Source organism: Silurus meridionalis, chromosome 8 (assembly GCF_014805685.1).
Source record: "Silurus meridionalis isolate SWU-2019-XX chromosome 8, ASM1480568v1, whole genome shotgun sequence".
NCBI lineage: Eukaryota > Metazoa > Chordata > Actinopteri > Siluriformes > Siluridae > Silurus > Silurus meridionalis.
This window is the reverse complement of record NC_060891.1, coordinates 5,390,887-5,461,869: the sequence shown is the minus strand read 5'-3', so window position 1 is coordinate 5,461,869 and position 70,983 is coordinate 5,390,887. Positions and strand designations below refer to the sequence as shown.

Sequence of the window (70,983 nt, the reverse complement as noted above, 5' to 3'; positions counted from 1 at the left end):
AAGAGCCAGTGACTTATTACTACTAATAATATAGAATACTTTAGGATACATGTATAGAGTAGAACTTCAACCCAAAAGCAATTTCCAGATCTTACTGTTGGCTATGAAACAAATTCTAAGCATGGCCCCTTCTCTTAAAGCCAAATAATAGTACAAAAAGGCAAATGGCTGAGCAGCTTTGTTCTGTCTTTGCCAGATAAATATAAATGCATAGAAAGCGCAATTCAGGCAATGTCTGAAATTATCAACCGTAGGTCTATCACAGCAAGCCTAAGTAATGGAGGTCTGTGAAGGTAAACTCTGGTGTTAAGCTATTTTGTGATTTTGCCCAAGCAACGATTTGAAAAGATGTGGATTCAGGTGTCTCAGAGGAGGCACATGCTAATACCCTCCTCAGTCAGCAGCTGTTACTATAAGATTCGAAATGGTACAATGAGATACAGTAAGAACATACACTACGATAAAATCAAATAAGAACTTTATTCCTTGTGCCCGAATCTGCTTCAGATTGGTAATGCACATTCTGAGATACCGCACAGGGTATTATATTACAAAAAAAAAATCATTGAAAGCATCAAAATATTTTGCCTCGATGCTTTGTTTAGTCTACTGAACTACACACGCAGCACGGACGATTATTAATGACGCACCTCCCGCTAAACTCTGGAGTGCTCTAGACGGGTAAACAGAAGACGCTGCAGAATGAAAATAAGGAAGCCTGTTTCTGCCACATAAAAACAAAACAAAAAAAGTTTTTTTCTTGCAATTCCAAGTTGTTTTTCTCTCGCAATTCCTTTTAGCCAATCGTGAGGCGTCACCCCCGCTGTAGTGGCAAAAAGTTTTACATTAAAAATACAATTTTAGCAAAAAAGAAAAAATAATTTTTATAAAAAGAAAACTATTTCCTCTTGTACAGTTAGCATTGTTTTTTTAATAAAGAAAAACTGCTTTTTATCCGATTACTCGATGGAAAAAACGGCAAAATGCTTGATTACTAGAATAAACGATAGCTACAGCTACAGGGTCGGTGTTCATTGTGTCAGCTACTGAAAGGGGAAAAGTAACATGTTTGATGGCCACTGTGGTGTTCTAGCAAGGTGGTCTGGGTGGGACTTGGAAAATGTGACTTAAAAATCGAACATGGACTAAACTTCTAATTAAAATACGCACTACATTTACATACACATCAATTCACCTCTAGCGGGCCGCAAAGCTCTGAGCGGCTCACGGCCTGAAGGTCTCGTGTGGGGAGGCGAAGGTACGTCTCGCTGCTTGTCTTCCGCTGCTGCTCCGTTCGAATAAGATACTTTCTGACCAACAACACTGACGCTCACATCCGGTTGGACACCTGCGAAACATTTCACATTACACTTGATACACTCAATGCAGTGGAAATATGGGGTGTGGCAGCCTGGTGTAGGTTGATGTACCTTGAGGACTTGCTTCCATGGAGAAAGGAGTTTTCTTTTTCCCAGATGGCACTCTGGCTATACATGCTTTTCCTGTGGAATTCCCAGGGCTATGGAGGTGAAATTTAAGAATAAGACATTATCTATATGGAAGCAGTATTTTAAAATCGAAAACTGATCAAAAATAAATGAGCACCTGCTGTGAGTGCCATTGATGGTGGGAGTAGTGGGGGAGTAGAGGCTAGATAGGCTGCTCTCGCTCATTGGGCTCGTCACAGATGGAGAAGTCTGAGAGGATGAGTCGAGGTTCGGTTCGAGTTTAACAGCCGAGTCTGGACTGTCCGGATCTGGCTCGGAGCCGCTCATGCTCACCTTTGCCCGCTTCTTAGCTGCGCTGTTACGCAACGAGCGTAGAGAGTTCATCATCTGTTTAAAAAAAATTATAATAAATATTTTTACCCCTAATAAATGAAATCAACCAAATAGTTATTTAATAAAATTTCTAAAGAAAATTATACCTTTTACACTATAACATGGGCGCATGTTTGGTTATGAGGCAACAGTCTACAGATATTATAATACTGCCATAACGTGGAAGTTACATTTATTTTATTCGCATTGAGTTCATTCAACTGTCTCTCTCACCTCTTCCTTGTCCACCGGCTCTTCATCAGGTTCCTGCAGGCTCATGGACGTCAGGTCGAGGTGGAGATTCCTGCTACGCTGATCTCTCGGCTTGGCTGCGTCCTGCGCAGACAGCTGCGTGACTGGAGAGACGGGTGGAGAACGCCTGACTGCGTTCATAGCCTGAGCGAACGATGAGGAGGACGCGGTCCGAGACGCGTGCTTTGGAGAACACCTGGTGGAGCCAGCATCACCTGCATTGAGTAGCTGAGGTTCAGTTCACTTGAAACTCAGAATGTAACCCCCGCGAGTTTCGGGGACCACTGTATTATAAAATATTATTTTATATATCATTTATACCAAGCAGGCATTTTATTTATAGTTGTTTGAAAAAAACTTAAACTGTTGATGTTCACAAATTTACAGTGAAAGTATTCACATTTTGTTATGTTACAGCCGTATTCCAAAACAGATGCTTAAAATCTTTGCAAATGTATTAGAATAAAAAAAAACCTCACGTACATAAGTGTTACATAGAATAGCGTAATTTATGTACGAGTAACCCATGGGCTAGTCCTTTTTTTTTTATTGGCTCTGTACTCAGGGTCGTTGTCCTGCTGGAAGATGAACCCCAGTCTAAGCTCCAGAGCAGGTTTTCATCCAGGATGTCTCTGTGCCCTTTACCTTGATCTTGAAAAACATTCCCACAGCATGATGCTGCCACCACCATGCTTCACTGTAGGGATGGTATTGGCAAGGTGATGAGCGGTGCCTGGTTTCCTCCAGACATGACATTTGGAATTCAGGCCAAAGAGTTCAATCTTTGTTTCTCAATCTTTGTTTTCCTTCAGCAAACTCCAGACGGGCTGTCATGTGCCTTTTACTAAGGAGTGGCTTCCATCTGGCCACGCTACCATATAGGTTTGATTGGTGGAGTGCTGCAAAGATGGTTGTTCTTCTGGAAGGTTCTCCTCTCTCTATAGAGAAATGCTGGAGCTCTTTCAGAGTGACCATCGGGTTATTGGTCACCTGCCTGACTAAGGCCCGATCGATCAGTTTGGCCAGGCGGCCCGCTCTAGGAAGAGTCTTGGTGGTACCAAACTTCTTCCATTCCCCAGATCTGTGCTTCGATACAGTCCTGTCTCTGAGGACTACAGTCAATTCCTTAGACTCCATAGCTTGGATTGTGCTCTGACATGCACTGTTAAATGTGGGACCTCATACAGACAGGTGTGTGCCTTTTGCCTTTCCAAATCATGTCCAAAACTGCATCGAGCACAGGTGGACTCCAATCAAGTTGTAGAAACATCTTAAGGATGATCAGTGGAAACAGGATGGCAAAGGCTGTGAATACTTATGGGCATGTGATTTTTTTCGTTTATTATTTTCAATACATTTGCAAAGATCTCAAACGCACTTCGTTTGTAGAATTTTGAGAAAAATTATTTTAATCCAATTTGTAATAAGGCTGCAACATAAAATGTGGAGAGCAGTGAATACTTTATGGATGCACTGTACATACATAACCATCAATATTATATTTTAAAATTATATGAAGCTTTGACTCCAGTTATGTAATTACCGTTATTGTTCCTCCATGGACTGGGATCACCGTGTAGTGGGCTCATCTCCCGAATGTTCGGCCATGTGTTGGACATCGAGAGTGCAGAGTCAGCATGGCTTCTACGAGACAGTGTGGGCGTTAATTGTACCCCTGGAAGAGTGGCGAGGGGGTAGGAGGGCAGCAGAAAGGAGCCAGGGGGAGTGGAATTGGACGGAAGAGAAAAAGTACGCTCCACATTGGCGTTCCCAGACACTGGCAGCCGACCCGTCCTGGGAACAACTGCAATATAGAGAACGTCCACTGGTGAAAACTGTGCTCGGAATGATTTTTGAAAGTACAATGCTCTCTGTGACCTACACTACATTTTATTCAACTTAAAACCACTCCAGGAGGAAAAAAAAATTGACATTCTGTGTAAAATATAATTTGTGAGTCACCTCTGTCAGCATCGCTGGAACTGGCTGCTATAAAAATGTCCGGGTTCGAGTCTAAGCTGCCGCTTCGACGAAGTCGGACTGTGGTTTCTCTGCGCCGACTCGAGGAGCGTGACTGAAGTGGTTCTGTTAATCCTACATGACATAAGAGACAAAAATCTGTTTGCATTACCATATGTAACTAAAGTGGAGGTCATCCGTTGTGCCCATTAATTAATCGTATTAATAGTTGATTGCTGGAACCATCTGAAAAAAATCTATAGTGCTAGTTTTTCCGGGTTGGGGTATACAGTACGAGAGCGGCCTCTAGAGGCAAATCACTGATGTGTTTATTTCAAGTGTCTTTATTTATTCATGCAGTGTTACTTTTTGTTTCAGTTTGAATTGGCAAGTACGATCCAACTAAGCTATCGGTAAAATCCACTTTCAAGTGTTGGAAACAACTGCTAAATCCTAGGACTGTAATGAGGACTGAAATTCTCAATTCAACAGCCATTTTTTTTTGCTTTCTGTTCTCCAACACGTAGCACATCTTTACCTGGTTTGTTTTAAACGCGACTTTACGGGAGTATTCTTGGGGTCTAAAAGGTGCTTTACTGTTCTTGTTTATGCAACGCTTAGGCACAAAGAATCCTTCATAAAGATCCTCGTTCCCCTCACCTAAATAAGCGGCATTTTATTATTTAGAACGTGACCAACGATTTCTCCTTGCTAAACGGTTTCTCTCTACTCCGCTGCTGCTACGTGAATATGAAGGAGACCGAGGCGTGTCCTGAGAGTCACATACAATACAGATTAACATGGCAGAGGTAGAGCTGCATCTTCCTAGAGACAGAAGAGGTAAAGAACTACAAAGGCCTGTTTGTGAAAGGGCCATGCTGTCTGTCTAAACCAAAGCAATAAAAGTGAACTGTCTGCACCACAGTGAATTGCATAGCATCATCGTTTTCCATTGAAACACATTGCATTGAATCGCATTCATGTTGAATCAAATGGAAATCGGATCGCGCCGCATCATAACGGCTGCTTCGCTTCTCTCGAATGTATCGTATTGTTGGCTATGCATCGGGATGCGAATTGCATCGGGCCTCGGTTATAGAGATGCGCATCTGTAATCTAGAAGAGTGAACACTTAGCCATGTGGCATGGGGTTAAACGTTAAGGATGCGTCACTACTTGCACAAAAAACATTATTAGAAGAAACAAACTGCACATGAAAATAGAAGAAGAGGGAGAAGGAGAGAGAGAGAAAAGAAATTGAAATCTTACCAGAATGGGTAACACAGGTTTCCTGATTCAGCCTCATGGAGGTAGTGGGATCATCAAGGCTTGACTTTAAGAAAAAATGAAATTAAAAAATAAAACATTTTTACTTGTCACATATACAGTACAGCACAGCGAAATTCTTTCTTTGAAGAATTTCTGATCATGTATCATGGTCAGCCATGATACAGCGTCCCTGGAGCCCACAGGGTTAAGAGCCTTTTTCAAGGGCCAAACAGTGGCAGCTTGGTGATATTGGGGCTTAAATCCCAACCTTGCGAACAGTAACCCAGTTTTGCTATGCAAAAATATCGAACTGCTATGTGCATTCTATGGCCACGGTGGTTGAGGTTCTGCCCAAACTGCTGCCACATCTGTCTAGTATGTGTCTTTCCATGACCTTCTGATACAATGTTAGATAAAAAGCCTATGATTTATGAAGTGAACACCACCTGACCTTGTGAAGGAACACAAACATCTAAACAATCTAGTGGAAAGCTTTCGAGAGAAGCACATTGGTTAGATCACCAGGAAAGGAGAAATGAATCTGCAACGAGATTTTCCACCAGCACATATGGGGGCTGGTGATATATAGTGTATTTACTCAGCAATTTAAAAAAGATTATGCTGTAACCATCCATGTACTGTATTTCTACGAATGAACACAGAGTTTTAAATAGAAATATATTTAGTAGTTTTGATCAGAACTGAGGCTGATTAAAAGATTTAACCGAAAAATGTTTAACAAACGTGGTACTAATTCTGAACACTGGATGAGGGTTAACGTGCAAAATCACGGCAAAAAGTTCAGTTTGGTGTCCTGATGATTTGCGTAACTGTAAACAGGGTAACTACTTAGTTCTTGCATGTACTTCAGGGACGTCTTTCGAAAAAATTTAATCGCTGTGCTAATGATCCACGGCGTGGCCTTTGCCAAGGGCTCGGGTATCGTGAAGGTAAACAAAACATATTTGGTGGCGTTGTGGGAGCCTGTAACCGGATCACTGCACTGTCTGTGTGATCGATGACCCTTTAGGAGCAATCTTTTCTCGTTTCTGAGCAGCATGTTAACAATCCTGGCATGGCAACCAGATTCCATGAGTCAGCATGTTGAATGGTCTGGAGCACTCGCATATTGAACTAACCCTTTAAAAAATAAAAATAAGTTTGGGCCTTTAGAAGAACTACATGAAACTATGGCTAAAAATGATGAGAAACACAATGACCTTTCACTCTTTGAAGGGTGTGGATTTAATCTGGAAAGAATCTCAGATTACAGGAAGCCACACTTCGTCTATCTGATTTCTCAACACCTCCACATTTGGTAGAAACCCTCAGCAGCTTCATATTACAGCCACCATTTCCCCAAAGTGTCACCTCCTGCTGATCCATGACACTCACACACCTTTGATTAGGCCACCGGTCTAATTAGAAAAGTTAAAAATAAATTAATTGAAAAAAAAAAAAATCACCCAATGGTGCATCATTGGTAATGATATTCAGAGGGTCCTGAGTTTAAATACCACCAGGACTAAGATGCCATCACTGGGCCCTTGAGCAAGGCCCTTACCCTTGAACTGCTCAGTTGTATGAATACGATAAAATGGATAAGTCCGTCGGCCAAATGCCATGGATGTAAATGTAATTAATGAAGAGAAAAAGACTGGATTACATACTAAATTCCACACTTTAAAACAATGCAATTTCATTTGTCGAGCACTTTTAACAACGGACATTGTCCCAAAAAAGACTTTTTACAGAAATAAAGGTTATAAAATATAAATTAATAGGTTTAGTGCCTATAAGTTTATCTCTAATGAGCGATCCAGTGGCGACCATGGTGAGGAAAAACTCCTTGAGATGGTATGGGGAAGAAAAAAAAACAGGCTCAAAAGGGGAACCGTCTTCGTCTAAATGTAGTGTTTATATTAATTACAATCCAAATGTACATTTATTTAACAAATCCCTCACTTAGTCGAGAACCAGAACTTGCTGTTCCACATTTAGAAGCTAAAATATCGGGGGGTCTGACTGGATGCTGAGGCTTTCCTCCGAATTGCGTACAAAATGCAAGACACGAGTGAATTCCTCACCTTATCGGACATCTTTCCATTCACCGCACTGCAGGGTTCCTGAGTTCCTGCAGACGGAAGGCTTGACCTCTCCCATGGCAGCTTGTTTTTACCAGCACTCACGATCCTCCTTTGCGAAGGCGTCTCGTCCGCCAGCGATCCGAGACTGTTGTAGGCGCTCAGCCCTTCGGAAATCGCGTCGGTCCTGTGACTCCTCGCGCTGTTCGCTCTCCCTCCGTTTAGAATCCACTCCAGATCGGCCCCAGAACCGAACTGTGGAGTGCGCCGCTGGCCAGGTTTGGGGATGACCAGCGCGTATTCCACCGTACCGTCCGCAGATAGCCGAGGGAGGATGTGCCTGGCCCTCCGTGCCTGTACGGCGGCCATGAGACCCTCGGCTTCACCGGTGAGCTCTACACGGTCTATAGCCTTCGTGATTGGCTGCTTCTTGCCCGTGTCCAGGCAGTAATCAAAAACAGCGAAGAGCTCAAGGGCCGCGTGACGAACCCTCTTCTTGCTGTCCGCCAAACAAGGAGCCACCAAAAAACAAAGGTGCGGGATGTTGAAGTCCTTCCTGGGGTGTGCCAGCATGGCCGCCGTAATGATATTGAGAACATCTTCTCTGACTCTTGAGTTTTTGTGCTTTAGGTGGCCGGTCACGAGATCGAGAACTTTCTGCGGCCCGACGATCCTCATGAGCTGCCGGAAAACGTTCATGTATTCGTTGCGTAGCACGGTCAGCGTGTCCCCCAGGGTTTTGAGGGCCACCTGGACGATCTGCTTGTAATACCGGTCCACGTCGTAGTCCAGCCTTTGAACGAGGAGGTTCAGGACCTGTAGAGTGCCATACAAGACTTTGAAGTTGGTGTCGTCCAGGAGCTGGTGTAAAAAGCAGATGAACTCCGCAATACTGTCAAAGGACACCGTTTTCATGTCCAGCTCGGACAGGAGGGTTTTCAGCTCTTCGACCCCATTCGTTCGATTCTGGTAGTTCTCATGGTCGAGGAGCTGCTCGTGTAACTCCGGAGGGATCAATCCATAAATCATCGTTGACGCCCGCTCGTCAGGGTTTTGCCCACAGCCTGCGGGTTAAGCTGCCACAGATTTGTCGAGATTTCACGAAGCTCATCTCGATAACGAAAAGGTCTCAAGAATTTATTAAAAACCTGAACAAATTCTGCTCAGGATGGACTGCAGGAACTTCACCAAGACAACATTTTACTGACGTTCTGCCATGAGTTGTGGCCAAACAAGTAAACATACTGGTCTAAACAACCTGTAACTTTATTTATTTATATTTTTTAGCCAGATCATGAAGCTCTACAAAACCGATAGTCAAGGCACTGAAGGATTCTGCTAGAACTAGTTATTTACTGGTGTTACCTTTAAGACTCTCCAGGACCAAGACAGGAGAAGACAAGAGAAATAAACTGGCTAAACATTTCTTTTAAGGCAAGAATTTGGCTCGCGTTGTCCTTAAGTCCCTACCAGAACCTTTCTTGCAGGACAAGCAGACAATCTATGTCCACTTTCCACCATGTCTAACCTGGACATGCACGAACACAACACACACTCTCCCACTCCCACGCCTCGCTAATGAATTACACCGAGCTTAGTTTTTTGTCCTGTTGAACTCCAGACTCGAGGTATTGAGGCTCGGGGTCTTGTTTGCAGCTTTATTTAAGGTCCACCGCGGCTCTGCTCTTTTCTTTTTCCGCGACGCTCCCGGTGGTGTGTTTGGAATCAAAATGGCGCAGCGTGTCACAAACCAACCGCTTCCATGGTGACGCCGAGTCTCGGAAGCAGTCTGAAGCGCACAGCTGTATGCAGCTGTACACATTTCATTTAGATTTCCAAAAATTATATATTCGATTATATTACATTATATCTTAAAAAAACCTTTATACTCGGTTTCCAGTGGGGATTATCATTTGCTCCGTACATTCCTGCAGTGGAACCGATTGCGCACGCGCGCGCACGAACACACACACACACACACACACACACACACACACACACACACACACACAAATCTCAGTGGAGTAACGGTACACACAATTTACGTTTCTTTACGTACCTCAATTTTCTCAAAAGAAATGCAAAACAAAATTGCTTGTTTTTGTTTAAAGTTTACTATAATAAAAATTCCGAAAACAACAACAAAAAAATCCTACTTGGTTTAATAATAATAATAATAATAATAATAATAATAATAATAATAATAATAAATATCTAATAAAATATATAAGAATAAAATAAATCAAATCAATACAATAATTTTTTTCTATATTGAAAATATTAAATATTATTAAATTAATGGAAATTTTCAATTAAAAGTGTGTGTGTGTGTAACATTTAATATTTAATTTTCTAAAATAAATTCTACTAAACTGTTCTACATAATTCAGCATACAACAAATATCGTCATGCCTTCTATCCTTCATTTATTCACTCCCTCGATATGTGGAAATGTCAGGTTTTCTCCTTTTAAGATAAATTCTTAAAACTGGGTATAAAACGCAAAAAAATCCAGCAATGGCAGCGATATCGCGCATGCGCGAAACAATACGTATTTTGGCGCACTACAAATCGTATTTCCGGTACTGGGCGAGTAGCCACTAGCTTAATCTAGTTTCGTTTTTATACATGTTTCTACACGAACGGTTTTAATGAACAGATGTGTGCATCATGGTGCTTGATTTGAGACTTGGCACATCAGTAAAACAAATGTTTATTTATTACAAAAAGAAAATTCTGTGGCATTTATTTCATTTTCTTTTTATAATGTAAATGTAATATATAATAAGTATATGTGTGTGTGTGTGTGTGTGTGTGTATGCATCCACATTAAACATAACACAAAATAGGCTGCATGGCAAAAAATGGACCCCATACAAACAAGATGTGCCCTTAGAGCCTCTAGCAAAACTTTGGGTCAAGAGTCGTCTCTGTACTGGCATCCAGGTGCTGGAATGAACCGATCATTTACACAAATACAAAACTAACTGAAATCCCACTGCCATGTCAGTGTCAGTGCTGTGCTGAAAAATCATCCACCAGTCAAATGATATCTGGTCAGCAGTTTTCATATGGTGGTACAAGAGCGCTGCGTTCATTAATTGTATTTATATTGATTGCATATATACACTATATGTACAATTATTTGATGTATTGCAGCCAAACAATGAATTGCATATTTTTTTTATTGTTTTACCATGAATCACTATATTGTATATAAATTGTCTTTTATATGGATTTAACTCTGGCCCTGTAGTATTGCTTACTGTACGGTTTTCCTTTCTCCCAACAGTGCTAGAGCAGAGAAAACAGGGGGTACAAGGGGCAGGCTCTGGTCAGGCCTGGTCATGGAGTACCCCCTTACAGGGGGTACTCCATGACCAGGGCTTGTTATAGGTCTTATCAAATAAGCATTCAGGTGGCATATGATTAACTATATACTACACTACACTATACTACACTACACTATACTACACTATATACTACGCTATACTACACTATACTATACTACTGTATGCTATACTACTATAGCTATACTAACTATAATACGGAATACTATACTATACTATACTATACTATACTATACTATACTATACTATACTACCTACCCAACTGTATATTTTTAAATCGAGTATTCTAGTGAACCGATTATAAACATGTTATTCTTGTTCTTGTTTATATTCTTCTTATCGTTACTGCATTGTCATGAGATTTTCATGCTATAATATACTATACTATACTTTACTAGACTAGACTAGACCACTGACCCAGCAGGGTACTTTTTAGATCCTAGTGAACCAATAATAAATATTTACTACTATACTAGACTATACTATACTTGACTATACTCGAGCTATTTAGACTAGACTACCTGGTATTTTTTAGACTGAAAGTATTCTAATGAACCAGTAATAAACACCAATATTATTATTATTATTATGATTATGATTATTATTATTATTATTATTATCATTGTTATTGTTATTGTTATTATTATTATTATTATTATTATTGTTGTTGCTTTTATTTTGTTGTGTGGTTTTCATACTATACTATACTATACTATACTATACTATACTACGGTATTTTTCTATCATTATAACAGGTATATATAACATGGTAATAATAATAATAAAACTAATAATTATTATTATTATTAATATAATTATCACAATCATTAATAATCATAGTATACTGTTTATTCATCATCATCTTCATCTTTAGCATAACATGAACATGGATCAGTGCTCAGATTTAAGTATATTTAACACACACGTGTTATGACGTGACTGCGTGATGTCGCGGTTGCTTGCGATTCCGTCAGACGCGTGAGTCCCCGCCCCCTTTCACACACACACACACACACACACACACACACGCCGTGCTCCCGGAAGTGACGCAGGGCGAATCTTCTTTCTGTTTGTTTTGCAGGCAGAAGCTGGAGGCTTGTTCCACTACCGCAGTACATCTCTGTGCCTCTGTCTGTCTCTGTCTCACCCGCCCGAGAGCAGCCCTGGATACAGGTACTTCCCCCAAATCTCATTTATACCCTTTTTATTAACACCAACCGCGGATCAGAACCGATCGGTGGCTCGCCTAGCCGCTGTTGCTAACGCTAATGTATGTAGCCTAGCGATGTTTATTTTTAGCAACAGTTGTAGCTTGCCAACGGTAGCCGCTAAGCAGATAGCGTGTTAGCCGGCTAATTTTAGCAGCCCCGCTGAAGTCCACTTGTTCTCCTCGGATATTTGGACTGCAGGTTTTTCCCCCTCGTGTTGTCCTTCGTGCATTAGTTTGCTGGGACATGATTTGTTTAAGGAAGTGCTGAAGCTCATGCTGCATGTTCACCTGGCATCAGGGGGTTCTCCAGGGTCTGTCTAACCACAGCAGTCCTCCTTTTCACCCTTTTTTCAATTTCCACGAAGCTATATTTGTTGTCCAAATCATGTGAAAAGTCATGTCTCAATAATAATGATGTAGATTATAAAAAGAGACAGAAGGTTGTGTCTGATTCTTCTGACCTGCTTTAAAAAGAGAAACAGGTCATAACATATGAATTTATATTGGTTACTTATAGAAGTGCTTATTTTTCTAATGAGCGAGCTGACAGTGAAGAGACCTTCAGAGGAACCTTCAGAGGAACCTTCAGAGGAACCTTCAGAGGAACCTTCAGAGGAACCCATCCTCACCCGGCTGACGCAGAAAGTCCGCTCATTACAGTCGAGGTGTACCGTTCAGTAAGGTTTGCTTAAATACATATCTGTTCATGCAGATTGAAACCCTAAGCTTTTCTGATTTGATTCATTCAAGTCCAAATCCATTCCCACAGTTCTGGAGTTGATCAGAAGCTTCATGGATCTTTAGGCTGTTCATAAAAGGAACTCCATCCAGAGGTAGGGCGTCGGAATGGAACAGGTGGATTCCGAAAAGAACCAAAGGGATGAGATTGTAGGTTACTGGTCCCTCGGGGGCATGTTTAACTCGAGAAAGACAGTAGAGGGTAGGGCTGCGTATCGATATCGACTTTTTTACGATACGTGTGTTGCAAAACGATATTTCATGATACTGTAAAGCAAGGTGATTTATTGGGTTATTTACATTTTTGGAACAGGTATAATTTACGGAAATCTGTCATACAGAACACACCACCATATACAAACATGAGCGAAAAATGTAATAATTTATATATTTAGAGCACAGTGAATTTTACATTTTCATTAATTACATATGAAATAACACCGTGCTAAGCCTTAACCTCTGAAACCTACCCATACCTTGAAACCTGTGCCAGCCATAGTCGTATCACACCCCAGTGGCATCAAGTGTTTTTTTAACATGGTCGGTAAAGACGCCTAATATGACGTGAGATTGATGAAAATTCCAATAAGTCAACGAGTCAGTCAAGGCTCCAGGTGGATATTAAGGCAAACATTATTGGTGTGCCCTTATGCTAGTACGTCATTGTTTAAGTTCAGAGATAAGAAAACTATCCATCTTGCGGTCAGGTTATAATCGAATACTAATTGAAATGAAACAACTGCCGTGAATTTTGTATGAATTTTAAAATATATACCGATATTGTGGTATTGAGAATCACAGTATCGCTAAAGAAAATATCGCTATACTCACGTGTATTGCTATTTTCTTACACCCTTAGTAGAGATTTGATAGGGAGGATGATATAGAGATGATTAGATATCCTTGTTGTTACTTAACGTTAAAGACGTTGTACAGTGTGTTCAGGGTGCAAGTAGGGACTCAGGAACACAGACATGAGGGACCTCTGGGATAAGAGAAGGCCCACCGCACCAGAATCACCAAACCTGAGTAAAACCAGAGCAGGGGGATGACAGCATCCGAACATCTCTGTTCACCAAAAGCCTCTATATCAACGGTCCCTCCAGATCTGCTCTTTTCCCTAAGAAAAACCCACCGACAAAAGGATTGACCAAATGCATGTTTTCAGCCGAGACCTGAACACTAAGAGAGCGTTTGAGTCCTGAAAGCAGCTTGTCGTTTAGCAGGAAATGTTAATTTGAAGGTAGAGTTGTTATCTGACTTTTAAACATCCCATTGAAATTCTAATTGATTCCATGACAGAGTGCCAACTTTAATGGAATCCCTAGTTCACAAAGGTTCAGGAAGCGGGTACACAAAGCCCGCCCACTAAAAAATGTTTTCGATTCCAGCGGTCAATGTCTAACGATTTATAAGGATGCGAAGTGCTAGTTGGAGTTGTGTCTATAATAAAATTGACAAAAGCCAAATCAAGCCCAACATTTTCAATGGCAAAATTTTTAAATCGGAGAATGTTACCCCCAAATTCCATGTCACCAAATAATCCTTGTGTGGCAGTTCTTAAGCTTGATTTTCTCAAGGTGCAGAACTTTTATTCAGCCGAGAATTGATCAGTGAGAACGAAGCCCTTTAAGACCAGCTGCAAAAACAATGAGAATCAAAGAGCAACTATAATAGAGTTCAATAAAAGTTAAAGAATAATAGTTACAGTAATAATAGGAACAATAGTTTTTCCAGGTTGCGTCATATAGTACGAGAGCGGCAAATAACTGACTTCAAGTGCTGTTCATACGGAGTGTGTTTTTTAAAATTATTATTATTTTATTATTATTAATTTTGGATGTAACAATTGTTATTAATTCGGAGTGTTAGATTTTGTTTTAGTTTGAATGCGTCTTTTATTTTGTTCAATATTTATTAATGTCATTAATATATACAATTTTATTCCATTTAGCCCCTATTTGTGATACTACAGTTTTTTAAAAGTTTTCATTTTCTAATAAAGTTCAGCATTATTTTACATTGGATTTTTTTTTTTTTTTTTTTTTTAATCCAGTATCCATTTTAAATCAGTTGAATATTAGGTAATCGGCAAGTACGATCCATCCTAGCTATCTGTATACCGAATAATCAGCTGTAATGCACAGCAGGTCCCTGAATCCAGGTAACTACAATTCTGTAGTATGGGCAGTCCAGGGCCAAATATAAATTTTTGTTGCCACATCAAACCCAAATACTTGTAAGAAAGCGCAGAAATGAAAAGAACCACAGCATGATTCTTGGCACAATACAAAACCAGACGGATGTCCTACAGCAGTCAAAATTGTGAGCTATCTAGACTATGATAAACCAACCAGGGCTTCCTCCAGTACTCGGATATTCTACAGAAATATTTGAACTTCTGTAGCCGTAGATGTTAAGCAGTTTAAACTTGATAAATCCTCAGTGTTTTTTTTTTTTAACAGATGGACCAGCAGGCCCAGTCCTATATGCTTGCCAGTCTGATGCGGCCTCACTCGGAGCAGCTGTTGCAAGGCCTACAGCTGTTACGGCAAGATCGCGAGCTGTGCGACATTGTGCTCCGCGTGGGCGATGCCAAGATCCACGCCCACAAAGTGGTGCTGGCCAGCATCAGCCCGTACTTTAAGGCCATGTTTACTGGCAACCTGTCCGAGAAGGAGACCTCGGAGGTTGAGTTTCAGTGCATCGACGAAGCTGCATTGCAGGTAACACATCAGTATTAAAATGCGTTTCTCTCACCACAAACGCTGATATTATTTCGCTCGCAGTCTTGAAACATCTGCGTCCTGGTTTTCAGGCCATCGTGGAGTACGCGTACACAGGCACGGTTTTCATCTCGCAAGAAACGGTGGAGTCTCTCCTCCCAGCTGCCAATCTCCTGCAGGTGAAACTCGTGCTCAAAGAGTGCTGCAGCTTTCTCGAGAGCCAGCTGGACGCGGCGAACTGCATCGGCATCTCGCGCTTCGCTGAAACCTACGGCTGCCACGACCTCTGTCTGGCGGCCACTAAGTTTATCTGCGAGAACTTCGAGGAGGTCTGCCGGACGGAGGAGTTCTTTGAGCTGACCAGGGAGGAGCTGGACGAGATCGTGTCAAGCGATTGCCTCAGAGTGCTCACGGAGGAGACGGTCTTTTACGCGCTCGAGTCATGGATCAAGTACGACCCAAGCGAGAGGCAGCAGTATCTGGCCCAGCTGCTGCACAGCGTGCGGCTGCCTTTGCTCAGTGTCAAGTTCCTGACGCGCCTCTACGAGGCCAATCACCTCGTCCGGGACGACCACGCGTGCAAGCATCTTCTCAACGAGGCCCTGAAATACCATTTCATGCCAGAGCACAGGCTTTCCTACCAGACGGTGCTGTCCACCAGACCACGCTGTGCGCCAAAGGTTCTTGTTGCAGTCGGAGGCAAAGCTGGACTTTTCGCCACTCTGGAAAGGTGAGACCATGAATAGGGTCACAAAAGGAGCACTTGTGGACGAAGTAACAAACCATGTACTTCAGTTAAACGTAGAGAAACACTCAGTAAAACATGACTCCAGTAAACATGCTCCTTTTACAAACTTTTGCATAATCCACTCATTTTAGGTGGAAACACTCTGTTACTCTTAGCACATCAATCTCTTAATAGAATGGAAAATTCCATCTGGAGAATATGGGAAAAATTCCAAGTTGGAAACGTACCAGGAATTTATGGGAATGAATTAGAAAATGGGGGGAAAATGATATAAACTGTATCACATACAAACTTAAATATTAACATTTTGTTTGTTCTTAACCTCTCTCGTGATTTGTTCTCCGGCAGTATGGAGATGTACTTCCCTCAGACGGACTCGTGGATCGGCCTGGCCCCGCTCAACATGCCCCGCTGTGAGTTCGGCGTTGCCGTCCTGGACCAGAAGGTCTACGTGGTGGGCGGTATCGCCACACACATGCGGCAGGGCATCAGCTACAGGCGGGACGAGAGCACTGTGGAGAGATGGGATCCTGAAAGCAACACCTGGTCGTCAGTGGAGTGCATGGCGGAGTGCAGGAGCACGCTAGGGGTCGTGGTATTAGCCGGGGAACTTTATGCGCTCGGGGGCTATGATGGCCAGTACTACCTCCAGTCGGTGGAGAAATACGTGCCCAAGTTGAAAGAGTGGCAACCCGTCGCACCCATGACCAAATCGCGCAGTTGCTTCGCCACCGCGGTGCTGAACGGTATGGTTTATGCTATTGGAGGCTACGGTCCTGCTCATATGAACAGGTAAGATATGGCCAGGATTTAATATGAATCCATCAGAATGGGGTGGGAAAGTAATGTCAGTGATTTTGACTGTGCCAAAATTATAGTCGGACGTGATGGACAAGATGTGTTTTCATACTATTGCCCTGTTCGTTTTCCTAAAAAAAAATTAAAAAATTTGTTTGGGAGTTGGGCGTGACGACGATGAGATCGTTTGGACATGTGCAGAGGAGGGACATGGGGTATATCAGTAAGAGAATGCTGAGGATGGAGCCACCAGGTAGGAGGAAAAGAGGAAGACCAAGGAGGAGGTTTATAGATGTGGTGAGGGAAGACATGCAGATAGTTGGTTTGAAAGAGGGATGAGAGATGTAGAGGACAGGGGGGTATGGAGACGGATGATCCGCTCTGGCAAACCCTAACGGGAGCAGCCGAAAGACTATATAATGTATAGAACATTGCACCACACAAAGCCACCAGAGGCAAATCTTCTTTTCCGTACACAAGAGGAGGAGAATCGAAAAACGCAGAACACTTTGTACTGTTCCATCCCTGAAATAACTCGAGACGTTTCCAGTTGAGACCTGTGACCTCCGACACTCACTACAGGGATCGTTTGTTTGTGCTGTCGCCTTGAACAAGATTTCCCTCATGAGATGTTTCTATATAGAAAGCACACTTGTCTGCAGTTTGGGAATAGCTTCTAGGAACACGTTTTTATGTTGTGGTTTTGTAATCAAGCGAGAGTGAGAACTCAATTCCTGACAATCAATGCAACACTAAAGGTTGTTTTGGTCAGGTTCCATTTACATTTTTTTGTTCTCTCTTGTTTGGAGGAAAATCTGGTTTACCTCCAAACGATTGGTTTTTCTTTCTTTAAAACCCAGTGTAATGTATTGTTTCTGCACAGTGTGGAGCGCTATGACCCAAGCAAGGATTCCTGGGAAATGGTGGCATCCATGGCTAACAAGAGGATCAACTTTGGCGTGGGAGTCATGTTAGGGTTTATTTTCGTCGTCGGCGGACACAACGGAGTGTCGCATTTATCCAGCATCGAACGATACGACCCGCATCAGAACCAGTGGACAGCCTGCAGGCCGATGAACGAACCTCGCACAGGTGAGAGGCCCAAATTTGCGTTTGTCTTGCGTAAGTTTGCATGTCGTACGGTTTCCTTTCATTGGAGGCTAAAACCTGATCAAGCATGATTGTCTCTGCAAACAAAGGATAGAAAAACAGACAAAACAGTCCATGTAAAATAATAAATATAAAATATATATAATCAATTATAAATAAATGTATAACTATATAACAAATTATAAATAAATACAGTAATGCCTCGGTACTCGTCAACACCGACACACGATGAAACTCTTGAGTGTCTGTCTCTCAGTAAAACGGCTGCGTGAAGAGTTTAATGCTAGATCGCAAACTGTGCCATTGCATTCCTTTTTGTGCTTTCTTTGCATTAGTAAGCCTAAATCATGCATCCACAAGTGGTTAAAATGATTCCACATCCTCATTCTCTGTAAATATATGTATATATATATATATATATATATATGTATATATATATATATATATGTATATATATATATATGTGTGTATGTATGTATGTATGTATGTATATATGTGTGTATATATGAGCGCTCTCCGTGCAGTGCGCATTCTCGCATGTAAAAACAAAACACCACATTGTCAGTGATGCGCCTCTAGAGGCCGCTCTCGTTATGACGGCGGACCTTTTTAGCCGCTTTTCGGACGCAAACTGGAAAAACTGTCAGTATGGATTTTTGCCGGTTGTTCGTCAAACCGCCGAATCGTTCGACTGTGCATCCGTAGTGCTTTGATCCTTCTTGACTAGAAATGTTGTGCCTCTCTTTTGCACAGGGGTTGGCTCCGCAGTCGTGGACAACTGCCTGTACGTGGTGGGGGGTCATTCGGGGTCGTCGTACCTAAACACGGTGCAGCGCTATGACCCCATCTCAGACAGCTGGCTCGACTCCAGCGGCATGATGTACTGCCGCTGTAACTTCGGCCTGACCGCCCTTTGACCCCTGGGGCAGTCTTAGGGTACTTGTTTTAAAAGAAAGACAAAAAAAAAGATTTTTTTTGCATTTCTTTTACCTACTCCCCAGCCATCCTCGGAACTACGTTCCTCAGAAGGTTGCCGCAGCCATGTGGAAACCGGTCCAGGAAAAGGAGAGCTCTGCTTTTTTTTCCCGGGATTTTGGGGTTTCGGAGAAGTAAAGAGAGACATTTTTCTTTTTTTTTTGCTAACAGGAGCCGAGCTGTAAGAGCTCTGCATAGGACACAAAGGTGCTGAATGGCAGGAGACACCAGTCATGGCGTCGTGGCATTGGTCTGCGGCTACGACATTTATTCTGTTTAACGGAACTACAGGTGCAACGAGCATCTAAAATTTCTATAGGTCTGCAGGTCTGTGCCTGGAGATGATGCGTATGCATGGCCATGAAAGGGATGTGTGCGCGTGCACGTGCAGGACAAGCACTCACCGGCTGAGTTTGAAATGTTTGCATCTAAAGTAGTGGGTCACAAAAAAAGCGGAAAAAAACAACAAAACTTTTTACTCTTAAAAAGGGCTGCCTTTCTTTAAACCTGTAAATACATCGACTAAAGAATATAGATTATATCCTCCAGTGCATTGCCTGTAAATGTTACCTGCACTGGTGCGTGTGTGTGTGCGCGCGCACGTGTTTGCGTGCGTTCGTGGTCCACATATATATCAATGTTTCACTGCAGTCTCTTAAAAAATTCTTCCAGGTTCTACACGTCTCTTCCTCGGTAGCTTGTAGAGCACATCTTTTAGTTTTATTTATTTTTTTATGTCGACGTCTCGATTCTACGACTTTTCTTTATTCGTCGAACGCGAGTCGCCTATTTTTCTTCTTTCTTTTTTTGAGGTGTGGGAGTCAAAAGTAAAACTCTACTGGTGCTAGTTAATAATTCAGGATTCGTTTTTTTTTCTCCGTCAGTTCTTTTCTTTGTCGGTCGTTCAATCATTATTTTTTATTCGTTCTGCATGTTGGTCATCTTCTGGTATTGTTTAAAAAAAAAAACGCTCCATCAAGCCCTGTGCAATAACATCATTCAAATGAATCATGTCCACATGAAGTCAAGTGTATTCTCTGCTGTTGTATGTCAAATATGTTCAGTAGAATTCAGTGAAAGTCACTAAAAGCAAATACCTGTTTGTGCGAGATGGACATTCCTAATGCATATTGTTTTTAAATTTAGAGCCTATATATATATATATATATATATATATATATATATATATATATATATATATATATATATATATATATATATATATATATATACACAGTATCTCACAAAGTGAGTACACCCTGTTACATTTCAGTAACCATTTTAGTACATCTCAAGGGACAATAGTATAGAAATAAAAATTTGATATATGTTTGACTAGCAGAACCCAGCTATTTATACAATAATGTTATTTTGAGAGGACAGTACATCTATACTGCCATACAATCTGCACATTGACTAAAATCTATCCATGTTTCATTTCTATAGTATTGTCCCTTGAGAAGATCTAATAAAATGGTTGCTGAAATGTGAGGGGTATATATATATATATATATATATATATATATATATATATATATATATATATATATATATATATAAACTCTACCTTTGTCTGCTCTTTAACCAGTCCCAGAACCGTCCCTGTGTCTTCATGTAAAGATCATGCCTCATAGGCACATAGATTACGATCTAGTCATGAGATCAAACACTCTTGGAACATTCCTTAATAAAATAATCCTGGGCCCCCTTGTAGCTGCTCAGTTGTTATTTATTACTGTACTTTATTACAAAAAAGTACTGAATCGTGAAAATTTGCTAAATAAAATAAATATGAATATATTAATAAATATTGAGGGACATAACGCATTTAAACTGGAACAAAAAGTAAGACTCCAAATAAATTAAAATAGTTACATTCAAAATGAATAACAGACACTTCAAACAGCACATGGTGTCAGTGATTCGCCTCTAGAAGTTGCTCTTGAACTCTATAATGCATCCCGGAAAAACTATTGGTACGGATTTTTGCAGATAGTTCCAGCAATCAACTATCATTGCCCATGAATTGATCAAACGTCTAATATATATTATATAACACTATTACTGCATTGTAATGATCCATGCCATTGGTTTACATTTTTAGAAATCTGCATGCTGATAATTTCTTGGTACAAACTGTATAGCCACCCCCTTCAATCCTTGAAATGGTTATTTAAAGACATTGAAAAACTGTATGTTGAATCATTTTCAATTAGAATCAGCTTTGTTTTTGGGAAATTGATTGGAATCAATTTCAGCACTTTTGTCGCATATCCCAGCATGTTAGGAAGCTGGGGTCAGAGCGCAGGGCCAACAATGATACAGCGCCCCTGGAGGAGAGAAGGTTAATGGCATAACTCAAAGGTTGCAGCTTGGCATTGCTGGAACTTGAACCCCTGACCTTTCGATCAGAAACCCAGAAACGTTCTCACTCTCGCTTGATTACACCATTTCTAAGGATGGGTTTAATGAGTAAAAAACAAAGAAAATCCCCCCTATTTACCCAACTGAGATTTTTTTATTAATTATTTATTTTTTACATTTTTTTCTAAATGTGACATGCGAGTTCTGGCACATCATATATATCTATAAAATCCTATAACTGAAAGAGACAAAATCCACGTGAGTATATTGAGTGATATTTATTTGCACATGGGTATAGTTACAAACGGAGCTCTGCGTTGCACTTGCTAAAAACTTTAATCCTTTGTGTGATGTGTATGTTTTACATTTCAGTTGAAGGCATTTTCAACGATGCAATAAGATCATTTTTTCTGTTGTTGTTAAAAACTAAATGCTGTGACTAAAACACTTGGCTTTTTCTCCCCGCTGGATTCCTTTCACCATCTTTCATACTTTAAGTTCTTGTTTCTAAATAGCGATTACATTTTTTCCTCCATAAAGCACTTAAATTTCCCTGACTGTAATTATGACCATGATATTGGGTGAATGGGTGTGAGGCACGAGATTCATTTAAAAGGTTTAAAGGCGTGATCATTAAACAGAATAAACAACAATCTTTTTTGTTTTTAAGAGGAAGTTGAATAGCATGGAAAATCAGCACTGTCAGCAATAATTCTAGTCATTGTTAGTAAGCGATAATGACTTTGGGTACCCTGGGGGAAAAGAAAAAACCTGCATTATTGTGTGAGTTCTTGAATATGGAATATTTAACCCCATGAGCTTATTTGATCAGAAGGTAGCGAGATGGTAGAGGAATGCTCAGAGGTGTTTTCATTGAAGAACGTGAAAAATGAACCACGTGCTGTCCGCTAATAATAAATGTACTACTGATGTCATGATGTCATCTCATTATCGCATTAAAAGAAAAAAACAAAAGGAAAAGTATGAATATATATACGCATCACGCTGGCGTGATTCCGCATTTGCCATGCGTTATTTCATGAAACGTCTCGTTCGGTGCATGCAGTAACGACCCCTTGAAACGTTCTACCCCGTGCTCCTTTCCTTGCACGCCGGCGTGTCCGGTTACTTACAGCGTTGGAGAAGGGGCAGCGGCCGCCATATGCATCTCGCCTAATCTGAAGACGTGAAACTGCAAAATGAAGGGAAATTTGTGACGTTCTTATTGTTCTCTTGTCACGTCACCACTCTCACCAAAGTGCTTGTTTTATGAGGAAAGCTGGATAAAATCTGTGTGTGTGTGGGTGTGTGTTTGGGGTTGATCCCACTGTCTGAAGAGCGTTGTATGAAACCGATGTCAATGTTTTCCACCTGTTTTTTTTTTTTTTTTTTTCCTTTTTTAACGGGTGTCTGTCTAAAGTGATGTGATTATTTTGTTTTTTTTTTATATATATAATGTCTCTGTGGATTGTTACTGGAAGTAAAAATATATAAACCTTCATCAATAGATGCAGTATTTATTTTTCAAATTTAGCAGCCATTGAACAAGAGAGCACATTTTTGCCAGGTTATATAGATGTGTGTGTGTGTGTGTTGCAGTTATACCCAGTCCAAAAAAAATAAACGCCTGGTCCGGAAAGGCCAAATGACGTGTGTATTATTATTATTATTATTATTATTATTATTATTATTATTATTATTACGCAACACTTCTTCTGAGTGATCTATCACTTTTCATGGAAACTCCACACTCCCTTAACATCTTTAAATTGTAGAATTGACGGTCTACAAGCCCATTTTCAAAAAAGTTGGGATGCTGGGTAAAATAAAAACAATGCATTGATTTGCAAATCTCATAATCCCGAATTTTATTTATATTAAAACAGGAAATGTTTCAACCGATACCATTTTAAGTAAAAAAATAAGATAATTTTAAATATGACCTAAGAAATGTCATGTGTACTACTACTTGCGCATCCGGACACTATCCATGTACACTGGGGAACTGAGGAGACCAGTTGCAAAATCTTTGGAAGAGGAACATTCTCCCATTTGTGTCTGATAAAGGATTCTAGTTGCAGTCCTGGGTCTTCTTTATTGTGTTTTTCATTTGCTTTTATTGTCTTGCTGGAATATGCAAGGCCTTCCTGGGGGAAGAATGGAAGCATTTGTTGCTCTAAACCTGGGTATACCTTTCAGCATTAAAGGAGCCTTTCCAGATGTGCAAGCTTGGACACCATCGGAAATGCAGACTTCTGAACTGAGGACTGATAAAAAGGCGGATGGTCAAGTCAAGTCTTACTATGCAGTCCTCTTCCTCTTTAGTACGGAAGATGCAATGCCCATGGCTTCCAAAAAGAATTTCATATTTCCATTTGTCTGACAACAGATTTCCACTTGTCTCAACTTTAAATGAGCTTCGGTCTGGCATTTCTGGATCATTCACATGTGGCTTCTTTGCATAATAGAGCTTTAACCTGCGTTTGTGGATGACACAGCGAGCTGTGTATACAGTACACACTATGATTTCTGGAGCTGTTTCTGGGCCTATGTAGTGTTTTCTATTTCATAACCTTACCCATTTTTAAATGGGCCTGACTAACACAGGCATCCATTAAAGATTTTCACCCTTGCCCTTGGCACACAGAGACTTCTCCAGATTCTTGGAATCTTTTCATGACTTTATATACTATGAATGATAAGATATTGGATTCTTTTCAAATCTGATGTTGAGAAACTTTACTTCTGAGAGAAATAATTCAATAATCGGATTAGCTGCTAAATGTTCATTGTTTCTTTTGAAAAACTTTTTACTTTTTGAGCATTTTGGTGCTACAAATTGCAGCCGTCAAATTCGAAACACCCTCATTTCTTCCTTAAAATTTTTACCTCATGTCAGACATGTTTTCTATGTTCAATTGTCCATAAAATATGGGTCTATGTGATTTAATTGCATTTGTAATTACCTCACATTTTACACACCGACTCAATTTGGAAATCCGGATTTATTGGTTGATTTAAATTAAGTGATTCCTGTACAAAAATGTAAAGATGCTTTATACTTTTCACATGTACTTTACAGCACAGCGAAATTCTTCCTTCGTGAATACCAGTGGTTAGAAAGCTGGGGTCAGAGCACAGGGTCTCTGGAGCACATTAGGTTAAGGGCCTTGCTCAAGGGCCCCAAAAGTTGCAGCATGGCAACAATGGGGCTTGAACCCCCGAAACATTTGATTAAGCGGCTACACGTATCAAACACGTGGTTTAGTCGTGAGACAGAAAATCGTGTTGTGTTTCGCTTTGACATCATATTGAGGATTCGAGAGCTTATTCCTGAACAAAGTATAGATTTCATTCAAAGGTTAAAACCACGTTGCCTTCAAGACTGAGAACCGTATAATCACACCATCTCATACTCGGAGCTTTATGCACGTTCCTGTTGGATTTCTCATCCCTCATTGGTGTTTGTCCTCACAACAAAACATTTTCTTTCATTATTTTTTTTTTTTTATTAAAAATAAGTGCAAAATTGTTTTAAGGAACAATTATAAATATAGCCATCTTTGTGTAAAACCAGATTGTGTACTGAAATTTCAAGAAGTTTAAATTAGAAACATGGTACACACGTATTACTTTACAGGTTCACACACGTGTAATACAGTATAGGATAGTCTTGCAAGCCTTAAGTAATCCATGAGAATAATAGGAACGATTAAGAAAAGCATCAAATTAAAACATATGCCTTCTTTAGTGATGACAAACAATAGTTCATTTGAATTCAGGGCCGGTGTGTGAAATTCTTACAAACGTAACTCGTGTATATTACGTGCGTCGGAAAATTTGATTTTTCCTAAGGACGAAAAAAACACGTCTCACTTCCTGAGTAGTCGCTTTGGCACTTGAGTTTTTTTTAAGACGCTACTTACACGACACTGCAGACGAACACACTATGTACACTGATCAGCAAAACATCTGGAACATCTAGGTTTTAAGTATCAGCTGGATTGCAGGAATGACGTGATTTATTGAAGCGGAGTTCACTGTATTAAAAAAATGTTTGAGCGAAACAGACAGTTCGGGTTTCACACACCAGCCCTTGACTATAACAGACCTTTTACAAAATTCTTGGATTCCAAGCACCTTAAAAAAAAAAAGAAAAAAAAAAGTCGAACAGTTTAACTCGGCTTCTCCGCCGAATTGTCGCATTTATTATAAAAATAATAATAATTATTTATTAAAAAGTATTATTTTAGAATAAAAAAAAAAAAGCGATTTTTTTATGGAGAAGCGTAAATACTCATGAAATTCATTATTTATTTCTTTTTTCTTCAACTGACCTGATCTGACTGATGAAACCGACCACCTAGGATGAGTATGATGTCATTAACAAAGTGTAAAGGAGGAGAATCCACATGAGTCTTATAGTCTATAGTTTTACGTTCGGTTTTCCGTTCCAGCTGAACGCCACTCCATCGCTGATGGACTTCAAGTGCTCAAGACAAACTGAATAAAAAAGGTGTGATCTTAACAGGAAGGAAATCGCAGCGGGAAGGATGGGCGTGTCATTTTTCATGAGAGCGCACGTACACCAGGGAAGACAGGAGCAGCAGCTCTGGCGGTTTGTTCAACAAGATCAAGTTATCGCTCCGGAGCCCGTCGTAGTGCATCCAGTAGCCATCAATCTGGAACGCTGCAGAGTAGTGATGCTCCTCCTGGTTGAAGAGGGTGGCGCCCTCTAGAGAGTACCTGTGGGAAAAAACCCTAATTACTTATGTTAATAAATAATAATAATAATAATAATAATAATAATAATACTTATACTAATAAAAACCTCTCTGAAGGGTCATCTGAGATCAGATTAGGAGTGATAAATCTTATTTTCAGTGGTGTCCTAGCTAAATCAATCCACTTTTTAATACCACCATTATAGGCTATAGAAAGCTAGATCACAGACAGTGAAAATGAAGGTCATTACTAAAGCAGGAAACTAAACGCACACTATTCAACGAGTCAGTAGATTAGTTACTAGTGGTCTTGCGGTCATGCCTCAATCATCATCTTTCATTTAAACAGTGCTCTGTTTTACATTAGTTGTCCTTTTCAGCATGACCCCGCAACAAACATAACCAACGCAAATCAAGACAGAGACCTGTGATCGGACAAAGCCAAGTGGTATGGAACGTAGTAGAGGTCCTCCGATTTCCACATCTGCATGTTAAGGATGATAAAGGGAGGAGCCCCGTGGCAAAACTCTCTCTGCGAGAACTCTCTCAGCCCGTTACACCTGTGAAGGCAAACGCATCCTCGTGAAGAAATCAATATTAGTGAATTAGGGTAAAGGTTCTGTAATGTGTTTTCTAGTTTAATTACACTTCACCCATATTCCTGGCAGAGGATGACCTTCGGACAGAAGAACTCGTCTACGGCAGACTGAATAGGATCTTTATCAGGGAGCTCATGTGGAGGGCTGCGGAGAGAGAAAAGGATACAAAATAATATGATTGCAGTAATGGAATTCTCAGCATAGCTTCTTAGATACTGCTGACAGTTGAACAATGCATATATAAATCGCAAATCTAATATAAAGTTTATAAACAACTTCATGAGGATGATATATGATACAGTCAAGGTATTTATAGGGTTTTGTGGAACACTCAAAGGTGCTGACATTTGCACTCAAATTACGGATCTTACAACTACACCCAAGCGGACCATTAGAAGGTCACCTAGAGGTCATTTGGAAAGAGCAAAAGACAGCTGAGCACAGTTTTCATCAGGGAGGGTGTAGTAAAAACCAAGGTACATATGCATACATACCCATTTACATATATACATATAATATATACATATATATGGTAACTGGACCTCACTTATATTAATAAATTAATAGAAAAGTATTTGAAATTTTGTTACCTAATAAATGTATTCAGGCTGAACAACAATGACTCTAAAATATATCCACGTTTTATTTCTATAGTATAGTCCCTTAAAAAGAGTCTAAAATACAATAGTGGTTGAAATGTGAGTACTCACTTTTCTGAGGTACTATTTCTCTCTCTCTCTCTCTCTCTCTCTCTCTCTCTCTCTCTCTAATATATATTTATATATATCCTCCTATGTTCCCACAGACAAAAAGGACATTCCTAGTTTGGAGAAGTTGAAGTTTTAGAGTGTTACAAAAAAGCAAATGCGAAACATAAGCAAGGCATTGTCAAGGTTTTTTGGATATGATAGCTTGTTTCTTACAAATTTTGTTTTTCCATATCCATGTTCAGAAGTTGAAACAGTTATATATGCAACAGTAACAATGAAAAATGTTCAGGGACAGTGCTCAGACTGTAAATAATAGATATTTGCACTTTGTTACACAATGGTGTCTTGATTGTTTTCTGTAGATACAGACCGAGTGTCTACATAAGTGGACATAATTTTTTTTCAAAAAGAGCTTTATGTTCAAAGAAAATATTTGGTTATTATAATTATTGGTTCTTTCTAACCCCAAATAGCTGGAAGAAATCTAAAATGCAAGCCAGGCCAAAGCTCAGGTCTTAAGAGGATTTAAATATATATATATATATATATATATATATATATATATATATATATATATATATATATATATATATATATATATATATATATATATAAACAGCAAACAGTCCGCTGGATTGTTATAAACCATGAAATGGTCTGACTGGTCACCACACTCAAATCCTATTGAACTGCTCTGGGATGAACTGGAACCAAAAACTACTCGCTTGAAAACTAGTGAGAAAGAACTTTAAGTTTCAAGAGGGATGGCAAAGTATTTCAGCTGAATGTTTGGAGAAATTGTGTAAAGCTATTATTCATGCAAAGGTAAGATTTTTCCATGATCAGTAATATATCAGGACATTTATATATTTAAGTAAATCTTCATGCTCTAAAATAACCTATTTTGTTGCATGGAAACCAAATGAACATGCACATGTCTTTTAAATATCAAATAAGACAAGGTGTTTACAACCTTCTGACCAAACAAACATGCATGTGCCTCTCAAAAATGATAAAAGACTACGTGTTTCCACACTTTTTGTCGATCTTGTCATTCTTAATGGTTAGCTGCAGAAACGTGGTTTTCCATCAGCTGCTCCACTACTAGATGCTTGAACTTCTTTTTTGTCTCTCTAACAATTCACTTTGTATTCACCTCCGAACAACAAGTATTTTGAGCATTCGTTCACCATTTTAAAGCCTGAACTACTTCAAAATGATATCCATTTAATCCTACAGTCATCATCATTTTCAATGCCACTCTCACTTAATGTTTATGGTGTTCTGAAGGAGCTCCTGGAACCGACATGGGCAGCAACAGCTGGTGCAATAGCTCTCCTGAATGGTAGACATCAGGTTCTCCAGATTCTTTGTAAAGTTCTCGTGCTCGTTGCCGAAAAGGTCGATCTCCAGAGCAGCTTGATGGATCTCGGAGCGATACTGACGCTTAGACATCCGGTCCCAGATCCACAAAATCTTGACTGTGGTGTAATCATACGAATCCATCAGATAGAGAAAGTGCTCCACAAAACGCTTTCCCAGGAACAAACTCACTTCACGGCGAAAGGTCTGGTTGTCCCGCAGGATGACGTACAAGAGCATGAGGAAGCCATCGATGGTGCAGGTGTTCTTCAGACTGATTTTAACGTACAGCGGGATGCAAGACACCGCCTTTTGACCAGCCCGGATGGTGTAAACGCCACCCCAGGGGAGAACAGGCCTCCAGAATGAGCAATATTCCGCCTCGTTGTTCTTGATCAAAGCTCGGATTTCTTCGATCAAGGTTTTGGTCCTGCAAAAATGTCAAATACAAATCATGTGAATAAGCATATTTAAACATTTTGTAAGAACAACCTGAAATCATGCTGAGACTAAATACAGTGACGAGTTTATTCAGATCATCAGTCATCATGAGTTTAAAGTGTTATAACATGTTTAGACAACTCGATTGCAGACATGACATTCCTCCGCATCAAACATAACCGCTGGCCTTTTAATGAACACACACACACACACACACTACTGTGTAAAGAGCAGGGAAAATATTGACATTTTAATCAGCAGTATCACTGAGGCTTCAAAATCACATGACTGTCGCTTCAGCCCAATCAAAATTTATCTTTTTTTTCCAATTGCACACATTTTCACAACAATTGTTTATCAAAATTGAAAGCTTACACATATACAGATTAATAAAACTTATAAAAATAACTTGGTTTTCCTACTTGTTCAACCTGCTTCCGGGTTCCACGCAAAGCTCCGCCCCCAAAACGTATCCCGGATCGTCTAACCTGCCAAGAGAGCAATCAAAATATCTTAACAAATATTTAAAACTGTTTCTTTTTCTTTTATTATTTCTTTTTTTTTTTTTTATTCGTATATTATTTTATGCTAGGAAATACACCATGGCTTCGATTATATTGTTTTTATATTACTTTTTTAAACCACTTCGACATCATTTTCCACATTGTTTTTGCTAGTAACTATTTAAACAGCATCGACTACTGCCATTAGCCTGCATGACACACGATTTAGCTGATGATCAGGATTAACAGGACATGCAGCACTAGCTGGAAGACTAATCCGTATAAATAAAATCAGTATCACGTGATCAGTCGCATGCGTGTTACAATGCACACTGTCGATTATTTACAAATCGTATTACTTCTCATTAATGCAATATAACGTGCCGTTGCAACACGTACACAATGTCGATCTCCAGCTCAGCATATCCACCGAACTGGACTGTCACGTCTGAAACGTCATCAAGTTTACGCTTTACCTCTCGCTCTGTACACCGCGACCGGGTTGTGAATTTAGGTCCTCGATGTCCTTCAAATAGCACACATTCCTCTCCATAGCGCTCTGGGTAGCATGTTTTGTTTCAAATATCCAAACGTCTGGATCGAAACCGAGCTTCTAAAACATGGCATCTGTGTTTTCAAAACATCCTGCTAAGCCTACACTGGATTCGACTATAAGATGTGACGTAATCGCATAAATAGGCGTGTCTTGGATCAGGAGGCGTGTCAGAAAGAGCCTGAAGTTACTCGAATCTCCGGTTCGATTTTATTTTACAAATGAACAGTGTATGGAAAATCATAAAAATTAATACAGGAGTAAAAATTAATGTGTGTGTGTGTGTGTGTGTGATTGAAAGCTCGGCTTGTTGTAGTGAGTCATTTGAGATTTGACTCAGCATACCGAGAAGAACCGACTCTTTCGGCTCCATAGGGCTTCATACTTATCATTGCTTTTTATGGTCCATTGAAAAAAAGAGTGGGGAAAAAGGTGGAAAGAAGGGCGAGGGGGGGGTAAACTTAATTTATCATCATCTTCATCATTCAAGTTGTATCTTCCCTGGTAAGTACCCATATAGATTTTTTTAATATAAAAATGACGTAGGGAAAAAAGTATATATATTTATAATAATGATGATGAAGGTGATGATGATGAAATGAATGTACTGCATAAGCAAGAGAAACATTATAGCTTCTGAAAACAATTTTTTAGGATAGAAAATGCTTATTTTACCACAAAAAAAATTTAAAATAACTCAACACTACTACCTATACACTGCAAAATCCCACGATACAGCAAAAAATCCACAAAACAAAATTAGATATGTTCCATGTAAAAACCCGTGTTACAGTGAGGCCACGAAAGCTGAACCGTGATGTGGCGAGGGATTACTGTACTTTATCAATCCCAAATAGAAATTGTAATTTTCACATATCCCAGCCTGTCAGGAAGTCATAGTCATAGTATGGCACCACTGGGGAAGATAGAGTTAAGTGTCTTGCTCAAGGGCCCAACAGTGGCAGCTTTGCAGTGCTGGGGCTTGAACCCTCAAACTTACTGTATTACCAGTAACCCAGAGCCTTAATCACTAAACCACCACTGTTCTGTGACACTTTTCCGGGTACCATTTTGGAGAACGTTTTCAATAAGCAATGTTTTTGTTGGCTAAAAATGCCACCTCAGTGTGGACATTTTCCGTTTTCCATTTTTAAATGAAACTGTATTAGTGTGGACATGGCCTCCGTCTTGCCTCAGTTAGTGATGGGAAGATCGGATTTTAGTCATTTTAGTGACTATGGTTCTTTAAAAGTCGTTCATCACAATGAACAAATATGTTTCATATTTCCTTTCCATTTAGTTCCTTTGATTGGAAGTAATATAAAATGTTTCATTTTTAATAAGCAGATCCCCCGACACATCTGCATACATCAGCTTTGACTATAGTTCTGTTAATCAAAATATGACAATGCAGCTCATAAACAGAATAAGTAGGTCACCTCATATCTTCTGGTCCGTATTGTTAGTTCTTTTATCACATGACTCCCATAATTATTGCAACAATATTGTCAAGATTCAGACCAAAAAAACCTGATCTGTTGCACTGTAGCATCTATGGGACTCATGTAATAAAAGAATGAACGACTCGGACCAGAGGACTCATGAGATGAACTATTTAATTCTGTTTCCTGTACATAAGCTATGGAGATTTTGCGAAGCTATGCTCATGTGCGTCCAGTAGAATATAAACAAATCACTTCACAGTCACAGTCAAGACTTTTTGTTCTTTCACCACCTGGAAATATATTGAAAGACCTACCACTATCCTTTATACCCCTTCAAGGCTTATATATTGTCTTTTTAATGAGAAGTGGCAATCAGGCAATCAGGAGTGCTATAAATGGTCTCTGCTGTGTGATAAAACCTATAAAACCTATTGATAAAGTGATATAGCTACCTATTGGATAAAGGAGGTGGCTGAACAGGCATATGTGAATGCTGGCTGAGAGAAACACTTTACTTTCATTAAGTACAGTTCAATATGGTCTATGGCCACGTCCTGGGTGACATTCGTATTCATTTTCACCTGAGTCTACAGAATAAATGCTTTGTAGCTTAGTCGTCACACTGCTTGTGCTCTGTGGTGAGTCTGAGTGTGTCAGGATCTGAGAATTCCTGTTAGGTTTCTGCCTGTTTTATTTGTTTTTCTTGTGTTTCCCTGTTTTTCCCACAAGATGTCGCCATTGTGTCCCTGTGGCTCCTTTCGAGTCCTATTATAATATGGAAGTATTGCGGTAGTAAAATTCAATGTAAAATATCATTTGCAAAATGTCAATGCAATATTCAAGATGGCAATGTATTTCACAGTATTTAAACACTTGAGCCAAACGTATAGCAAAAAGGTAGCAAATGCTTTTGCTTTAAACACCCAGCGACAAATGTGATCAAGCGTATGTGGTTTTAAAAAATCAATTCAGAATCAGACCAAATTTCTTTTTGCACAAATATGGTAATGGGGTAAATGTAAATGCAGAAATACATTTCAATTGTACTTTTTGCTACCTTTATGCTTCTATATGTACAAGCCCTTTTACAAGTTGAGTGAACGATTTCCCATGTTGGTTTTTCTGTGTTTTCACCATTTTCTCAAGTTGCCATGTGCAGGTCATTGTTTCTGAGTTTGTTTGTTTTTTACTTTGCCATTTTCTGGTAAGACTGTGTTTTGAGCCTTTTTTTTATTCCCCATTCTTTGTTTTCTGTCACATTCCAAACCTGAGTTTGTGAAATTAAATTTTGCTGTTTTCTGTGCTTTTTGTACATTTCATATGAAACAATAGATTTTCTTACTCTATACTCGAGTTCGTCTTTGCATTTAGGTTTACACACCCTTCTGTTGCAAACTGCAAAAGCTCCCACATCTCATGCAGTCAACCTCGGCTCGAGCCCCGACCTGACAGAGTGATTCTTATTCTCTTCTAATATCAGCATCTGTCATTTGAGCGATTATCATGCTATAAAGAGGACATTAATACATATAATGAGTATTGTCCTCAACTAAAGTATCAGCACTTGGGACATTCCTATCCAAAATACTCTGTTGGCTCCAAAACAGACATTGAGTGACATGTTCTAATCTGAGATGTGTGTCCAAAATAAAGATATTATGCATTATAAAACTGTCCTTTGTATGTTATTGTATGTATGATACCTTCCTAAACGTGGTGGCAAATATGTCAAATTTCCCAGTATCTGTCTCTTTTATTCTCCTGTTTTTACTTAGTTCAACCTGGTCTAGAATTATGACAGGATATATTTTAAGCAATTGATTTTCATTGATGATCCATCCAGTGCTGAAGATGGAAATGACTCATAAGCATTACAAATAGTCAAAAGACAAAAACTCTTTTTATGGTCTCTTAAATATTCCTCCCTGCCATTTACAACATCCCTTGGAAGTGCAATGCATCTATTATGCAGTGCAACACCATCAGACCACTATACTAAGAGGTACAATCATAAATATATTGAAAAGGGTTCAGGCATGTGCCTGGAGAGCCTTGTTCTTTCCATAAAAGTTCTACTGCAACCATGTCTGAGCCATTTAAACAAAAATAAGTTTTTTTATTCATTTTGTTTCTTGATTTGCTACTGGAGTCAGCAAGTAACATAAACAGAAGAAAGCTGGAATGATAGAGCACAATGAAGATATGGGATACATGGGTTGGAAAGGAAGATCATGAGTGGCTATAGAGCTCTGACCTCACCCTTACTGAACACCTTTGGGATGAATTGGAACGCTGACTGCACCCTACATCAAAAGTTGATTTGACTGATTCCCTTGTGGATGAATGAGCACAAATCTACACAAGCACACTCCAAAATCTAGTGGAACATCTTCCCAGAAAAGTGGAGGTTATTATAAGAGCAAATGGTAACTAAATGTGAAATAGGATGTTTAAAAAGCACATATGAATCTGATGGTCAGACATACACAAACATTTGTCCATTATTGTATTTGTATTGTTATGACCTAAGCCTTGGGTGTGTTGGGTGTTTTTTTTTGTTGTTTGTATTGATTGGGTTTATCCTCTTTTCCCAAAGTTAAGCTCCGCTCTGGCCCACCTGCGGCCTGTTCTGTAATAATGCTCTGGGTTGATATTAAGATGGGAGAGCATTAGACGAGGAGGCTGAGCTGATATGTTGCTACCTCTACCTGTTGTTCACTGGCTTGATGATTTTAGATTTTTTAAAGCATATGTGAGGTCCAACCAGCCACTGTGATGATCCTTGCGTTCTTTTTATGTTTTGGATGATATCCTGTTGATTTATTATTTTCTTGGTTAATGTAGATAATTATGTTTCAACCATTGCCTGAGTCGTGTTGTCATTATTCAATGGTCAAACTGCCAGGTTTGTCTCACGTGTCTTTTTATGTTACTTCCCCCTTCTTTAATGATCCTTTTTAAAAGTTGGGTTTGTAACAGCAACAGTTACAGTATTCATGTGAGCCTGTACAAATCTGGTTAGAAAAAAATAATTGTATAGGATGTCTTTGTATTCTGAAGCAGTACACAAACCTGTTCCAACATGACAGTGACCAAGACAAAGTCGGTGCATTAAAATATAAATAATAAAAAAGTTCTGAACCCAAATGCACTGAACATGTTTGTGCTTATCTGGAACACACACAACATCCCAAACCTTTTTACCTGACATCAGTGCTTGGCTTCACCAATGCGCTTTAGCAAAAATCCGCATGGCCACACTCTAAAATGTAGTAGAAAGCCTCCCCTAAAGAGTGGCATTTATTTCAAAAGCAATTTAGTGACAAACCCAGTTTTAATGGCCATGGATTTAGAATGAGAGGATCAAGGATGAGGAGTGTAGTGATCTTTGGCTGTATAGTACAGCAAATAGTCAATAAATAAATTTATCAACATCACTGCAGCATGCAGATCGAACCTGAAATTATCCCAAGCTACAACTCTGTGTGTGACACAGACATCTGGATTTCTAAGGAAAAACAACCCTAGATTAACTCGCTGTTTAAAAACTTTATTGCAGCACTCCCCGGGAAAACCAATCCCACCCTGATAGGGCTTACAAATCGTTTCTATCAAACCAATAAACCAATAAATGGCAACAGTTTAATATTGTATCTAACATTTTACTAATAATTCTGGAGTTGACAGTATTTCACGTCATGTTCATCTCTACATTATTGTAACAGTATTATGATGACCTTAAAGCAATCAGAAAAGAAATTGCATGTTATGCTTAATTAGGATTCAAAATGTTTATCACAGTTACTGTGCTACATGTGAAAAGAAGCTTCGGGAAGTTGACTCATCTCACCCTTTCAGGAGATTCAGTCCCAATAACCATTATCCAGGAAGCTAAGCTGTAATGTCAAAGTTGCCAGCTCAACAAAAATAAAAATAAAGAATCCTGTTTCAGAACCTTGGAGAGCGACCTGTCACTGAGCCTCAAAGCCAAGTTCAATACTGTCAGCATTTCTGCTTTTCTGATGTCATACACTTCTAATTGTATTCGATTCAATTTAGATCACTTTGATCTGCACAGAGTTAAAATGAATAAACAATAACACAACGTAGCTTTACACAAAATCGTGATGCAGATTGATATTTCGATCTATAATGGGTAAACCATTTTCTTAGTGTGGGATTATAATTTGTTACCTTTATATACATTAAGTGTGTAGTATATCATTTTAGGGGGCTGCAGCTTTGGATCAGAAGGTTATGATTTTAAATCCCAGCCACACTAAGCTGACACTCCTGGGCCCCTGAGTAAGGCCCCTAACAAAATAGTTGCTCAGCTGTGTGAATTAGCTAAATGAAAGTTGCTCTGGATAAGGGCATCTGGCAAATGCCAAAAAAATGTCAACACGCTCTGCATCCCTGTGTTTGATCTTCAGCAAAGGTTAGACTGTCCTAATTTGCCCCAGGTGGAAACGAGGGTGAAAATGTCACCCTGTAAACATGACCCATGTCTCTGTTTATACTGTTTGTGTGAAGTTTTGCAGTGCTTTTCACGGGTTTCTTCAGGGATGTTTGGTTTCCTCATACCTTCCAAAAACATGCCGACCGTCCTAATTTGCCCCGGGTGAAAATGAGGGTGAGAATGTCGCCCTGTAAATGTGACCCGTGTCTCTGGTTATACTGTCCTTGTAAAGTTTTGCCATCCTTGGTTTTCCCTGGGTGATCCGATTTCCTGGCGCTGTCCAAAAACATGCCAACTGTCCTAATTTGCCCACGGTGAAAACGAGGGTGAGAATGTCATCCTGTAAATGTGCCCCATGTCTCTGTTTATACTGTTTATGTGAAGTGTTGCCGTCCTTCACACGGGATTTTTCAGGGTTGTTTGGTTTCCTCGTACCTTCCAAAAACATGCCGACCGTCCCAATTTGCCCAGGTGAGAATGTCACCCTGTAAATGTGCCCCATGTCTCTGTTTATACTGTTTATGTGAAGTGTTGCATCCTTTCACACGGGTTTCCCCTGGGTTCCTGGCATCCAAAAACATGCTAACCGTCCTAATTGAGGAATAGAAACGAGAAATGGGTGCGAATGTTGCCCTGTAATTGTGACCCGTGTCCCACCCTGTCATTCACAGTTACACTCAGTGCAACCAAGGATAAAATAAAATTGGCATTTTTTTTTATGCATTTATTGGCATCTTTTTTTATGCATTTATTTCTTTATTTATTTTACAGAAACGCACTGCTTAACCGGATTGCCTTCTCTGTGTGTCTGTGTGTGTGTGTGTGTGTGTGTGCTTGAACGGGTAGACCTTCAGGTAACGCTGCTTCTCTGCTGCTGCACGCGCTCAACGTTACAGAGTGACGCAGCGGAAGCCCCGGCGCGTGCAGCGGACCGTCACAAGGCGCAAATGAAGAAGGGGAAAAAAACCGCGCGCGCCTTATAATAAAAAATCATTATCCCAGAGCACCGGATTTTTCGACTCTACCAAACACTTCAGCTAGTGGGATGCAACCGTAACGGTAAGACCACCGAAAATGCTTCTTTAATACGTTTAATTCCGACATATTCTACGACGTGTTGACTGTCTCTTCGTGGCTGCGCGCGCACAAGAGAACATGCTTATCCACGGTAGGCCCTGGGACGGTTTTTATAAGAGATAAACACACATATATGTGGGATAGCGGTCTGAAATCGGTTTGCACACAATTCTAGATTTTTTCTTTTTCCAGACAACAATCTGGATTCTTCATCCCGATTTGCATCCTTTATCCCGGTCTGTGCTCTGCAGGTCGGTGGTCCGTGTGTAACAGACCCCTGATATATCATTTCTTCTGCCTCGTTTTTTTTCTCACTCACACAAACAACCTGCAATAAGATTAGTCTAATGTGCTTAAGGATGGGTAATACACACACACACACACACACACACACACACACACACACACACACACAACTGTCGCAGCATATGTCAAAACACTAGTCCCTATTTGAGTTTTTTCCACATATTATATGATTTCCTACCTGTGTGTGCTTGTGTGTGCTTGTGTGTGTGTGTGTGTGTGTGTGTGTGTGTTTTATTCTATCACCATTTGGGCTAAAAGACAGAAATCACTTCCATTTGTATTCCTGAGATTAAGGTTAGGGTTGGGTGTAAGTGTAGCATTGTCTGCCTGCAAAAGAGTCGAAAGGTATTTTACACACACACACCTACACACACACACACACACACACACACACACACACACACACACACGAGCACGCACGCACGCACACACACACCACAACAGTAGCAGCATATGTTAAAACACTGGTCTCTATTTAATTTTTGTTCCAAATATTGAATGAATCTGCAAAAGTAAATGGATTGTAAGGTTGGGAGATCAAATCCCAGCACCACCAAGCAGTCCCCTAAGCACGGCCCTTAACCCTTAACTGCTCAGTTGTATACAACGAAATAAGTTGATGTAAATAAGGGTGTCTGTTAAATTGAATTGAAATGACAATATGCTTGTGTTCAGGCATGTAAACATCAACGGCAAGGCCAAAAGTCAGACGGATGTAGGTTTTAAAGCCAAAAATGTAAATGAAGTATTGTTTCCATGCGTTCCACATCGGTTTTACACAGAACGTGGCCTAATTCTATACGTATCTGTCAGTATCATGACTGAATAGATTAGAATGAAAAGAACGAATGTCAGCGCAAAATTTGGTTGGGATTGCACAATAATTGAATGGCTTCAAAATAATGAAATGAAAAATAAATTCTACTAAAGCACTTTTTTACTTGTAATACAGCTTTTTTAAAAAAAAAAGGTAAGATTCTACTAACATAATTCATCCTGATTTGGCATTATTATTATTATTATTATTACTCTTCTTTGCAAAAAAAAACCTCCAAACCTACAAATTGCATGAACCCTTATCCTAGATCCCCTTTTTACAGCCCTCTTTAAGTCATTACACAGGCTTTTGATAGGATTTAGATCTTAGGCTTTAATGTAAAGATTCCTTTTCTGAAGTTGTTCATTATTGAATTGGATGTGTGTGTTTTTTTTTTGGATATTGCATGGAAGGTGGTCATGTTAATCTTTAAACATAAAAAAAAACCCTTTGTAACAGGGGTGTATAGGCTTTCTAAATTTAGACATTACCATTCACATGTTGTGTGTGTGTGTGTGTGTGTGTGTGTGTGTGTGTATGAGAAAGAGTTCTGGGTTTAGTGTGAAGGTGCATTTAAATGTGCCTCAAACGCATTATTATTATTATTATTATTATTATTATTTATAATCATTATTATTTGGTTTGTAACAGCAGCAGTACTAGGCAAAACATTTTGTAAAAAAATAAAAAAATAGCACTTTCAGAGATAGATTTAAAAAAAAAAAAGGCAAAATGAATATAACTCACATTTGCACTCAATAATAGCAGGTGTGTAAACAGAAGCGAAAGCACTCTTGTGTTTGTCCGCAGTGTGTCCACAGGGTGTACATAATGACTGTGGTGTGTTTGTGTAGTTACTGATGTTGACAAGGACACATTTCACATCAGGGTGTGGCATTGACATGAAAAATCAATAATACACTACGCAGTCTCATGCTCTTGAAAGCAAAAAAGTTTGCTAGCCATGAAAAAATTGAATAGACAATCAACAATATTGATTTTTTTTTACCAGTAATGTGGAAATTGATGTAGAAATTATACAAAATCTTTCATCTCAGAACAAGTGTATTACATAGTATAATATTTATATATACTTTTGATTGGTTTTGTGTCTCCTAGCTGTACATTTGGGGGCGGAGCTTTGTGTATAAGGGTAGAAATTGGGACAGGCTCATTTGAATCTTATTCATCTGCTGCAGGTGTGATTGGGTGGGCTTTGCTCTTGGTGGTTTACGATTTCAGACTTGTAAGTAAAAGGGAGAGAAGATTAATTATGCAACATTTTCATTGGAACCTGCTCGGGGTGAATGCGAGCTCTGCAAATGTAACATCTATAAATTATCAAGGATCTGTGCCTGTTTATCCTGAGCGCTCGATCCAAAGGACCAAAATCAATAGATACAGTCTTTAGTAGACGTGCATTTACTCAGCCTAGACCGTTATTGAGCATCCGAGGCTGATGTTTACCCTGAAACGCTGGAAATTCTGTGTATTGAAGGGTAGAGCCATGTGTAGTTTCATACTGATTTAAGTGGAATATTATTGTATTAAGTGAGATTTATTTTATTTTATTTTATTTATTTGTATTTATTTTTTAACTAAATTAAATGTAATATTTTTTTATTTAGCTGTTTGGGTTGGAATCCAAGTGAAAGCAAAGATATATTTTATTTAATTTATTTTTAATTAATTTATTTTTTTGCAATGAATGTAATCTCAATGTACACTGGCGATCAAAATTAAAGAACAATTTATAAACAATTGAACAATTCTGAACTAATGTCATCTTCACTGCTCAACAGTTGAAGGAGTTTTTGTCCTGTCATGCTACCAGAACACCTTTTCCACAAAATAACAGGCATTTCCAAAAAAAACATTATTTTGCAGCAAACACACTGATCAAAATTAGAGAAAAACAATGACTGTAGCATGGAAAAAGATTACAACACAAATTTCTGAAGGTTACAACAGTCAGCAATCAGTAGGAAGTGTACAGGCCCCTGCTCTGAATGACTTCAGCACATCTGCGGCCACAGGACAGCACTAGTCTCTCACACTGCTCTGGTGTGATTTTGGTCCTCTCTTCTTCCAGTCTTCTCCACAGTAGTGGGTTTCTTGGCCAAACTTTGTCGCCAAGGATTTTCCAGAGGTTCTGTATTGGATTGAGATCAGGACTCTGGGCAGGCCATGTCATTATTTGAATGTTTTCAGTTTCAAGGAACTGCTTTACCCGTTTTGCTGTGTGACATGGAGCGTTGTCCTGCATGAACACCGCGGGCTGATTGGGTGATGAACGCAGGGAAGGAACCATATGTTGTTGAAGAAGCTTCTGATAAACATTTGCATTCACTCTGCCATGTAGCTGTATAAGAGGCCCAACTCCTGCTGCAGAAAACATGCCCCAAACCATGACACTTCCTCCTCCACTTTTCACTGACTTCTTTACACACTTTGGGTTCAGTCTTTCTCCAGTTTGTTGCCGAACATAATGTTTCCCATCGGACCCAAATAAATTAAACTTGCTTTCATCACTGAAGTGAACTTTGGACCAGTTCTCCTCTGTCCACACAACATGCTCCTCAGCAAAGCTTAATCTAGCCTTTTGATTCTTTCTGCTAATGAAAGGTTTGGTCACTGCAGAGTGGGCTTTCAGTCCAAATGCTCTTAAACGTTGAGACACTGTATGACGAGACAGATCCTTACCCTGTTCAGCGCTGAACCCCAGGTCTCCTCACCTACATCATACACCTGCCTTTCATAGTACCATTGTGGCTGATGAACCCAAATATCCATATGCACACTCTAAAATCTAGTAGAATATTTTCCCAGATGAGTGGAGGGAATTAAAAGAGCAAATTGGGACTAAATGTGAAATGTTAGTGTATGTATGTCTCTATCAACAATCAAAAGAAGAGTTTATCAAAACACACAGTTTGGATGTCTAGGGTCTAATGTTTAGGGATTAAAGTACAAAAACAGTTCAGGAACAGTTCCAACTCTATGAAAGGTTTTGTGCATGTACTCCTGGTTTCAGCACACCAATGCTTCTACCTTTCAAAAACATGCTAGTAAATTGATTAGCTAAGAGCGAGCTAAGATATAGCATGCTTACAGGTTTTCTGTTTCTGTTTCCTGTGTCCTGTCTCTGCCTTTCTCTTTTTATTAGTTTTTCTCATGTCCTTATACACACATGTTCTGAGTTTAGAGTGAGAGAGTTTAGAGTTCGAGTGTTTATACCACAGGGTTTCTCTTGATTCTCCATGAAATATTGCTGTTCTATGTCTTAGGGCAATCTGGTTTTGCTCTGTTAAAACTAAGACAACAACCACATACTGTACACACCGAGGCTGAGAAATGTAATCACTGTAATAATCATACCATATGTAGGAATGATCCATTACCACATGGAACGATTTTGAGCTGTTGCGTAGCTCTGGGCATTCAGGAAGTATACAATCATTCAACATTTCCCAAAATTTTTAAAGCATATCATATCAGGTTTATTACCCTGTAGCTGGTCAGTTATGTAGAGCATATGTGTTTCAGAGTGGGCCTGTGTTACTAATACTCACTTGATGCAAGCACTTAACCCCATTACCCTCATGTAGATAATGCCAAATTGATAAAAGCAGCAATTCTGTCTACTATCCTTCCTCTTTCTCTCTCTTTCTCTCCCTGCTTTCTATCAAACAGGTGACTACCTATGGCTGTCGTATGTATGCTGGCCAGGATGGTGCACTGTATTACCCTGAAGTAAGAAACAAAAAGAAAGAAAAAAAAAAAAGATTGGAAAAGCTATGAAGTTAGAAGACCCCTTGGGCTAGTGTCCATAAAGAAGTAAAAGGAGCAGCTGGTTCGGACAACATCTGTGTGTATACTTTCTGTTGGAGAATGTTTTGAGTGCATGTGTGTGTTTTAAATATAATTCAGTTGGCTGTATTGTGTAATAAAATAAAATAAAAAAAATGAAGTACCTGTATTTGAAGCAGGATAATTTTATAGTTAGCATAATGGCTACCGGCTGTTCTAATTATTCTAATTTTAATTACAGTTTACGAAGTGTGTGATGGGATAGAAATGCTATTTTATTTATACGGTACTGTACCGTATTAATGTTTTACTTCATTTTATAATTCATAATTATATTATTATTAATAAATGCTGCCACCATCATGCTTCACTGTTGGGATGCTGTTGTGAAGGTGATGAGCACTGCCTGGTTTTCTAAGGACTTAACATTTAGAATTGAGGCTTGGAGAATATTGGTCTTATCAGACCAGAGAATTTGTTCCACACAGTCTAAAAGTTGTTCAACTGGGCTTCCATGGGTTTTGCACTGAGCAAAGGCTCCCGTTAACCGCTCTGTCATCATGCTCAGATCAGTGGAGAGCTGCGGTGTCAATTTGAGCGATTGTGTCAGGCGGCAACATAAAAGTGAAAAATAAATAAATATATATATATGCACACACCGATCAGGCATAACATTATGACCAGCTTCCTGTTGAAGCTTCCTGCTCGTCTGTTGAATCGGACCACACGGACCAGCCATCTCTCCCCACATGCATCAATGAGCCTTGGCCACCAGAGACCCTGTCGCTGGTTCACCACTGTTCCTTCCTTGGACCACTTTAAATAGATACTGACCACAGCAGACCGGGAAAATCCCACAAGAGCTGCAGTTTTGGAGATGCTCTGACCCAGTCGTCTAGACATCACAATTTGGCCCTTGTCAAACTCGCCCAAATCCTTACGCTTGCCCAATGAACTTTGAGGAAAAAATTTTTATTTGCTGCCTAATATATCCCACCTACTAACAGGTGCCATGATGAAGTGATTATCACAGATAATGAGTGTTATTAACTTTACCTGTCATAATGTTATAATATCATAATGTTTTGCCTGATTCATAATGTCATAAAACAAACAAATTATTGTGAACTAATAATTACCACAACTTGATTGCATAAGTCTGGGCACCCCTCCCAATTAATTCTTTGTGGAAGCATTCTTCTTTGGACAAAAAAGTTGGATCTCCTGTATACAGCTTTTTTTTAGGTCATTCCCAAGGTTTCCATTGGGATTAAGGACTGACATTTATGTTGTTATTTTTGTCTTTATATTTTAAAAACCTTGAATTTCATAATTTTTTTATAATCACAGTGCACAGACCCAAAAATGCTTGTAGTGACAATATCTCAAAACATGCATGCCATATGTGCAGTTTCTTTATACATTATTTAATTTTTCAAAGTGGCGGATTCTGACCTAGTTTTCCTATCTTTAATTTAGCACATGATGTCATTACTACTACAAGGAAAAGTGTGATATGTCTCAGGAGTTACAGTCCATGAATAGCTCAATCAATTAAGAGATAATTTTAGAGAAATTGCATTAGTGTAACCTGGTTGCATTAAAAAATGAGTTTATTCATTGTTAATATCTTAAAATAAATTGTGTAATTGCTCTTTGTCCATTTTTCTGTTCTCCCAGTCATGATGGTCTTGTTTCTGGTGGCCACACATCTTATATCAAACACTTCCTCACATGCCAACTGGACTGCAGGTAGGTTTGGCCCAAGTTGTACAAAAAATGTACACGTGTTTTATATTTTATACGTTTTTCTTTTTCTCAGATCCTCCTGCTCCTCAGGGTTCCCACATCCTCCCTGCTGCTCTCGTCATTTCTCTTCTTGTCATCATCTTCATACTCCTCGCAGTCTACCTACTTAGGTAAGGCAAAAACACATACACACACACACAACCACACTTCCATAGTCACACTGCTGTGTACACTGTGTGTGTTTTTATGTCTGTGTGTGTTTGTGTACATGCACTTTCCCAGCAAGACTAACAGCTGTCTGTGTAACAAACTTAAAAGCAGTTGTTCTAGCTGCACTGAGGGTCTTTGGCGCTCAGCTGCTGTTTTGAATCAGAACTCTGTCTCATGAGAAAGAACAGCTTTAAATGGTGTGCTCCTTTAGCCATTGTTCTTACATTTTTGTTTATTAGGTTTGTGTGTGTTTTCTGATTGCTCATTTTGACCTTATTGTACTGTTCTGTAAGGTTCCGGCACCAAAGGAAGGATCTTGTCACTTCGGTTGACAAAAAACTACCCAATGGCTTCCTGGAGGACCAAGGTAAGACCCTTTTTTTGCCAGTCTAATTCCAAATTCATAGAGGTCAGAAGTATGTGCTGTAAATGAGGAATTGTTGTTCTTTGTAGTAAATGTGGTTTGTGTGAGATATAAGCCACTCTGAAATGGTGGAACTGCTCACCTGTACAAAAGTGTGGTAATAAACAAAGTTCTAATTGAATGCAGACTCTCGTGTGAAGCCATCGGAGCGAATTATAGGGGTTGATTTATATATATATATATATATTTTATATATTTTGCCTTTCTCTATCTCTCAGAGCAAACATTGGTGCTCCTTCCCAGATCGCCCTCGCCATCAAAGCATTACTTCCCAATCCCACTGGACTCTCTGGAGGAAGAGTACCGCCTCCGCATGGCAGATGACGGCAAGCTGTTCAGAGAAGAATTTAATGTATGAGCCCACCCATACTGTAGCTCTCTTTTTTGTCTCAATCCACTATCTGTGTCACTCCCGCTTCAATACTTTAATTATTTGCCTCTTTCTTCCCAGTCTTTGCCGTGCGGTTTCGGCCGTGGAACATTCGAGGAAGCGAGCAAAGAAGAGAACAGAGAAAAGAACAGATATCCAAATATACTGCCCTGTGAGTCAGAACTGCAGACACATACATGGAAATACACAAATTCCAATACCACTGCTGGGTCGTATCCCAGTCCCACTGGTGTGTCAAATCTCAGTACCAGTTCTGGGTCAAATCTCTGTACCTTTTCTGGGTCAAATCTCTGTACCATTTCTGGGTCAAATCCCAGGACCCTGCTGGGTTAAATCTTACTACTACAACTGCTGGTTCAGATCCCAAATCTTAAATGTTAGCAAATCTTAAATGTGAACATACAATAATCTCACTGATTTTTTTTTATATGAAAATCTCAAAGCAATCACTTATTATTTCTGTTTTTCTTGGGCCTATTTGTTGAAAAAAAAAAAAGACATTTCAGACCTGACCCAATCATAATCCAGACCAGGGGTACTGACAATTTTTTAGATTGCCAGCTACTTTTAAAATGTCCAAGTCACAATGATCTACTTACATTAAAAATGAGCTAAATATATACATATATTACTAGATGGTATTAGAAAGTGATTCTTGTGGTGTTAAGTTGGTAGTTTTTGGTTACAGACAGAATTAATATTCGCCTTACAGTCGAGTGTTAATCCAAAATCCTTTCCAGATAAAAGCAACAAGGTGGTTGTAAGTTACATCTCTGATGTTTGTAAAGATGATGCTGGTGGACAAATGAGCATGTTCAAAACTGTGATAAATCGTTCTTTTTTTGTATTGTGGCAAAAGTAAATACAGTCATTGTAACTGCAAATTTGAAATCTAAACATACAGTGGCTGAAACACTTATTTAATACTTGCTTTTTTGTATAAAACTTCATCAGATGTTTTTTAGGTCTTTTTACACCATACCAAAATATGTCCACTTTCTCTAGATGAAATCTGTCTTTTTTTTCACAGATGATCACTCGAGAGTGCTGCTTTCACACACCGATGCCCGCATGTGCTCAGACTACATCAATGCCTCGTACATAGACGTGAGCCATTTCTTCCTGCTTTGTGCTACAAGTGATTATTTGAAAGAGTTGACCAAATGAATTTATGCACGTTTGTGTTTAGGGTTACAAAGAAAAGAACAAATTCATTGCTACTCAAGGTAAGCTTAAAATGGCTATACATATATAATAATATATATCATTTATATATAGAGTTTTTGTGGCAGCTCTGGCATCAAATTTTCAGTAGAGTATTTATTTTTCTGTTATTGTTTATAATCTTTAAACTGCCAAAATAGATGTATACCACAATTCTGTTAAATTATAGTGTTATGTGAGAGCTGGAGATCTTTCTTGCCCTGTACTCCCCACCAATTTACAGCCCAGTGGTAAGGAGGAGGTGAATGTTACACCAAATTAACCCCAGGTCATAGGAAGCAGGTGAATGAGATATTTTTAGACCAGGAGCACCACAGGGACCTGCCCTGTAATCGTCTTAGACACTAACTTACATTTATAAGACTAAAGATTTTCTAGACTTGGTCCCCATAACCATAACCTTATTTTAGCCACACCGTCTTATAGCGACACCCCCCTTTACTATCACACTCTTTTGTCAGCCTCCTCTTAGTCACCCCGCTTTACAACCACAGCCTCCTCTCAGCCATGCCTGCTTCATGAGCACAAGCCGCTCCTGTTCACTTGATACCCGGTTTTGGTCCCTGTTGCTACCTGTAGCCTAAACTACAGCTGGTTGAGGGCTCACTAACATTACAGTTCCAAAAAGTTGTTCTCCTTCTCTCTCCAAAAGTAGCCTCATATTTAACCAATGAAATATATAAGACTAGATTAAGAATAAAGGATAAGAACATAAAGCCCTGGACTCAACGGTCAGTCGTAAGCCAATGTGTCGGTCGGCTTTAGTTTCTTTCTGTGTATTCTGCACTGTTGGATCTAATCGGACACCGTCGGCTGTTTTTTTGGTCGATTCTTCAGATCGAATTGGAGGCGGAGCTTGTCAGTGAGAAAGCCAACTCGGAATAGCTATTCAGCATTGCAAATGAGAACTTGAGAGAAAAACAGAACTGACGAAAGCCAACAATGACGGAGTAAAGAGGGAACTTGATTGAATAGAGCTAAACGAGCTTTGCGGCAGGTGTAAACGTTGCTCGCTTTATATATAGACGGTTCTAGTTCTTATGGTTTCACAGTTCGGATGCTGAAAACAGACTACTGCTACCTGCTGGTATGGGAGAGTTATGAGAGAGATGCACCTGGCTAATAATCAGCCTAATTTGCAGCACAATTGGCCGATGCCGATTAACAAAAAAATGCCAAAAATCGGGCCGATTAATCAGCCGTTCAATCGGTTGACCTCTACTTAACAGTTTCCCGTGATCAGTTATTGCTAATTACTTAAAGTAGATAGTGTTTATCCAAACCTTCTTAAAGAGGACACTAACAGAACAGACTAACGACTGGATGTACAGTGGCCTAAAGAAGAAATGAACTCAGACACAATAAAAGACTTTTCAGTGCCCACCGGGATTTCAGCAATTCCTATTCTCGTTAGAATTATTTACATCATATCTTTCTGATCGAATTTTTAAAAAAGGTTTTAATTGTTTTTGTCTATTTTTAGGCCCGAAACCGGAGACAGTTGCTGATTTCTGGAGAATGGTTTGGGAGCACAAATGTGCCACTATAGTCATGTTGACTAACATACGGGAAAGAAAAGAGGTAAAAGCCATAAATATACAGCGTTCTATTTGGTGTGCGAATATCGGAATGTTCGTGAAGGGCAAATCCTGAGCATCTGCTTGTTTTTTAGGAAAAATGCTATCAGTACTGGCCAGAGCAGGGCTGCTGGTTGTATGGATGTGTGAGGGTCTCTGTGGAGGATGTCACAGTGCTGGTGGACTACACTATCAGGAAGTTTTGTGTACAATATGTACGTATAAAAATTAACACTAGCGAATACAGAATACAAAAATTGCACATTTGTTTCATAGAAGCATCATACAATCTAGGTATTATTTACTTAGTAACAAAATGCACGTTTATGCATTTCTTTGAACTTGCCGATCTGTTTGGATTTCAGCAATCTTCAGAAGGCTGCAGATCCCCAAGGTTGGTCACTCAGCTCCACTTCACCAGCTGGCCCGATTTCGGTGTGCCACTTTCTCCTATCGGAATGCTGAAGTTTCTCAAAAAAGTCAAGAGTGTAAACCCAGCCCACGCCGGACCCATAATCGTTCACTGCAGGTAACGCTGACCACCAATCTGTCCATACGTAAACTAAGTGTACAGAAATTGACATTAATTTGCTACTTCAAACAATTAACACAAACTAGCTATTGTATTTTTGTGGCATTTCACACAAACACTGTGGACCAGAGGTACTGGTGTGATGATGCAGCACAAAACGTGATTTGATCGGATGCGTTATGAGCCCTAAGGATGTAAATCGTCAAACCAGCTATCTGTGCTGAGAACCATTTGCCCTATGTTTGGGCAGAATATTGCATAGGGAAATGATAATGGGTGATAATTATTTTAATAAATAAGAGAATTTCATTAAGTTCTATTTAATAAAAATAATGGTGAAATTGAAAAAATATTGGTATTTATACCGATTATTGAAGATACTGTTCTCGAAAGTACTTTGTATAGGATCGAGAAAAAATAAGTGGTATCTCCTGTTCCTACTGCCATCCTGTGGAGAAATAGAGAGAAATAGAGAGGCCTTGCTAGCAGCACAAACGTAGCAGCATATGCTTCGCCCTCCACTCGCTGCCATAATTGGCTGTATGTTGAGTTATTTTCAGAGGACAGTAGATTTTTAATGCTATACAAGCTGCACATTGACTATTCTAAAATATATCCAAGTTTCATTTCTTTAGTATTGTCATTTGAGAAAATGACAATGTGAGGGTGTGTGTGTCCAGTTTGTAACACCTTGCATTTTATCGCACCATGTAAAGGTTAATCAAATTATATAAAAAATAGCACATTTTCTTTTTGAAAATGAGTTTTCAGTTCCAAGCATGTGGGTCATCATTAAATAAAATGACTAATTAACAATTTATAAATTATTTCAACCAGCTGCCATTGCAGTTGGCTTCACTGCTGGTGAAGGGTTCAGAATTACAAAATCTTGAGTGCTTAGGAGAGAACACTATTTCATATCAATGCATATGGCTACAATGACAATAAAGATCTTCCTCAAAATAAAGAAATTCATTAAAGCGCATTCATTTTTGTTTATTCTCTCTGAAATGTCTAGTGCTGGGGTCGGGAGGACCGGGACGTTCATTGTGATTGATGCCATGATGAACATGATGCATGCTGAGGGCAGAGTGGACGTCTTTGGTCTCGTGTCTCGAATACGAAACCAGCGCTGCCAACTTGTACAGACAGATGTGAGACTTTAGTCTGTCTTGGAAATCAAAATCTTTTGTAACCATGATCATGTATCATACACTATTTCTATCCATAATATCTGAGAACTCCTTCTACATTGCCATTGCTTGTACTCATGCAGATGCAGTACTCATTTATTTATCAAGCCTTGCTGGAGCATTTCCTGTATGGTGACACTGAACTGGACGTGTCCTCCCTGGAGGGCCACTTGCACAGACTTCACAGTACTCACATACACATGGACAGAGTCGGGCTGGAGGAGGAATTCAGAGTAATCAAACTATAATTTTTTTTTATAATTTTTAATTTCATTACATTTTTTTACCTTATAATATTCTATTGTCTTCTTCTTCCTCATCATATTATTATAATTATTATTTTATGTTTATTCTTTTGCAGAAATTGACTAATGTTCGAATTATGAAGGAAAACATGAGGACTGGGAATCTGTCGGCGAACATGAGGAAGAACAGAGTGCTGCAGATTATTCCCTGTAAGGAAACAATTTTTACCTTATTGAGCCGGAGTAATGCACCGATTGCTGCATGGTACTAAATGTATTAACATCATATACTGTATTATATGTCTCTTTATTAAACTGAATTCAGTGCTACGTGTATAGTGCTTTTAACAAATGTCACGAAGCAGCATTACGGAAATAAAAAGATTAATAGTTTACATTTCAAATTAATATATTTTCGCCTAAAAATGTATTCTATGCCAACCCCTAACCCTGATCTAATCCCCCTGGCTGTAACCCCAAACCCGTCCTCCTGCTCTTACCCCAATCCCTAACTCCTAATCCCTAATCTTCACCCTAAACCGTAACTATAACCCTATATTACTTTATACAGTCGTCCCCTGTAATCGTGGTAGTTACGTGCCAGAACCGGCCCAAAAATGCTTTTATTGTTTAAGCCATAAATCATCCTCCCAAACTCTTTAAACACTCACAGAAAACATTTGCCAGAAGCAAAGATATAAATAAATTTTGTGTACATTTGTAGAAATATCACATTTATAGTAAGTCCTTTAGTACAGTACTGTAGCGTAGCCTATGCGTAGTTTCTCCGCTTGTTTATTGATTGAAAAAAGGGGCTGAGCTAAAGGTACACGTCACTGCGTTCTTTATTTTCATTGGCTAAATCTGGTCTTCAACTCCGCCCTTTTTTTGGACATCATAGGACACTTCAACCAATAAACAAGCGGAGAAACTATGCAACCTTCAACCTAACATACATTTATTCACAACATCCTCTCTTTTTATTTAGAATTTAGTCGCTAAACATTTGTTTTACTGATGCGCCAAGTCTTAAATCAAGCACCAAAATCCACAATGATGCACACATCTGGCAATTAAAACCATCTGTGTGGAAACAGAGCATCAGTTCGTTTGGTGTCCTGATGATTTACATTTTTAAAACATTTACATGAATATTTTGTCTTCGTGTTCTGTGTTGAGTCTGGTTTCACTAATAATAAACATTCATTTGCATAAATCATGTTAATTGGAGAAAACAGAAAATAGTAGATAAAAATTTGCGATTAATCACAAGTCAACTTATGACAATCATGCGATTAATCGTGATTTTAATAGATTTCCAGCCCTAATATATATCATGTTGTAATGCATGTTTCTGGTATTACATTCCATTTCCATATTTTAAATGTTTTAACCTTGATTATGAATTATATTGATTATGCAGATATGACACTTGTGTTTCAGATGATTTCAACAGGGTAATCCTTTCAGTGAAACGAGGTCAAGAATTCACAGATTACATAAATGCCTCTTTTATTGATGTAAGTATTTTTCTTCATATTGTAGTCATGGATATATTTTGAACCCACTGTTGAGGTTGAGCAAGCTGCCTGGGTATATTTAGCACAGTAGATTATTAAAACTGTGAGTGTTTATTGTAAATGTTGTTTTTACAGTCAACCCTCGATAATTCACGGTTCGGAAAATTAGCGCGTATTTATTTGGAACCTGTGAGTGGCGGGTTATCTTCAAATTTGCGGGAATCCGTAGCGGGAACGAATGTTCAGGAACGTTAGGAATAACCTTTTAAACTATGTTTTTACTAACAAATTTTATAAAAATTTTAAAAACACATTATTGTATTAAAGTGACAATGTCTAGATTAATTCACTAAAGTAGCATAGGGGCGTCCAAAATTCGCGGATTTTCAAGGACCACTGTACATTTACATTTACATTTGTGGCTTTAGCAGATGCCCTTATCCAGAGCGACGTACAAAAGTGGTACATGAAGTGACCGAATAGAATATTGTAGTATAATGCTGACAACTGTATAAGAAAATAGTTATATGTTATATTTTTTATTCCGTTACATTTAGAATCAAAAACATACATTTGCATCCCTTCTTTCATTCGTTCATTCACCTTCTTTCCACTTTTAATGGTGGAATGGCATAATTCACATATGATTGCAAAATGTACTGTGTGCTGTGTGTAGGGTTACAGGCAAAAGGATTACTTCATTGCTACCCAGGGCCCGTTAGCACACACCGTGCAGGACTTCTGGCGCATGGTCTGGGAATGGAAATGTCACTCTATTGTCATGTTGACGGAGCTAAAAGAGAGAGAACAGGTACACTAAGTTGCTTTTGCGCCTGCTGATTCACTAATACTCTTAACTGATATCCCAGACTGCATGCTTTCTATTTTTACCATGTAAGAAAATGCCATTACTTTCATTCTATTTAATATAATCAGTTAAATTTGATCAGATTTGAATTACGCCTTCATCCTTTGCTCCCATCTTTTCTTGATTGCAGGAGAAATGTGTGCGTTATTGGCCTGCGGAGGGCAACATTATGTTCGGGGAATACAACGTGGAGTTGAAAAGAGACACGCTTTATGAGAACTTCAGCCTCCGAGATTTGCTCCTGACGTACACACCGGCAAGATATACTCACCTGCTACGTTTTGTTTTGCTTGCCATGGCTCAGTTTGGAATGATGGGTAGCAGTGGCATTGCTACATGTACAAGTAGCAACAAAAGCCTTTAAGAGACTAATACTGGTCCCAAATTTGGCTTCTAAGAGAAAGCAAATTTACTGCAATAGTGGGAATAATTTTCAATTTATATCTATATTATTCCACACTATATTTAATGAAGGCATTACAATTTCAGACATGGGTGACATTAAAGAAAGAATTCATTTTCGTTGTGATTGGCAGCAATTATAGAAATCTCTCAGTATGTCACTGAGTGTTGAACACCAATCTTCCAAAACATATTCCCTCTATCTAAAACATCTCCAACAGTCACTAAGAAGATCAGTACATATGGGTTACATCATATTGGTACTCATTGAAACACTCAGTGATCCCTCATGCCTTGTACAGTAGGTGGGGAGATTATCACGCAGGAAAAGACCACCCTCAGAACGAGTCAGAAGGACCATGTATTGATTTGCAGTGGCTCTTCTGTCTAAAGGGGATAAGTCGATTCAGGACATGGTGGCAAAAACATTTTCATTTTCAACAGATTAGCATTGGCATTTAGTTTGCCAGTGTGTCTATGTATCCTTCCATACACACATTGCATATTGTAAACATAATATGTGTTTTTAGGAGAAGCAATCTCGCCTGGTCAGACATTTTCACTTTCATGGTTGGCCAGAGATTGGAATCCCATCAGACGGAAAAGGAATGATTGATCTGATCGCTGCAGTGCAGAAACAGCAGCAGCAATCTGGCAACCACCCCATAGTGGTGCACTGCAGGTACACATCTACGTGATAGAGAGATAAAAATCTGAATGGAAATGAACAAGGGTTCTTGGTTTTTGCCTTAAAAATAAATACAATTATTTTCCCTTTCATACTGTCACAGAAATAATAATGTTGGCTTAATAGTAACAAATTTCTACGCTTTCTGGTCAAATATACAGACTTTAACTCACACTCTTTAACCTTATTTATTAGTTTACACACACAGATATTTCGTTTTCGCTCAGAATTCACATAATAAAAATCTATCGTGTTTCCTCAGTGCCGGAGCAGGCCGGACCGGAACATTTATTGCCCTCAGTAATATCCTGGAGCGGGTTAAAGCTGAAGGCTTGCTAGACGTGTTCCAGACTGTGAAGAGTTTACGCACCCAGAGACCACACATGGTCCAAACTGTGGTGAGAATCTATAAGCCATTTTTTAAAATAAAATATGAATCACATAACCAAGGATAAAAAACAAGTTTAATATTTCTTAATATATCTGAATATATAAAAACATGTAAATGCATGTTTTTTTTTTTTCAGGAACAGTATGACTTCTGCTACAAAGTGGTACAAGATTTTGTAGATATCTTCTCGGACTATGCTAACTTCAAATAATTTCAAAAAGCATTTTTCCATCACTTTTGATTCAACATCTAAGTTTGTTTTGCTTTCAGTTCTGAGAAATTCTCACTAAGTTATAATACTCTATGCACTTCATCAAAGTATTGCAGTTACACTAAAATTATTATTTTTTGTTGTACATAAGCAACTCCTCACTGTGTAACCACATGAAGACAACTGACACATGAAGACAACTTGTACTGAAATTGTTTTATATATATATATATATATATATATATATATATATATATATATATATACACACATATGTGTGTATATACATATCTATCTATCTATATAGTGTGTGTATATATATATATATATATATATATATATATATATATATATATATATATATATATATAATTTTTATTTTTTGTAAATTGCTTTAATGGTTTCTTTGTTACTATTATTATTATTATTGTTATTATTATTACTGATATTTTTATTATTATTATCATCATTAGTAGGTATTAAGAATGCATACGAATTTCTTTTTTTTGTATTTTACATTCGCACTGCATATTCACTATGAAGTCTATCACAAGTATTCACTTGGGAGTTAAAAAAAATGAAGTATTTATTTGTCGAAGATATTTGACAAAAAATGGGGTGGGGTGGTGTGGTGGGGGCATTTAAATAGATTTTTTTTTTTATGTAATTTAGAATGAATTAAAGGGAAAACATTGCACCCAGACACTATGTATATTTGCTTTGGAGGCACATTTGCTGTTACCAAAAGCCATTTGACTGTGATTATAGTAGGTAGATAAATACAATAAATTACATTTATTAGACTTTTTTTTAAATGGAAGGAAATCAGTGGTATTGAAGAACCACCAAATTGTACCTGACAGAGTTTATCTGGGAGCCTTTTAGATATTTTGAGAGCTAATCGGAAAAAGGAAGACTTCTAACACCCTGCAGACGGACATGGTGTTTTGGAATGACGCTGCTTTTATACATCTGAGATTAACTCAAATGAATCAGATTGCTATTTGCTTATACAGCGATGTTAAATTCCTGAGAGAGGTTTTACATGGTATGTAAATGAAGGTTTTGATGGTGGTATAAGGTTGTCTTCGCCTCTCTGCATTCTATTTTTAATTCGAATATCCAGTGATTGAATGATAAGCTACCTGGAAAATATTCAATACATTTTACATTGAGCGTATTACCTTAGCAGGTAAGAGAATGAGGAATAAACTCACAGGAAATTAGCATAGCAAATTGGCAAATGGCAGAAGAAGCTGTATATAATAGATTGTTTCCTAAAGGGATTTGAACAGTCACGTGTGAAATTGTTTTTCTGTTGTTCAATGAAGCAGCTTGGAACTGCAACAATGGTAAATCACATATGAAGTAAAAAATGTCAGCTCTTATTTCGTTGTGGTTATTGTTCAGATGTACTCTGGTCAAATGTGTTGGTGTCTAACAGCATCATTTTGGTGTATTTAATATTCACATGCATACAATAAGATAAAGAGTACACAGTTGTCTATGAAATCAAGGCAAGCCATTCAGATGGTAAAAGAAGATGCCTGAATGTCACTTAAATCTGTGGTGACTGATGTAAAATTTCATAATGTGGGACAAAACAGAACCATATCACTTCAGGAAATCCTACTAAATGGTCACCTATGAATCAGAATTCTAACCAGCACAATTGTGAAAGCAGGGATGGTAGATGACTAAAACTGACTATAACCACAGAAACGATAACCAGAGAAGGAAAAGGATGATTCAGGACCCCCTTAAATGATTAATATACAACCCCAATTCTAAATTCAAAATCTTTGCAAATCTCATAAACCCATATTTGATCGCAATAGAACCATATATAAACCATTTTAAGGACAAAACAAGGTCATTTGAATTTCGATGGCTGCAACACATCTCGAAAACGTCGGGACGTGGCAACAAAAGTCTGAACAAAAAACAGTTCATTTATAAGGTTTTATTTCTAAAACACTGCTTTAACCAAGATCAACAGCCTCTTCAACATCAAACATGTCTGTCACAAAAAAGACAGTGGTAAAGAATTATTGATGTATATATATTTTCTACTACAAATAAAATAACAGTATGATGTCACAAAGTGGAAAACCATTAGTATTCGATATATATATATAAAAATAATAAAAGTAATTCATATTTGATAAAGAAAAAACAAATATTCAGAGCTGACTGTGATTTGATGCACCCTATTAGTCTCTTATTTTGCACCACTGTGTTTTCAGTATATCAGTGGTGGGCCATCAGGGCCAGCAAAGCCTTCTCTGCTGGTCTAAACACTTCAGAAGCACTGACCTACATTTACAACCTAAATTCTAATATGTGTTCCAAGAAACTGTATTAATTTATCCCCAACAGTTTATTCTCTTCATTTCATAGTGTTTCTCTTGGCTGCACTACTTCCAGTACGTGTATGTTAGATTTTTTTGTCCAATCAGGTTTCAGCCTCTATGTGCTGCCATGTCAATCTAATCTGCCCAGGGCCTTCAAAGTCAGTACTGCTGGCCCTTTTACCATAGTCTCCTTAAGGAAATAGCTCTGATTCTTTAACATATCAGATTTCGTATTCGCCACACATTAATACATCTGAGTTCGACTTTTTTTTATGCCCACAATCACTGACGGAGGAACCGAAATTGATTTGGTCTTGGACATTTTGAAAAATCCATTTCCAAGAAAAGTTAAACATCGTTAGGAGAGGTTGGCCAACACCGACCTCTAGCTAGCTTGTCTCAGCCCGGGAAATGGTTTGTTCTCCACTTCCAGACCAGTGAATATGAGCAGTACCACTGGCTTACAGCTTCTGAAGAGCGGTGCAAATTATGACTATGCATCTCTGGTGAGTAGGTTGTATTTTATTTACATTTTTATGTTTTTGTTATGTTATTAGACAAATATTGATTCTGAACTGCTCCAGATGATGTACGTGGAACAGTTGAAGTTGTAGTGTAGAGGTTTGGAGTCTTAACTGGGTTTCTTGCTTTAGTAAAAATGGTATTCACCCTCCATATGTGAAATGCCTCTCTTTCTGTAATGCCACGTGTTGTTATATTGCGTTTTTGTATAGTTTTGTTGGTTTCTATAATTGTGAATTTGGTACCTGGACCTTTAGAGGGGAGCCGACTTAATCTACCTCTAGACAGACAGACAGACAGACAGACATACAGTTAGTTAGTTAGTTAGTCAGTCCCTGTTTTGCTGCCAAAACATTCCTGACCTGTTGAGCATGAACAGCAATAACTTTTTCAGCAATTTGAGCTACAGGAGTTCGTCTGTTGGATTGGACGAGGCTTTGCTTCTCACATGCATCAATTTTTTCCTGCTTCCAACACATCGAGTTTGTATACAAAATGTTTATTTGCTGCCTAATATATTCCACCTAAAAACAGGTGCCATGATCAAGAGATAATCAGTGTTATTCACTTCACTGGGCATAATGTTATATAATGTCATAATGTTATGCCTGATCGTGTATGTGTTATGTACATTTATAGTTAATTATTATAACTATTAGTTTATTAGATTTAAGTATGAGGTCATAACAATGACCTCATTATTATTTTATTTTACTGTAATGGGGTTCCTTGCGTTTGGGAGAAACAATGAGGAATTCAGCTTTGTGGCGTCATAAATAGGAACCGCCCTCTCGCTGACTCTCTGCCCCATTAATAAATGACTGACGGCTTGAGCAAGTCTGCGGCAGCCAATAGGAGTGTCGTGGGCGGGGCTTGTGTCAATGGGCGGGGGAAGCCCTGACGCTGGAGTCTCTGATTGGTGGTTGTGCACGACGTCGGTGTCGGCCAGCTTCGTTTTGCGGCCAAACATGACGCGCAGGCTGGGGAAAAAAATTACATAAAAACAAATAAATAAACACGCAAACAAACAAATAACCGCTGTTTCGTTGAATAGATTCACCGCCTCCTCGATGAGTCTGTTATATGGATATGTGTTAGGACAGAGGGGATAATTGCTGGGACATTGCGGGGACTCTGCGGGGACACGGCGTGCTGAGACTCCCACGGAGCGGCCCTGATGTTTTCCGCGAGTTCCTGGTAAAACACGCGCCCCAGAAGGGTAACGGGACCGAGAGCTCGAGCTGCTGAACACCGTGCGCACTCAGAATGGCCGGAGTGTGTAACGGCCCAACATCTGGACCGGGTGACATCATCCAGCTGAACGTCGGAGGAACACGGTAAGGGCTCAAAGCAAAGACAAGGTTTCCAAAAATCAAAAAGCAAACTAATTGTGTTCAAACCCCGAAAATGAGTTACAGGTTTGTAACACATCAATGTAACCAAGTCCCGAATGCATGCAAGTGTTACATGTTATAGATGAGATGATCCCTTATTTAGCTTCATGGACTTTATATGGACCAAACACACCATTCTGATCACTGTGCATGCTCAGACTTTTATGATAAAGCTGGTGAGTGTTGAGTAATGGTGGGATTTGTTTGTGAAAGTCATTACTATCTGGTTTTACATCAAATTCTTTGGCAAAAGGCAAGACTCGGTGAGTGAGTCACACATTCATACAGCTTTTGTCTAAGAAAAAGAAAGGAAAGCAGAGGAATAATAAATAAAGGAGGTAAAGCTAGATGTCTTTTGCAAGCTGTGTAAAATCTTGGTAGAACAACCCACGGCTGGTCTTTTCTTTATCTGCTGAAGAATCTGGTGGATGCATTCTCTTGCAGCATGCCATGAAATTACATCTATAGTTTTTACATAGAGATATGATACCCTGTGTGTCCAGAGGAAAAACCTGGTAGCTGCTATAGACAAAGTTGTACATATTCCACCCACAAATCTGTCTCACAAATGTATTTTTAGGTTCCCCAAGAACTGTCCAGAGATCCAGAGAACTCGGATATCGCTCTTTGTTACCACTTCCAGTCTGTGAAACAGAAGCTAAATCTAGAAGACCTGCCTCATAATAACTTTACATTTCGTATGTGCATTGTAACAATGGCTGGTCCATCTAACAATCATGTATTTTAATGGTGCCGGAGGTCATTTTTTGATTTCTTAATTGTTTTAGAGAAAATGCAAAAATATCAAGAGATATATTGAACATTTGGAAATTAATTTATTTTCATTATATTGCCCAATCCTTGACTGTAGAGTGAAAGGTCTAGTTTAGAGTTTAACATGCTTTATTAAAAGCATGTTATTGTAACTTACGAGCAGTAGGTGGCGCAGGCAAGAAGTTCATGGCAGAGCCTCAGCTCATAGTCCTGAAGACGCCTACCAAGTTTTGTGTAAAAGAGTTCCATCCAAAATTAAAAAAAGAAAACAGCATGAGGTGTCAGTCATTCACCTCTAGAGGCCACTCTTGAATGGTATAACACAACCTGGAAAAACTATCTATATGGATTTTTGCCGATAGTTCCAGCAATCTCTAGTCAAGATGGTGTAAGCCAAATCTGGTCAAGATGGGATGACTTGTGGAGGAGGAGGAGCAGTTAATTCTAAGCTTTAAGGCATGTTTTTGGCGCTGGCATTTGTTACCTAGTTTCAGGTGATATTCCTGAGCGTCCCTCATTTTGGGTCAGTGCTCAAAATAATTGCTGATATACAGCCTTACATCCTGTTTTAATGTTTTTGCGGTTAGAATGGTGGTCTACAACTGTTTCCATCCTCATTGATTCTTGTCACTGCAAAATGAGATGATAAATACATACAAACATGCATATTATTTTATTGTATTTTAGGTTTAGCACCTCAAGACAGACTCTTATGTGGATTCCAGACTCTTTCTTCTCAAGGTAGGATAGTGAGAAGACTTGTCAAATAATAGCTTTTGATTTTTTGAGGCAGAAGAAAGAAAAAGAAAACATCTGAAACAGGATTGTGGTGGTGTGGTCTTAATCAAACCTTCTCTTTATGTTTTAGCTTACTCAGTGGGAGAATATCGACACTTAGGGATGAAACTGGAGCTGTAAGTTTACTTTTTTAATTTTTTTATTGTGGGTCTAATGTTTGTCATGCTCACACAGCTGACACCTTCCAAAAACATTTCTGTAAATTACCTTTAATACCACAGCCATCTTTCATAATTCTGTGGCTTTGTTTTGAACCACTGGGATTGGAATCCATTTACCCCTCAATCTACCAGTGGGGTCAAATTCCTCTTAGTGTTATTAGCTCAAATTCCTCACTGTTCAGCCAGCTAGCGGCTCTGGGATTACATGCTGACTTGTGGTGGCGTAGAGCTCGGATTGCAATAGACCCATATTTTTGGGTCCCTGATTCATCAAGTGGTCATCAAGAGCCATGATACAACTGCTGTCTAAACGCCTTTAAACCCAAAGAAGGGATTTCCAACGCTCACTTACTCGTTATGGTTTATCATATACACACAGTGTCTGGCTGCTTCACTACTGCAGTGACTGATATGGATATGATGAATCCTTAATAAATAAATGCCCTGTGTGCTGTATGTAAGGCGTATAAAATGCTGAGTCTTTACCCTAACCATTATACAAGGTGGTATCAAAACTTTTACAGACTAATTTTTGTAACATGCCACCAGATGGCAGCACAGGGCTGCACCCTAGTCTCAGGGAGCACTGTTGGTCATCACAGGTAATTCATCTCCAGGTCAGGATCTCAACATAACTCTACACAACTCTCTGATTCCCCCTCCAGTCACTGCTCGCCTTCTTGGGGTAACTTTGGACAATCAACTGTCCTTTTCCTCAAATTTGGCTAATGTAACTCGCTCTTATCGGGTTCTTTTCTACAATATCAGAAGGATTCAACCATTTCTGTCCACACTGATTGCTCGAATGCTTGTTTAGTCTCTTGTCACTTTACTTTGTCACACTTGTGTTCAACCTGCCCAAGTTTCCCACACCACTCTACTGCTGTGCTCCCGCCACTGGCTTCTGATAGCTACACGTATCAGATTCAAAACACTGATGCTGGCCTACAAGGCCAAAAATGAACCTCAGAGACCTCATCATCTACCACTGCTTAACTAGTACCACCTTCTCCCAGGGTAAGAGGTAAGTATACCCAAGGCTCTTCTCTGTTCTGTCACCGAGATGGTGGAATGAACTTCCCCTAGATGTCCAATCAGCGGAGTCACTGGCTATCTTTGATCGACGGTTAATGATCTATCTCTTCCTGAAACACTTAAACAAGCACTTTTCTAGCTTTGTTTAAAAAAAATATCCTCTGAGTTGTAGGCTGATGGTATCTTAAGTTTGTAATTATCGAACAAGTGTTGATTTATTCATTGATAGGGACTTAAAGCACTTTTGTACCTCGCTCTGGTTAAGGGCGCCTGCTAAAAGCCGTAAATGTAAATGTAGTGTCTTTTTATTGTGTTTTTTATTCAGCATGATTTACTGTACAGTTCAACTGATAATGTACCCTTTTGCACTGTAGATATTTATTGACAGGGACCCGACCGCATTTGTGCCCATTTTGAACTTCCTTCGCACTAAAGAGTTAGATTTAAGGTAAGGCGAAAGTTGAACTTTTTAACAGTTAAAAGTTAAAGTTTTAACTTTGGAATTCGAATGGCGAAAATATTGAGGTTCTTTTTGTGTCCACTTTGGTTTTAGAGGGGTCAGCATAAGCATTCTGCGCCATGAAGCTGAGTTTTATGGGATTACACCATTAGGTATGACTTCTTTCTCCTATTTTTTTAAATATTTTTTTAAGATGTGAATACAAGAAAATTGAATATGAATGTAGATGCATTATGATTTCGCTTCATGTTTGCTGGGATTTGTTCCCCCTATTTTGTGCTGATTTTCCTACTGTTGCGGTTAGTTCGGCGTTTGCTGCTGTGCGAGGAGCTAGAGAGATCATCGTGTGGAAGTGTGCTTTTTCATGGCTACCTCCCACCACCAGGTAGCCGTTTCTCAGATCTTCAGATATGCTATTCACGATGACCTAATACATTCTTGCACAGCTTGATGTTGGTCTTTAAACAAAGCCCAAAAAATGTTTCCTGTCAGTCACAGCACTAGTTGGACATTTTGCTTATGTCGCTTTTCTTCCAGCTATCCCCCCTCGCAAGGTTGCCAGTGGGCAGAGTGCTGCTGCTGGAATCCAGGACGAGTACCCAGGCACCAGCGGAGCAGACGGGGGCTTCTTGCGATCAAGTTCGCACACATCTCTCCCTGGACCCAACGGATTGGACGGGGCAACGAGACTCTGTGAGTACCCTCACTCTAAACATCTCAGCTTTGAATCCTGCATGTTGTACGTTTTCCATTTCATCTCGTGTCTGATCTAAAATTTTTGAACTGTTATCAAATCTGTGCTCTAATCAAAACGTTTCAGTTGTTCTTGTTTGTGAGTTTTGGCCTTAATATTGAATATGCTTTAAATCTTTTCTGTATAAATTACATGATACAGTCCTTTAACTAGCCCAATAAGTTCTTTTAAAAAAAGGGTATTTTCACCCAGCCAGTAAAATCACTGAGCTTTTATTAGTACATTGAGGTTAGTTTACAAAAATAGGTTCCCCTTCGGATGTATTTAGTAACAGAATCTTGTCTACAGTCTACAGTAGCATCATAGCAGCATGCCTTCATCTCACCTGGCTTTTTTTTTTATTGATCAGTGCCTAAAACTTTACCAACGTTCATAGACAATATAGATATAGTTATAAATATAGCTATCGATTGTTATGTCACACTTATTTGCAATAATTGTATTTAATAATAGTAATTTTTACATGTGCAATAACTTGTGTAACTGTTCCATTGTAGTCTGACTTTTTCTGCCATCTGTTTCACTGCTGCTACACATTTCAGTAAGATCGGAAATTCATTAATTGTACAGCATCTATACTTAATATAAAACTTAATGTGCATATTTTATTACAATTTCCTTAACTTTAATTTGACTTTAATCTTTAATTTTATTGTAACCCAACAATTTCCCTGTTGGATTAAGAAAGTATTCTGATTGTGATTGATTCTTCTATATGTAAATAACCTCAGGTGACCTCTAGGGGTTTTACGGTACACGCATTTCTATATTTTGGTACAGGGCGTCGGTTTGGTACACGTGCACCGTTACACCCTAGTTGTCATCTGAGGTTATGTACATATAGAAGAATCAATCACAATCAGAATACTTTTTTGAACCCACAGGGAAACTATGTGCAGAACCTAGTTAAAATCTGAGTTTCCCCCAGGAACGTTTTAAGTGGCGGATTGCAAGTTTGTTCTGTTGGCTCGCGGCTAACTTGGGTAACACTATGGATTTCTTAGCGTTTTATGTAGGATGGAAGGAATAAAAACATTTGTTAAAGTATGCTGAAATAAGTAGAACAGTTAAGCAGAACATACAGTATATTTAGAAAATTAAATATTAAATGTAAAAGACATTTTCCATTTATTTTATGTAATCAATTTAATTGATTACTCAATGTAATCAATATAATAAAAGTCTATTGCATTAATTTGATTTATTCCATTTTATTTTAATAAAAATGTACAAAATATTTTTATATATTATTTAACCCAGCAGGCATTTTATTTAAAATTGTAACAAAATTGTAAATATTTTATTGTAATAAAAATGTAAGAAAAGAAGAAATATCTATCTATCTATCTATCTATCTATCTATCTATCTATCTATCTATCTATCTATCTATCTATCTATCTATCGCTATAAATGGATTTCAAGTGGAAGATTAGAATTTCCTTCATTTCCATCAAATGCCATGAATCATAATCCAGAAGTTCAGGAAGTCTGTTCCTGTGAACACCTGCAATATCACCCCTGGATAGAGAATTCTTATTAATTCTGTTTTTATAGTTAATATTATTGTGTAAATTATTATTTTTTTTTTTATGTTTGACATTTGTAAATGTATGTTAGAAGTTAGTTTGCAATGTGTTAAATATCAAAAATCAACCTGTTCTAAATATTTCTTTAGGAATGTGCGTCATTGATCGAAATCTGTTCCTGCAAGACGCTGTGACACTCTAAAAATCCGCTGAAAACTCAGGACCATGCGTTATCTTTAGTTAAAATGGCCCAAGCCCAGTGATTTAAGCCTAGATTCTAGAGAACCATAATAATCGCAACACAAAAAAAAGCAGAGTTTAGCTAAAACGCTTTTTTGTGTCATTCACTCAGCTGGATCAGCAGTTGATCCCAGGAAGGTGCTCATTGTTGCCGGTCATCACAACTGGATAGTTGCTGCCTACGCTCATTTCGTCATTTGCTACAGGTAAAACTCGGCTAAAAACTTGACTGAAATTCGGAAAACAAATCGTTTGGATTTGACTCTTCTGATCCGTCTTGTTCCACAGGATAAAGGAATCCTCAGGATGGCAGCAGGTGTTCTCAAGTCCTTACCTAGACTGGGCCATTGAGCGTGTCGCCCTAAATGCGAAAGTAGTAGGCGGTCCTCATGGTGACAAAGACAAGATGGTTGCGGTGTCGTCGGAGAGCAGGATCATCTTATGGAGTATCCAGGATGGGGGAAGTGGCAATGAGATAGGTGAGAGAAAGGGGCTTTAAACAATAATTCTGATAGTAAATCTTTTTTCTGATTTGACTTGATTATGTTTATCTCTGAAGGTGTGTTCAGTCTTGGTGTGCCTGTTGATTCTCTTTTCTTCATTGGGAGTCAGCTGGTTGCCACCAGTCATACTGGGAAGGTCGGTGTGTGGAACGCAGTGACACAGCATTGGCAAGTAAGAGCATTCATACTAAATGTGTGTATAGCAATAATAAAAAAAACAAGAATAAAATTCGATGAAACTATGTTTAAAATAAAAATGTGTTCCTTCGTTTGTAAAATTTTATGAGTTCCTTTCATTAGTTTCATGAACGAAGAACCGAATACTTTTGACAAGAAAAGAGGTCATTTCTAGATGACAAAGAACACATCATCAACAAACCTGCATAACTCTGATATACTCATGAAATCAGTGCTTAGATCAGATTAGAACAAGATTCTGAAGCTTGTCACCAGAAAAGAGTTCAACATTTAGAAATCACAGTTAATTACAGATGAATGTACACTAGTCCTAAAGACCATTTAAATGATATGGTGGACATTCACGTGCTTTCATGCGAGTGTGTCGTCACGAGATAAGACACTGTCTTTGTTGTGTAGGTGCAGGATGTAGTACCCATCACCAGCTGTGACACAGCTGGATCCTTTCTTCTTCTTGGATGCAACAATGGCTCCATTTACTACATTGGTAAGCCACTGGCAGGTGTGCTGAGGTAACAACTGTGCTACACTGATCTGACGCACTTTGTAAATGCATATACTGTGCATAGGTTACATCATAAAGAGGAACTAGTTTTCAGCCATGAACGCACAAGATGTGAAGTTGCAAGAAAATCCATGGCATATTTTTTTTTCAGACATGCAGAAGTTCCCACTGAGAATGAAGGACAATGACCTGCTGGTGACCGAGCTCTACCACGACCCCTCGAATGATGCCATAACAGCTCTCAGCGTGTACTTAACACCTAAAACCAGTAGGTGACCTGCGTTTTGTGCGATTAAACGCAGAAATTATAATCACAATAGCTGTTTATAGACAGTTAAATCATTTCCCCTTGAAACAGAGCAACTGAGGTTGGTTACAGAGCTAAATTTTTTCCCACAGGCGTGAGCGGAAACTGGATCGAGATCGCGTATGGCACTAGTTCAGGTGCAGTGCGTGTGATAGTGCAGCACCCCGAGACGGTTGGATCAGGGCCTCAGCTGTTTCAGACATTCACGGTCCATCGCAGCCCTGTCACCAAGATCATGCTGTCTGAGAAACACCTCGTATCAGGTAACACTAAAATACTTATTTGAAATCCGCTTTTTCTCGTTGACACTGCGACGATGACGATTCCACGATTTTGTGCTACAGTGTGTGCCGACAATAACCACGTGAGGACGTGGACAGTGACTCGCTTTAGAGGCATGATCTCCACTCAGCCTGGGTCCACGCCACTGGCTTCCTTCAAGATCATCTCGCTGGAGGAGACAGAGAGCCATAGCAGCTACTCCTCCGGCAACGACATAGGTGACTATGCCCTAAAGGACTTTGAAAACCCGAATCTACTTCAGAGAATGTCTCTAGCCTTGGTGTGTTTGTACAAATGGGGTGTTTGTACCCATACAGGACCATTTGGAGAGAGAGACGACCAACAAGTGTTCATTCAGAAAGTCATTCCGATAACCAACAAACTCTTTGTGCGTCTCTCCTCCACTGGAAAGAGGTAAACCTCAAATCACCGACAAATTTTATCTACTAAATGTCTTCCGATTCTCAAATCTGTGCTTATTCGACCTGACTGCATGTCCAACTAAAGGATCTGCGAGGTGCAGGCAGTGGACAGTACCACCATCACGTGTTTCACAGTGCGCGAGTGCGAGGGCTCCAGTCGCATGGGCTCCCGGCCACGTCGCTACCTCTTCACCGGCCACGCGAACGGCAGCATCCAGATGTGGGATCTAACCACGGCCATGGACACGGCGAACAAGAACGACAGCAAAAGCAAACGGGATGTGGGTGAGTTCAATTACTATTATTATTTATTCATTATTAGTCAGTGGCGGGCCGTGCGTTTCACACCTAGGCTTTCAGAGGTGTCCTGCCTGAATCAGTTCACCTCAATACCATTATTATGATACCACGGCTATAGAAAGCATCAATATTCTAGAGAAACGCAGTATATGCTACGCTTACAGACAGGAATCTAATACAGCGAGAATGAATGGCATTACTGAAGCAAGAAACCCAATGCACACAATTCAACAAGTCTCCTTTCACTGCAGCCACAGCCGCACTGGCCGCATACATCATCTCTTGCAGAAGCTTCGATATTAACCTCATAAACGACCATGCATTTTTCAGTGCATTTTGCTTTTCCTGTGGATTTAAAATGTAGGCAAGTTGTGTGTTTTTCTGCAAATTCTACAGGAAAGAAAACGCAAAAGTATAAACGGTTCATGAAAAACACTGTTTTGAACTGATTTGGCCGACCTTTCCTCATGATGTCTGGCTTTTGTTGAAAAGTCCGTCTTGTAAATGTCCTCGTTAAGAATGTCTGCGACTTTTCTTCTCCTCCGTCATCGGTGGAATGAAAAACAGCTTTTTAACATACATGAATATATTAGAGCGTGCAGTTTGCAACAGATGGGGTTGCGAGCTCTGATTAGCATGTGCCCTGACTATCCAATCAAAGGATGTGAAAATGCCAACGTGTTCTGAAGCTTTAGGGCCTTAAAGAAAGCAAGTCGCAGTCTGATTGGTTAAAGCAATAGCTTCAAACAACATTGATTTTATGGTAGAAAAGGCCTGCAGTGCTTATAGTGCCGGCCTTTTCGGCAATACATAAAGTGACGGCTGAAATCTGATTAGATAAAACTTGTATATAGACACAAATGACAAGAAAAGATTATTGGGAATAATTTAATGCATAACCTCTTAAATGACCATGCATTTTTGGTCATTTATGAGTCCAGACACTCTTGTTAGTTCTTCCTGTCCTTTCTGTTGTATATTAAACTATACTTGTGACTATGTTTGTGTTTTTTCTGCCTCAAGAAGTTGGAGGGCCTACAGAGGAGGAGCTTCTAAAGCTGCTTGATCAATGCGATCTGAGTACATCACGCTGTGCCACACCCAACATTAGCCCCGCTCCTTCAGTACTGCACCACAGCCGACTCCGAGAGTCCTGCTCCAGGTCAGACTCAGTGCATCAGTCCCACATTATTTTAACTGCACTCATTTTCTTAACGACATTTGTTTCACGGATGTGGCAAGTATTAAAAAAACACCCAAAAAATCCACACATGATGCACACATCCAGCAATTAAAACCATACGTGTGGAAACATAGCAAAAGTTCAGATTGGTGTCCGTATGATTTACGTCATTCAAAACACTAGAATTACTTTGTATGTACTTGGTACTTTGAATATTTTGTCTTCATGCTCTGTGGTGAGTTTGGTTTCACTAATAATAAATATACATTTCCATAAAGCATCCATATTTGCCCATGTGTTATAGTGTTAGAAACTTAAAAAGGATTCATTTAAGGTACATTTTAAACAGATAAAAATGTGTGATTAAGTTGCGATTAATCACGAGTTAACTCTTGACAATCATGACAAATATTATATATATATATATATATATATATATATATATATATATATATATATTACAGTAAATGTATAGAGAAATGTGTATAGTGGGAAACTAATTAAAATCCCATCAGACTTTTGATGACCCACATTTTCTGTATCACAATTTTTTTCAGTCTTCAACTGCAGGCCCAAGAACTCTTGTCAGAGAATGCCACATACGGTGCTGTACGTCCGTACCGAGAGAGCCCCCTGCTGGCCCGTGCCCGTCGCACAGAGAGCTTCAGCAGCTACCCTGACATCCACACTCTCAACCTGGCCAAAGTCCTGAGGGAACACGGTGGGCATTGCAGCGGCACTGACGATGACAGCAACGGTGACACCGGAGACAAGAGGAGCTCCGAGAGTCCGGCGAGCACCACAGACAGTCCCAGAGATCACCGGCGTAGGGCACACTCATCCGACGAAGGTACTTTAGAGGGCCGAGCGGAGGGTAAGAGGAGAGGAGCGTTTGAAGGGAACTTCCTAAGCCGGAAGAAGGCGCCGCCGGTCCCTCAGCTGAGCTCTGTGTCTGTGGGGAGTGAGGCAGGAGGCAGCGACTCGTCCAGCACTGCCTCCCCCTCTCCAACTAAAGCGTCCACTTCCCCACGCCACCGCAGGGGTCTGGACATGAGCGAATGAACGCTAAAATAGGGTGTGTATATAAATAACAAATACATACCGAAGCAGTATTACCATAGACATACACATATCCCTGAAGGAGTATATCTCTGGTAAGAAACACAGAGATACAGGATACTGGTGTCTAAAGCCGATGTTGAATGAATATTTAAATATATCTACTGCATACTTCTTACTCAATTCTGAAGCACTTTAGTGTCAGTTAATATTCTAATCCCTGTAAAGGTTAAAACAGAAACGACCGAAGGCAAAAGTAACGCATCACTACCATCAGCTAACTCGGTAACTCACTGCGTTCGTCTGGAAAGCACTTTATTTTGCTCATTTCACATTTAACGATGGGAATAATCTCAGCGTTTGCAGGTGCCTTGGCTTTTTTTTTTTTTTTTTTAATGACTAGCTCACGAAGACGATCATGTTCAGCAAAACAGGTTCATCAAACCCTATATTGAGATTGGATCATACACTCATAGAGCAGGTCAGAAATCAGATGGAGATTAATTAAGGAATATTTTAGTATTCACTAAATGTATTAACTAATGTATTGGGATACAACACTAAAGAGTGGGTTGGGTATACTAATAAGTGTTATTACCATTATTCAAAGCTTAATATGGAGTATCAATTGCCTATTTAAATATTTATAATCTATTTAATCGCACGGTTTGTTTTCACCCTGGGTTTTGTGGGTCATGTTTTCCTGAGCCTGTTTAGATCGACGACCCGCCCAAACCCACGTTTTCTCTCCGTCATGCCGTTGCTACTCATTAAATCGGAACGTCTTTAAAGTATATGTAACTTTTTAATGTAATCTAGCCATAATATGCCTCTGTTTAAAACAGGGAATGAATCTACATTACAAAATCGAACCCTAATTACCGTATTTGCACTTACAGCTGTCTCTCTTTACACAGGTTGGCACAGGGAAAGGGGGAATTTTGGAACGAGGAGTTTAGTTATATTGGAGCAGTGGAGCGTTTGCTGTGAAGCCTTTTATAAGAATGGTGATAGTGATTATAAAGTCTGTGTAAATTTGGTAGTAACAGCTCAACACTGCAATGATGTGTGTTGTGGAACGGAGCAACAATGGCGCTTCACGATCAAAATTCGGTGGTGTATTTTTATCGGAAATGAGCAGATGGGACATGTGAAATACCAACCTAAAATTCCATTACACAAGCAAAACAGTCATGCATATTAATTATTATTTTTTGAACAAAAGAAAAAAAAGATAACAAATTATTAATCACTATATACCCTCCCAATTTCTTGAACCGTATATGTAGCTTTTCCTGTCCATCTTCATCCATCTGATGTCTCCCTCACACAGTTCTAAATGTCTACCATCTGTTCTTCTAGTGTTTACAGTTCAGTAGGAGATACCATAAAAATGACAAAGTGATCTATTATTGCTATAGGTGTTTTCCGCTTAGGTCAAACACCGGTCAAGGAAGAGTATCTCCTGTTAATTAAATATCACATATCACAGCCAATCCTATAATGAACATTACATACATTACATACTCATTACATCAGCAAAACTTTTATTTAAAACGTACAGAACCGGCATAATACAACATTCCACCTTTTTTTTTTCTCACGGGACACAATCATGACGTCGTAACAGGTAATGATGGCAAATTCTCTTTACGCTGCTCTCACACGATCACCAGACTGATAAAAGGTTCTACAGGGAACGCTCGTTGCGCACCTCTCCACTGATAACTAATGGCAAAGGGGTTCTAAAAAGTTCCAAAACCTGTTTCCCTGCACCACCCTGTGTGTGTGTATAATATATAGTGTATATATATGTATATATACACCGATCAGGCATAATATTATGACCACTGACAGTGAATAACTAATTATCTCTATCAGGGCACCTGTTATTGGGTGGGAAATATAGCGAAGTAGCAAGTGAACGCGTTGTCCTTGAACATATGTTAAAAGCAGGAAAAAATTGCAAACATTTGTGTGACTTTGACAAGGGCCAAATTGGGATGGCAAGATGACTGGGTCAGAGCATCCCCAAAACTGCAGCTCTTGCGTTTCAAGGCTGCAGAGGTCAGTATCTATTAAAAGTGGTCCAAGGAAGGAACAGTGGTGAACCGGAGACAGGGTCATGGGTGGCCGAGGCTCATTAAAGTATGTGGGGAGTGAAGGCTGGTCTGTGTGGTCCGATCCAACAGAGGAGCTCCTGTAGCTCAAATTGATGAAGTTAATGCTCAATGGGTCAGAACTGTTTTGGCATCAAAAGGGGACCAACACAATATTAGGCAGGTGGTCATAATGTTAAGCCTAATTGTGTACGTGTGTGTGTGTGTGTGTGTGTGTGTGTTAGGTACACCCCCACACATTTTTGCATCTT

General features: G+C 39.2%; 5 protein-coding genes across 16 annotated transcripts in view; 3 read left to right on the top strand and 2 right to left on the bottom strand.

Annotated features, from left to right (window-relative positions):
* LOC124390184 (TOG array regulator of axonemal microtubules protein 1-like) overlaps positions 1-9,334 on the bottom strand; it is an 18,028-nt gene extending 8,694 nt beyond the window's left edge. Inside the window, exons 1-8 of the mRNA XM_046855968.1 lie at positions 7,388-9,334; positions 5,301-5,364; positions 4,035-4,166; positions 3,616-3,876; positions 2,055-2,287; positions 1,606-1,835; positions 1,431-1,519; positions 1,196-1,348 (exon numbers count right to left, since the gene is read on the bottom strand). Coding sequence (XP_046711924.1) covers positions 1,196-1,348; positions 1,431-1,519; positions 1,606-1,835; positions 2,055-2,287; positions 3,616-3,876; positions 4,035-4,166; positions 5,301-5,364; positions 7,388-8,413 — 2,188 coding nt within the window. The 5' untranslated portion in view covers positions 8,414-9,334. The remainder of the gene's footprint in view (positions 1-1,195; positions 1,349-1,430; positions 1,520-1,605; positions 1,836-2,054; positions 2,288-3,615; positions 3,877-4,034; positions 4,167-5,300; positions 5,365-7,387) is intronic.
* A 2,423-nt stretch (positions 9,335-11,757) lies between these two features.
* Positions 11,758-20,141, top strand: LOC124390194 (kelch-like protein 28). Of its 10 annotated transcripts, none has more exons than XM_046855988.1 (8): positions 11,758-11,907; positions 12,488-12,621; positions 12,714-12,777; positions 15,148-15,408; positions 15,501-16,138; positions 16,505-16,948; positions 17,838-18,046; positions 18,818-20,141. In XM_046855988.1, the coding sequence occupies exons 4-8, from the start codon at positions 15,148-15,150 to the stop codon at positions 18,979-18,981; spliced, it is 1,716 nt and encodes a 571-aa protein (XP_046711944.1). In that variant the 5' UTR covers positions 11,758-11,907; positions 12,488-12,621; positions 12,714-12,777; the 3' UTR covers positions 18,982-20,141. The 10 variants fall into 10 exon arrangements, with proteins under 10 accessions (XP_046711944.1, XP_046711945.1, XP_046711940.1 ...); XM_046855989.1 differs by having other exon boundaries at positions 12,484-12,621; XM_046855984.1 differs by having other exon boundaries at positions 12,462-12,621.
* Positions 20,142-24,892: 4,751 nt separating this feature from the next.
* c8h14orf28 (chromosome 8 C14orf28 homolog) lies at positions 24,893-30,410 on the bottom strand. The gene is made up of 6 exons (XM_046855994.1): positions 30,219-30,410; positions 29,662-29,727; positions 28,704-29,228; positions 26,781-26,870; positions 26,553-26,687; positions 24,893-26,149 (listed from the first exon to the last, which is right to left on the bottom strand). The coding sequence occupies exons 1-6, from the start codon at positions 30,293-30,295 to the stop codon at positions 25,966-25,968; spliced, it is 1,077 nt and encodes a 358-aa protein (XP_046711950.1). The 5' UTR covers positions 30,296-30,410; the 3' UTR covers positions 24,893-25,965.
* A 6,616-nt stretch (positions 30,411-37,026) lies between these two features.
* ptpreb (protein tyrosine phosphatase receptor type Eb) lies at positions 37,027-54,040 on the top strand. 2 transcript variants are annotated; one of them, XM_046855976.1, is made up of 21 exons: positions 37,027-37,258; positions 42,093-42,267; positions 43,890-43,961; positions 44,032-44,128; positions 44,462-44,535; positions 44,811-44,944; positions 45,044-45,134; positions 46,014-46,090; positions 46,173-46,209; positions 47,691-47,788; positions 47,880-47,999; positions 48,150-48,313; positions 49,335-49,470; positions 49,593-49,742; positions 49,871-49,964; positions 51,198-51,274; positions 51,951-52,085; positions 52,273-52,398; positions 53,075-53,226; positions 53,495-53,630; positions 53,760-54,040. In XM_046855976.1, the coding sequence occupies exons 3-21, from the start codon at positions 43,892-43,894 to the stop codon at positions 53,832-53,834; spliced, it is 2,043 nt and encodes a 680-aa protein (XP_046711932.1). In that variant the 5' UTR covers positions 37,027-37,258; positions 42,093-42,267; positions 43,890-43,891; the 3' UTR covers positions 53,835-54,040. The 2 variants fall into 2 exon arrangements, with proteins under 2 accessions (XP_046711932.1, XP_046711933.1); XM_046855977.1 differs by lacking the exon at positions 42,093-42,267.
* Positions 54,041-57,566: 3,526 nt separating this feature from the next.
* Positions 57,567-68,795, top strand: kctd3 (potassium channel tetramerization domain containing 3). 2 transcript variants are annotated; one of them, XM_046855972.1, is made up of 18 exons: positions 57,567-58,047; positions 59,566-59,619; positions 59,747-59,792; positions 61,247-61,320; positions 61,426-61,484; positions 61,637-61,717; positions 61,870-62,025; positions 63,966-64,059; positions 64,142-64,332; positions 64,413-64,528; positions 64,954-65,041; positions 65,211-65,327; positions 65,459-65,629; positions 65,711-65,866; positions 65,966-66,062; positions 66,156-66,355; positions 67,397-67,532; positions 68,111-68,795. In XM_046855972.1, the coding sequence occupies exons 1-18, from the start codon at positions 57,977-57,979 to the stop codon at positions 68,613-68,615; spliced, it is 2,412 nt and encodes an 803-aa protein (XP_046711928.1). In that variant the 5' UTR covers positions 57,567-57,976; the 3' UTR covers positions 68,616-68,795. The 2 variants fall into 2 exon arrangements, with proteins under 2 accessions (XP_046711928.1, XP_046711927.1); XM_046855971.1 differs by having other exon boundaries at positions 57,569-58,047; positions 67,394-67,532.
* Positions 68,796-70,983: the final 2,188 nt, after the last annotated feature.

Excerpts from the sequence above, each read along its gene's own strand:
- LOC124390194 (XM_046855983.1), top strand. The coding sequence starts at position 15,148 with ATGGACCAGCAGGCCCAGTCCTATATGCTTGCCAGTCTGATGCGGCCT. Across the intron at positions 16,949-17,837 it reads GGTCCTGCTCATATGAACAG|TGTGGAGCGCTATGACCCAA; the intron begins GTAAGATATGGC and ends GTTTCTGCACAG. Across the intron at positions 18,047-18,817 it reads GATGAACGAACCTCGCACAG|GGGTTGGCTCCGCAGTCGTG; the intron begins GTGAGAGGCCCA and ends TCTTTTGCACAG.
- c8h14orf28 (XM_046855994.1), bottom strand. The coding sequence starts at position 30,295 with ATGGAGAGGAATGTGTGCTATTTGAAGGACATCGAGGACCTAAATTCA. Across the intron at positions 29,728-30,218 it reads CGCGGTGTACAGAGCGAGAG|GTTAGACGATCCGGGATACG; the intron begins GTAAAGCGTAAA and ends CTCTCTTGGCAG. Across the intron at positions 26,150-26,552 it reads TTGGCTTTGTCCGATCACAG|GTACTCTCTAGAGGGCGCCA; the intron begins GTCTCTGTCTTG and ends TTTTTCCCACAG.
- ptpreb (XM_046855977.1), top strand. The coding sequence starts at position 43,892 with ATGATGGTCTTGTTTCTGGTGGCCACACATCTTATATCAAACACTTCC. Across the intron at positions 45,135-46,013 it reads ATATCCAAATATACTGCCCT|ATGATCACTCGAGAGTGCTG; the intron begins GTGAGTCAGAAC and ends TTTTTTTCACAG. Across the intron at positions 49,965-51,197 it reads AGTGCTGCAGATTATTCCCT|ATGATTTCAACAGGGTAATC; the intron begins GTAAGGAAACAA and ends CTTGTGTTTCAG.
- kctd3 (XM_046855971.1), top strand. The coding sequence starts at position 57,977 with ATGGCCGGAGTGTGTAACGGCCCAACATCTGGACCGGGTGACATCATC. Across the intron at positions 58,048-59,565 it reads CTGAACGTCGGAGGAACACG|GTTTAGCACCTCAAGACAGA; the intron begins GTAAGGGCTCAA and ends ATTGTATTTTAG. Across the intron at positions 66,356-67,393 it reads CAAAAGCAAACGGGATGTGG|AAGTTGGAGGGCCTACAGAG; the intron begins GTGAGTTCAATT and ends TTCTGCCTCAAG.